Here is a 70,622-nt window from a genome sequence, read left to right as displayed (position 1 = left end):
TGTCACACTCAGTTTGTCTGGATCAACCCCACACTACTAGAAATGTTGGCTATAAGGACACATTTTTATCAAGGGAAAATTTCATGAATAGTACCCGAAGTAAGGCCCACTATTAATTTTAGTACACCAAGTTCCAAAACATATACTTTGGTACATCAGATTCCAAACCCGACCCAATAAACATACACGACGTCAATGACGCTGTTAATTGTAGTGATAGGTGTCATAATATGAAGGGTAATTTGGTCTCTTCAAACTTTTTGCTCAGAGCACCCATTTCTCTCTCTTCTCTTAATGTGGGCACCTAATTCTGTCTTTTCTCTTACTCTGGGCACCCAGTTTTGTCTCATCTCTTACTCTGGGCACAATCTCTCTCTCTCTCTCTCTCTCTCTCACACCTGCTTGCACAATGCAGCACCACCACCCTTTCATCATCAGTTTCTCCAACCCTTAACAGAACTCAACCCACACCTTTAACCGCTGACCACCGCTCAACCTTCACAACTGATCTCAAACATGACCGTCGAATGTTAGCTTCGCCGTGAATGTCAGGTCTGCCGGGAATATCATGATGCTGGCCGCCGATGCTGCAACACCCAAACCAAATGCAAACCCATATAAAAAAATACAATCTTGCGCAAGATTCAACACAAACAAAAACCCCCAATTGAAAGAAAAAGAAACCCCTTTCTTCAATCTTGAATCAAACATACGAATCCCAACAAGAAACCCCATTATAACCAAATTGATCAGTAACCCAGATCGGGAGGCCCTTCAATTGTTCGAAATCAACTATAATTTCAATTGGGTTTACTTGAAGCTTCGACAGGAACAGGGCCATGCTGCATTTCTTTGAGCTCATCTTGCCCATTTTTTGTTGCTTCATGGCTCCAGTAGCAGAAACTCATTTCATGGCTACGTTGATGATTTACTATTAAAGCAAAACCTTCCCTTCTCATCAATTAATCTTCTTCCTTCTTTCCCCATCCCAAAGCTCTATGTAAAAAGATGTAAATCAGAAAAGATGTATGGATATATGTGGACACACAAAGCCATATGATCTTCTTTGAGAGGGAGGGAGGGAGGGAGGGAGGGAGAGAGTTAGAGTTTGGATGGTGATGAATAAATGAAGCCTGGGGATAATGTATGAGACGAGGACCAGCTGGGGGAGTGAGGGAGGGAGAAGAGAGGGGGCTAAAAAATGAAAAACCAATTTTGTCCTTCATTATGTGTGTAATGGCATGCGAACTGACGGAGTTATTGACATCGTGTATGTATATTGGGTCGGGCTTCATATTTGATGTACCAAAGTTTATGTTTTGGAAATTGGTGTACTGAAATTAATAGTGGGCCTTACTTCGAGTACTATTCATGAATTTTTCCTTTTTATCATAGTGTCCTAGAAACCTTATGAGGACGGGCTGAAAAAAAACTTGTTCATAATTTGCACTCCCGCCGATTTTTCTTTGCAAAAAGTTAAACTTCCCACTTTTTTTTTGCACACAAATGGCCTCTATTTTTTCATTGACCTACCCCTCTCTCTGCATTTCTTCCTCATCGAATTCAATCACCACAGACGAGTATTCTCTCTCCTTCTCGATCTGTCTATACAGTTTTCTTCTTGCCAGATCTGTGTGCTTTGGTTCTGGGTAACAATTGTTTTCTTCATGATTCCCCGTTGGTTTGCTTTCACCAGGATCTAGCTACGAGCTTTCTCCGTTGCCTTTAACGAGGATCCGATCTAAGAGCCGTGACTGTCGGTGGCTTTCTTCTCATCCAAGTCAGAATTAGATGGGTATGTCAGTGACTCGATCTTAGAGGTTTAATTTTGTTTTCATCTACTCTTCCGCAGATGCCAAGCCTAGCTAAACCCTCTCATCCTCTTCGCAATGCTGTCGCCGTCATCTCACCGCCTACCCTAGACTCCTCCACGATGCCATAGGAGAGCTCCAGTACCGCCAGCGCACCGCCGAGTTATGCGTCCTCACTTACCCACAGTTCTTACCCGAAACACCGTCCTTCACCCATATCATCCACCGTCCTCACCAAATCGAACTTTTGGTAATAATTATTATAAGGTTTTGTTGGGTTTTGGTTAGTTGATCAGTTTGGCTCCAAATATGTCTTACACATCTCATATCATCCACCTCTCCAAAAAGGTCCGCACTTCAACTAAATTTGGTTTTGATTCTAATCTGGGTGATGTTGTTTACTTTGGTGTTGATCTTGTTGGCAAAACAGGTTCTTCTGTAGTGATAGGATTAGTTAAGCCAGGGTTTAATACTTCGTGAATTGAACAGGTGATGATGATCCTGACAAGAGAAACAAACTAGTTCAAGACTTGAATGAAGGAAACATTGATAATATGCTTGCAGTTGAAATGGGATTGAAGGAGCTTGCTTTCCTGAAGGTTCACTTCTTATACTTTGCTCTCTTTCTTTCATTCTTATATTGTTCTTTCTTATGCAATTCGATCTCCAAATAAGACGTCAGACATTAACATCAACATGGGTCCTCTACTGTCATGTTTCTTTTTTGGTAGTGTACTGCTTTATTGTTAACATGTGTAATGGTTAATATAATGAAGGTTGAGGAGAATATTGTGCTTTATTGTTAACATGGGTCCTCTGTCGTTATATTGCTGTCATGTTTTTGATACGATCACTTTTCGGTTTCTGTTTTCCGTGTGAATTTAGATTCCAATATCTTTTTTGGTTTATTATTTCCAAGTTTCAGCTGCTATTGTTCTAGCTTTTAATTTGTTCTCTCTTTCAATTGAAAAATACTTGTGTTGATGGTAGTTGTAGCTACAACCCAATTTTTTGTCTGTGAAATCATAGTGTTATGAGTTTGATGTATGAATTTCCTTTAAGTGAGTGTTCAAGGTTTCCACATGTGTATACGTAAAGTAACTGTGCAGCTTAATTGTAACTACAGTTCAAATGTTAGATTTTTAGTATTAACCCTTGGATGTGCTCATGAGGAAAAAAGTTAAAAGTTGGAGTTGATAATGATTGATGAGCCATAGAATCTGTAGATATTTGTAATTAATCTTATTGTTTTTGTTTTCTACCTGTTCTTCACTCTCAACTTCATTTTCTTGCTTTTGATTCCTTAATTAAGGAATGAAGGAATGAATAACTTAAGAAACAATTAACCTTTTTATTTTCTGTTTCTGTTGTTCTGCTATGGTTGTAAAGAAGCTGAGTAAGTTGCATACCTAACTGCCTATCTTTGAATTTTGTACAGTTACAAAAGGAGCACAGCGGCCATATCTGTAGGTAATATATTATCTTCTCTTTTGGGTTGTTTGATACGTAACTGAAATTGAACTCTTGACATATGCTTAAGAAAGTTCAAGGAATTAAGGAAAAGAATTAGAGTTTAATGCTTCTTAGTAACTGGACTTAAAATGATTGCTTGCTTGGGTTCTTCTTTCTGGTAAAGATTCAAGGGGAATGATAGCAGCAATTAATATAAGAGACTAAAACTTAGATTTTGAACAAGTTTGGTGTTTTCTGTTTACTGCAGGGGATCATAATATCACCATGACTCACTTAATGAGTTACTTGAAACTTGCAATTAGGGACTTGTCTAAAACTTGGATTTTGAACAAGTTTGGTGTTTTCTGTTGTTTCTGTTGAAGAATACGGAACGGGAAGTGTGTGTGGATCATGATGGGGAGAGAGAGAGAGAGAGATAACACCGCATGTATAGTGGTTCACCTTGCACTTGAGGCAAGGCTACGTCCACTTAGATAGTTTACTATGAGTGAGGCCAAGTGACCTTTGTAGTGATACAAGTATAGGGATCATGGATCCATCCATTCTAAGAAGGGGAGGACTTCCCTTTATAGCTAAGGGAAGTCCCCATCTATTCTATATTTCCGATGTGGGATACAATGTACATATTGCTTCTCTTGAAGCCTCTTGGAGAGCATAGGAGGGTGGCCTCCTAGCAAGGTACCGGCCGACCTCCACCATAGCGAGGTAGCTCGGGTGTCGGACTACAGGATGCATGTTGTAGGCGGGACTAGCCATGCCGCGGGGCCCACCTAAGAGGTCGTTGCTTATGCTTGGCGGTATGTGGTATAAGTGATATCAACAAGTCCCCCAAGTCCCCGAGTAAGAGGCGCTTCTTGGTTGGGGAGTTTAAATGTGATGCCGCCAAGTATGAGTGATGACCTTGTTGAACGCCATACCCATACTAGTCCCCCAACTCCGTAAGTAAGAAGGGACTCTACGGGTATGTTGGTGCCCCGGGGCCCTCATGAAGCTAGTACCTGCAAATAAGATAAGAGTGCACAAAAAAGCATATTGATTGCGCTAGGGCAATCGAAGTGACATTTGAGTCAAATGCATCAAGGTGCATGAATGTTTATGAGATGCATGATGCAAAGATGTGTGATGAACACGGTAAGACATAATGATATGTAAGTGTTGTATGTACGTGATGCACATGTGTTAGGACCGGGAGTGTGGTTACTCGCCGAGTCCCCCAAGTCACGTAGTAAAACAGGAATTCGGATTTAGGTTACGTTCGACGAAGCCGGTAAGGCTGAGAATGAAGCTCCGGTATCGAAGTAACCATTGACAATACTAGCGAGACTATGGCGTGACCATGATAGTCCCCCAAGTATAGGTTAGAGGAAGAAACGCTAACTTACTTAACCCGAACGTATAAGCCATAACCTGATTGTTTGGCTCATGTGTAACGGGAACGTAAGAGATGAGATCGCTCATGTTGAGCGGGTGTGAGTTTTGTCTTATGGTCTTATTAATGGGATGTAAAAGAAATTTAATTGTTGCGATCAACAATAGGTGAAAAATTTCAATATTTCCATTAATAGATCATAACACGAAAGTATGAGCGTGAAGCTCGATGATAGTCCCGGTCGGGTACTACCTCCACTTGTGATAAGTGGTATGAATAAGTCCCCCAAGTATAGAGAATGCTCGGGAGGTGAGATGACTCAAAAGCAAGGGACTGGACCTTGGCTTACCCCGCCTTCGGTACCAAGTGGGGTTTTCTGAGGGCTTTAGCCTATGGTACCCGATAGGGTAGAATGAGGATTTGGGTCTCTGATACCCGGAAGGGTAAATGAGGACTTGAGCTTCTGATACCCGGAAGGGTAGAATGAGGACTTGAGCCTCTGATACCCGGAATGGTAGAGTGAAGACTTGGGCCTCTGATACCCGGAAGGGTAGATTGAGGACTTGAGCCTCTGATACCCGGAAGGGTAGAATGAGGACTTGGGCCTCTGATACCCCGAAGGGTAGAATGAGGACTTGAGCCTCTGATACCGGGAAGGGTAGAATGAGGACTTGGGCCTCTGATACCCGGAAGGGTAGATTGAGGACTTGAGCCTCTGATACCCGGAAGGGTAGAATGAGGACTTGGGCCTCTGATACCCGGAAGGGTAGAATGAGGACTTGGGCCTCTGATACCCGGAAGGGTAGAATGAGGACTTGGTGGCTCTAGTACCCGATAGGGTAGCATGAGGGCTTGATGCCTCTAGTACCCGATAGGGTAGCATGAGGGCTTGATGCCTCTAGTACCCGATAGGGTAGCATGAGGGCTTGATGCCTCTAGTACCCGATAGGGTAGCATGAGGGCTTGATGCCTCTGGTACCCGATAGGGTAGAGTGAGGGCTTGATGCCTCTAGTACCCGATGGGGTAGAGTGAGGGCTTGATGCCTCTAGTACCCGGAAGGGTAGCATGAGGGCTTGATGCCTCTAGTACCCGATAGGGTAGCATGAGGGCTTGATGCCTCTAGTACCCGATAGGGTAGCATGAGGGCTTGATGCCTCTAGTACCCGATAGGGTAGCATGAGGGCTTGATGCCTCTGGTACCCGATAGGGTAGAGTGAGGGCTTGATGCCTCTAGTACCCGATGGGGTAGAGTGAGGGCTTGATGCCTCTAGTACCCGGAAGGGTAGCATGAGGGCTTGATGCCTCTAGTACCCGATAGGGTAGCATGAGGGCTTGATGCCTCTGGTACCCGATAGGGTAGAGTGAGGGCTTGATGTCTCTAGTACCCGATGGGGTAGAGTGAGGGCTTGATGGTACCTCGCCCGGGGCAAGGATTTGAATGCAAGGGACTGGACCTTGGCTTTTGTAAGGGAGCTACCCTTTAATGATCCCATTGGGATACCTCGCTCGAGTAGAGGATTTAATTGAGAGCTAGGTGTCTCGTACCCAATAGGGTATTATGGCCTTGGGCCTCCGGTACCCGATGAGGGTGTCTGGCATTGGGCCTCCGGTACCGGATGAGGGTCGGCCTGACTCGTATACCCAGTGGAGTAGATAGGCCCGAGGCCTCATGTACCCGATGAGGTGAGTGAGCCTGTGATCCTGGTGGGATTGATGAGGGTTTGAGCCTCCTTAACCCAATGGGGTTGAATGAGGGCCAGTAGGCCTCCTTTACCCGGTGGCGTGGCCCCGGGTAGAATGATGGCATTGACCTTGTAACCCCACAGGGGTACCTCGCCAATTGGAGAGGATTTGTGTAATGATATGACCTTGACTTACCCCTTGGGGGTACCGCGCTCGGGGCGAGGATTTATGAGATGCATGTTGCATTTATTTAGTGTCATATGTGTATATGTAGCAATTTAATTGATTTGCAATCAAGTTAAAGTATGACATTAATAAATAGGCACAATGAATATGCTATTGAAAGTATCAAATGTTGTAGGCATATGCTTAGATTATAGAAATCGTTATTAAAGCATATAAAGCATTGTATCATGAGCTCAAATTTGAAAGTGTGAATGAGAACTTATCTTTAACCGATTGGAGAAGTTGAAAATTGGGATTGACCCGCATAACAAATCATGTTGGAGTTGTCCAAGCATGACGTTCCTTGTGATCGATGAATGATCGTCGATAATGTGCTTGGCCTTGTATGCACAAGAAGATACCCGATTTAGAGTGATACGCTTCCTCCACAGGCAAATTAGATAAGTGATTAGCAACTTGAGCTAGTAAATTGACTAAATATGTGTAATGAAAATTTTATGTACACATGCTTGAGAATGCTACGGTGGTTATCATTGTGCTAGTGTTGTTTTACATATAGCATGGCATTGATTGACATATGCATACCATGCATACCTTATAAGCATGTGCAGATAGATGGGCTCACATTAATTGAAGTGAAAATTTGAAAGTTAAACTACTTTATATATGAAGTTATCAACGTGTGATAAATTGATCATAGAGAACTAGAGGTAAATAAGGCAAGTTCAATTGCACGTGCCAATAAAAATATGCATGCAGCATGTGGCCACCAATTTTTTTTTTCATTTGATCAATTGTCGAAATATATATATATGTAAATGAGGTGTCTGGTTGAAAATTAATAACGCATGCAACATCTTGGACAGGTGTTGTTTGAAGTGCGTGTGCATGCATGAAGCATACATATGTATAAACACGTCTGATATGTTGATAGACAACACATTCTGCTATTTAAATTTATAATTAAGCATGTATATGAATACTTAGCTTTGGTGTATGAGGCCGGTGAGATAAATGCTTAGTTGAGGCTGTTCGTCAACTGTTCGATGATTCATGGCAAGAGCTGCAAAAAGCAGATGCAGTTGGCCGGTGCCCGGAGCGTGCTTGGCGGGTACTGCTGGTGATGATCACCGATTGCCGAGGTGATAGCCGGTAGGTGAAGACACTGCCGAGATGGGGTTAGGCACCGGGAGGATGAATTGGAAGCACATGGGTGGGTACCGGCCGGGACGAGCTACCCGAGTGGGTCACCGAGATGAATCGCAAATTGGTATGTGGTACGCAAGTCTCCGGGAATGCTGCTGAGTGGGCGTACAGAGTATACATCCAGATGATCAGAGTAGATATATCCAGGTTGGTGGGGGTACCAGAGTGAGCAGCTGTATAGGAATTTTGTTTTTCGAATTTTGGGCTCGGAGGCAAGAATGTTTGTAAGACCCGGGGTCGCACTGAGAAGAAGTCTTGGTCTATGGATCAAGGCTGATGTCGCCGGTGGGCTCGGAGGCCGTCGACTGATGTGAGAGAAGACTCTTTGCGTGGTACCCGGTGGGTCAAAGAGAGGATTTTCTGAGATTATGGACTTGTAAGGGCAACTGGTACAGTACTCCTAGCCAGTGTGAAGAAGCAGATGCGAGAAAGAAGCTGGGTCCAGGTGCAGAGGGAGGATTCGGGGTGTCCAAATCAACTTCCTTGGTACTGAGCCACTTTTCAGAACAGGACCAAAGCTCGGCTTCGGTAGGTACGGGTACAAGAGGATACTCGGCCGAGGTTGACTTGAGAGGCACCGCGCCGGGATGGGTAGTATGGGCACCGGTGAGTGTCCAAACCAGTTCCCGGGTACCGAGAGATGGACTTGGTGAGGTGAGTCCCTGAGAACTGCCGCTTGAGAAACCGCTTCCGGGACTTGGTGAAGCTGGCCAGTGTGCCAAACTTCCCTCCGGGATGAGGTGAGGGACCGAGAGCGGGAGAGAAGGATAAGTGTTACCGTGAGTTGTTGGGTTGTCTCGCCGAAGTGTCGCTGCTTGGGTGCCGAGAGCAGGAGTGTGGGTTACCGAGTTAGAAATGATGCTGGTGAGGCCAGCGGGTACCGATGAGGGTTACTGAAGGTGACGAAGCTTCCTATGTGCCGGGCGAGGAGGGAGTGCACGGGTGCCGGTCATGAAGAGAGACTATGGCCGATGAGTTTGGGTTTCAAGGTTGATTCCAAGCAGAGGATGGTGTTGTTGGGTCCAGACGAGTATCACATAGCCTTGAGGTGCGGTACTGACCCCCAAGTGTGACTAATGTCATGCGGGCATTAGATGAATAGGGCCTTAGTGTGGTAGGCTATGATTGAGATAAGTTGATGTGCGAGTCTTCATGATGAATGGACGAGTAAGACAAGTACCCCGTTTGGGAGAGGCTGTATGCATGAGTAAAAAGCAAGAGAGCCGTTGGCTCCAGTACCCGGTGGCTTATGAAAGTCCCGGATGACTCATAGTACCCTATGACCCATGTCAGTTTCGGATAAAAGTCCCGCTGACTCAAGTACCCGGAGGCTAAGCTCATGTACCCGGAAGCTTATGTACCTAATGTCTTGGAGGCTTGGGGAGGAAGTTGGGGTATCTGGCATGTACCCATGTACCCGATGACTTGTGGTACCCGTACATGACCTGTGGTACCCATCCATGACTCTTGCTCAAGGTCGGAGGTGTCTTGCACTTACATGATTGATGGTTCCCGTACATGACCCTTACTCAAGGTCGGAGGCTCGTTACCCAAACATAGGGCCCCTCCTTCTAGCGCCAATGTTTCTGTTGAAGAATACGGAACGGGAAGTGTGTGTGGATCATGATGGGGAGAGAGAGAGAGAGAGATAACACCGCATGTATAGTGGTTCACCTTGCACTTGAGGCAATGCTACGTCCACTTAGATAGTTTACTATGAGTGAGGCCAAGTGACCTTTGTAGTGATACAAGTATAGGGATCATGGATCCATCCATTCTAAGAAGGGGAGGACTTCCCTTTATAGCTAAGGGAAGTCCCCATCTATTCTATATTTCCGATGTGGGATACAATGTACATATTGCTTCTCTTGAAGCCTCTTGGAGAGCATAGGAGGGTGGCCTCCTAGCAAGGTACCGGCCGACCTCCACCATAGCGAGGTAGCTCGGGTGTCGGACTACAGGATGCATGTTGTAGGCGGGACTAGCCATGCCGCGGGGCCCACCTAAGAGGTCGTTGCTTATGCTTGGCGGTATGTGGTATAAGTGATATCAACATCTGTTTACTGCAGGGGATCATAATATCACCATGACTCACTTAATGAGTTACTTGAAACTTGCAATTAGGGACTTGTCCTCAAGTGGATTGACAGGAGAGATAACTTCATATATATATACATATATATCCAATCATGACATGTTACATCTTTGTAAGTATTCCAAGCTTGATAACTTAGGAATAGCTGACATTATGTGTGCATATATAAATTAGTAATTAGTTCCTGAATTTATAAATTAATGTATGTATATGACTGGATTCAGAAATTTATCTAACAATAGATTAATTGGCTCAATACCTAAATTTCTGACTAAATTGCCAAACCTGAAAGTCTTGTGAGTATTTTGATTTGAATTGTTACTGCAGATACTTGTTTATTTAGAATAGGTTTATAAATTTGCTCTATCTCTGCAGTAACTTGGAGAAGAACAAGCTCAAATGGTTCACTTCTGAGTATGCTTATTGAAAAATCGACAAGTGGATCATTATTGTTAAGGTCTGTTTCTTTCCAAAGCCATTATCTAATATATTCAAAGTATTTCTTTCTGTTTTCGGTAGCAATCTTATATTATTGATGTGGAAAAAGTTCTATACTGTTAGGCGTTGTTCACTATACAAATTGAATACTATATTGTCGACTAAATTTCCATGACTGATATGTATCAACCTTATTCATCCTAGGGTTGGAGAAAATGAAAACATATGTGCAGCAATATCATGCAAAAGGAAGAAAGCCAATGTACTCATTCCCATAATAGCAGCAGTTAGTGGATTTGCTATTTAGTTTGTAGCATCAGTTGTTATATTATTTAGCATGAGAAGAAAAGAGAACAAGGTAAAGCTGTAATATATATATTACTAACAGTTGAAAGGTAAACAGAGAAACTGTTTGATGTGTCATATGTATGCAGTTTTGATAATATAAGAATGTATTTTTTGTGTCCTCTTATGGATTTAATGACTCCATTTCCAGGACTTTGAGGACATAATTTGTGTCCTAGTATAGAAAAGAGGACACATATGAGAATGTATTTTGTGTTCTCTTATGGATTTAAGGACTCTATTTTCAAATATTTGAGGACACTAGTTGTGTGTCCTAGTATAGAAAAGAGGACACATATAAGAGTGGATTTTTATGTCTTCTTATGGATGTAAGGACTCCATTTCCTGAGCTTTTATGACACAATTTGTGTGTCCTTGTATAGAAAAGATGACACATATTAGATAATATGAGGATGCAATTTAGGTGTCCTCTTATGGATATAAGGACACCTCGTCCAAATCTTTTAGGACACACAAACTGTGTCCTCATATAGAAAAGAGGACACATTTTCAGTGTCCTTGTTTGGGACATATGATGAGTCCCACATAGAGGACTCATTAAAAAAGAGTCCTTGTATGTATTTAAGGACACTGTTTCAAATTTCAATATCCTTAAATCATGTTTTTCTAGTAGTGCCATCAACAAAGACCACTTCCTCCCCTCCCATGTATGTCCTATTCACTCCACCATGTGAGAAGAACCTTCCTCCATGATGTATTGCTACGGTGAAATTTCCAACTGCAATTTTACAACACCAGCTGTTATAATCCAAAAAAGGAAACATATTCAATGCTGTTCAGGCCTAACCAAATTGATTATTCAACTACCTCTTCTTTGTCTTGACTCTCTACCATTTATACCGGTATGTGTTTTAAAATCATTTATCAGTTCTAAACACCATTAAACAACCCAGACCAAGGTAGGGATTTCACTTTCACCACTAACCCAGCCACCAGACCAATAACCCTAATTTATTAGAATAGCCGACATCAAACCCTAAACCCTACGCATGCGAAGACAAAATAAAACCCTAAACCCTAGACAAACCCTAGTCAACAACATTGACTTCCATAAAAAATCAAATCTTTTTGGACCACAAACCCTAAAGGGAGAATTTTTCGAACAGTACCTGAACTAAAGGTCATTGTGAATTAACGTTCCTCACTTTATACTAATTACACTTTGGTACCTGGACTATAAATCCCGACCCACTTTTGGTACATGCCGTCAATAACTCCGTTAACCTTATGTCATTTTTCATTTTTTAAAGGGTATTTTGGTGTTTTCACTCACTCACTCTCTCTCTCTCTCTCTCTCTCTCTCTCTCTCTCTCTCTCTCTCTCTCTCTCTCTCTCTCTCTCTCTCTCTCTCTCACCATATGCACTCACTCACTCACCATATCACCATCGCAAGCACCACCATGCCCTCTCTTTCTTCCTACAGCCACCCACCTCTCTCTTTTCTTCTCTTCCATCGCCCACCTCACCATCATCTGCCCTTTTCTCGTTCCTCTCTCTCTCTCTCTCTGCCTGCAACCAGCAACCGACAATCTCCAGAAAATACCAGAAATCAAATGCTCCTATGTTCTTCATGTTCAACTAAGCCAAAGAACTTGAGCTGAACAAACCAATCACATAATACACTACTAATTCAAAAACACCATAACACATTCACCAAAACACAAACCACTCTTCCAAAACTAAAAACCCAATACACATTCATTCACTGTGCACAAAACCATCATCAAAATCAACACAAAAAAAAATCTAACTGGGAGTAACAAAAGATTGAAGCTTTTAACAACCCAAAACACCGTCGTAGCAAGCCGAGGAGCAGCATCGAGCTCGCCGAGGTTCTTGCTTGGAAGTAGCAAAAAGTTCCAGTTTTCTCCTTGTCTTTGTCGCGCTGCCGCATCTCGAGAAACAGAGTGAGCTCTTCATCTCTGTCGCTGGCATTGACCACCTTCCCAAAGCTTCTTTCTATTTCAGTCTAATCAATCCAAGCAAGCAATCAACACAGAAGTAGGAGAAGAGAACTCGAGCTCCTTAATAATTCAGTGAGCTAGAATTTCAGAAGGCCGGTAAGCTAATTTCACACTGGAACCGCCTCAATCCTCACCGCTTTGCTTCTGCTCTTCCTCACCACCGTGAACTGATGGGACCCTTGAACTCGCGGCGGCGATGGCAACATATAAATCAAGATCAGAAACCTTGAAAACCAAGACCCACAATCAATCAAGCAAGCAAAACCCTAAGAAATTAAATCTGTGAAATTTGGGATTCACCTTTTGAGAACTGACTGTGAATCAGCGGTTTTCGCCGGCGCCTGAGATTTCTTCAACGGAGCAGTGCATGTGGCCCCTGGGACGTTGTCTTGGTTCACATAAACCATCCGTCTGAGATCTTAGAGAGAGAGAAGAGAAAGAGATGGGAGAGAGGGTTGAGGGTTGGGTTTAAAACACTGCGGGTTTAGGTTGGTGACGGGGCTCTTCACCTTCTCATCTTCGATCCATGGTTTCCCGACCTAGAAAACCAATGCCAAGAATTTATTTATTTTTTATTTAAAAGAAAAATAGACTTTCCAAAGGTGGATCTACGGTCAAGATCGCACCACTAATTTTTTTTTATTAAAAAAAATTAACTTTCTAAAGCTGAATAGTCAAGTGACAACTTTACCCTTCAAAATATGTGAGGTGGCATGCCAACTAACGGAGTTATTGACGGCATGTACCAAAAGTGGGTCGGGATTTATACTTCAGGTACCAAAATGTAATTAGTGTAAAGTGAGGAACGTTAATTCACAGTGACCTTTAGTTCAGATACTGTTCAAAAAATTCTCCCAACCCTAAAATAGCGACAGCTCATAGAAAGGGAGAATATTTTCTTACCTCCTGAAAACACAAGTGGATCCCCATCCAACCGGAAATATCTCCAATAATTAGCCATTGACCCCTCTTCAAGATCTGATTTGAGATTCGAATATCTCTTTCACTCAGGTCTGTAGGATTCTCTCACTTTCTCGGTTGGATTCTTTGTGCGGCTGAGAACTTGGAAGAATCCAAACTAGGAGAGGTTGAACGGAACGGAACTCACTTAAGGCTCTAGTCTTATCGAAGAGACGAAATTGCCCCTCATGTATTGCCACGTGGCTGGGCTCTTAATGCCGTCGTGAACGGCGTGTACCGTTCTTGGGTTGGGCTTAAAACTTGGGGTACTAAAGTGATAATTTTGCATAGTGTGTACTGAAGTTAGGAGTCGAAGTTCGGGTACTGTTTGAAAATTTTTCTCTAATTCGGAACTATAAAGTTCTAACATTGAAATCTGATCCGTTGGTGTCAAAGCAATTTAACACAACGGCCAGGATCAAGAGAAACCGGCGCGCAAGAGATCACCTTCTTCTCTTTGACTCTAGACTGTTTCAGTGGCTCCTCAAAGTCTCAGAGTCACCACCACCATGCCATTATCGGCGACGCTGTCACCTCCGACTCTCTCTCTCTTCCCTCAATCACAACCACCTCATCAATCACAGCTTCATCTCCCTCACAATCTCACTCCATTTCTCAAACCCAAACGATTCACTCCCCAATTTCATTGCCCCAAAGCCACTCGACGAAACCCTAATTACCCTCCGGTACTCTCTCTCTATCTCTCTTCCCCTCTCAGTCACTCAATCTGATGGTTCGCTAACTCTTTTGCGTCTCCAATTTCACAGGGCGGCGGCGCCGATAGCTTCGTCGACGATCCTCGCAATTGGAGCCGCTCCATAAGCTCCGAAATTGACCGGCCCTATGGTTTCGAGGACGACGATGAAGACGATGAAGACGGAGACGACGATGATGAGGAAGATAGGAGCTTGGATCTGTTAGTGAGGTTTGTTCAGAATGTATTTAAGAAGGTGTCGAAGCGAGCCAGGAGGGCCGTACGATCGGTTCTTCCCGTTGCAATCCCCACCAAGTTGGTAAACATTCAAATATATATATATATATATATATATTTGTGTTGCATTAGCTTATAGTTTCTTAATCAGAATTTTCGGTTTCGGATTTTTATAGCTGAATTGTTTATGTAGGTGGGGTTTTCCGTTAATGGGGTGCTAATGCTGGCGTTTTTGTGGGTATTGAAGGCATTTCTTGAGGTAATGTATTCAATTTTCTATGTAATTTGGTTGTTAAGATGCTTTTACTGATTTCATTTCCATATGATCTCAACATCATGTGCATGCTCTTTAGTTATGGGTCAGATTGTGGGGATGTTTAAGCTCTCAGGTCATCGATATGAAGTGAGGAGAGGTGCTAGTTTTAGTGCTCAATTTGCATAGACAGTTAGTAACTCAAAATGGGTGTTTTTTGATTTACACTTCGCTGCGGCGTAGTAGTGTCACGGTGAATCATGAGTCTGACGAGATTCTGACTGAGTTCTGACAAGAATGTTTGGTACTTGCATAGAACTTGTGTGCTGTTATTTAAAGGAAATGAAAGCATGAAAGTTAAAATCATATGTGGTGCTTGTCTGGCACCAATTTTGGAAAGTGGTCTTGTTTCTTCAAGTATGATTGGCTAAAAGTTACTGGATTCCACAGAGGTCATGGTTCTTTCTAATCTATGAATCACTAAAAGTTACTGGATATAAAGTCGCATTAATGGTAAGGGAAAAAACAATAGTATATGATTTTGTAGTCATCAGTGCTATCACAAAGATTTATTGTGGTTTTACAATGGGCATGCTAATGGCTGTAACACTTAAGTATTCCCTAAACCCTTTGTGGAAAGTGCAGATACAGATGGGAAGAGTTAGCTCTTTGTCAATGTCGATTTATCTGGAAAACATGGCAGGAAAGTGTAATTACAATGTTTAGCTATGTGTGAGCTGTGGCTGCTAAGAGCAATAGATAACCAAGCCTGGAGTAAACAGGCATGCCAACATTCACACATACCAAAATTAGTATGAGCAGCAGTTTTTATATGCAGAAAATTTCTGGTGATAAGCTCTTGACTCATGCTTTTTTTAGAAGCTTGGTTTTGTGGTGAGTGCTGCATTTCCTATGTTTAGAAAACCTTTGACAAGGATATATTTCAAATATCAACAGTAATTAAACTGGTAAGCTACAGTTAAGAAAATAAAGGACTTTGGTAGTTGTTAAAAACTCAGAGCTTCAATGACAAGAGATTTTCTATTCATAATGATCTCTCAAGAGTCTTGAGGGTCAAGGGTATACGCATATCTATCAGTCCCGTCCTTATTTGAGTAGGGCAAGCTTCTACATCAGTCCCTAATACTTGAAAAACCAAGCTTAAAACCTGAGAGACATATCTTACTTGAATTTGTGAAACCCAAACTTAGTGTTCTATGGTATTGTGGCTGCACATGATCCAGTGACTCCAAAAACAATTAGTTGAATCAGAACTGATTGAGACCTATATTGGTTGTGCCATGACCTCCAAAACCATGCAGGCCAAATGTTGGAAATCAACATCAACCCTCTGCAACGATAGATCTCTAGGAATCTCTCTTTCTGAAGCACTTTCACTCTCTCAAAATTCCTTATCCTTTTATTTACCAGCACAAAATGTCTCACTAGAAAAAATGCCTTAAGGGAATCTGTAGAATCGAGTGGAACATTGCATTGTTGATGGTTCTATTAGCTGGTGCATGTTAAGGGGTGGCTTGTGAAGTGATATAGGAACTTGATATCTGTAGCAATGTGAAATGTGTGGAATGTCGTGTATTTGCAACCAATGTGCAATGAAGTGGTATGTGGTGAACTTGGGATTTCCTGTATGCATTGTTACTTTAATAGCTTTCAAGTCATAATGCTCTATAGTTGATGTTCAAATTGAGGGCTTCCACCTGTGTGGTGTACCTGACAAAGGATTATTACAGTAACACAGCAGTTACAAGTCTTATTTCAGTTGTTTGTGTCACCTTTGAATTATGCCTGTATCTAGTTTTCACTTGAGTATCTTACAAAAGTTGCTAAATCTGTGTTTATGTAAAATCCAGGTCATTTGCACCCTTGGTAGCCTAGTCTTTGTAAGCATCTTACTCATTCGTGGGATCTGGATTGGAGTGGCTTATGTACAAGAAAACCGCAACCATAAAGTCGGCAATTTTGAAGATGAAGGCCGCCCATGGACTGGTGCACAGCCTGCAACCTGATACATACACCAAGCTGAAGGATTCTTCAATTTACAATCTTACACAGAAATAAGAGCATCCATAGGAGGACTGCTTGGCATCAAGGATGATGAGAAGATAACATCAGAATCCGATTGAGCATAAACGTTGGTCTCATCTTGAAAGAGTTTATGATGACGACTCCCTGCCTGAATAGGTGGGCTAGATATTCATGTAATCCTGTGGGATACTGATTGACCACCTAAGTGTATAAAAGCAGGAAGAATTGTAGCTATATATTTGGTGGGGAGGGTTCTCCTGTATGATATACATCATATCCACAGCTATACTGTCAAAAATAAAATTGCCCCTTGTGCTTTCTTTCCTTTTCAGCTGTCATTGTGCCTCCTATTAGTTCAGAATTCAATACGACTGTTAATTCAGTGCATTATTTGATTGAATGGTAGCATGTGACTGAATTAGTCTTCTTAATCCAGTCGTTTTGTTTATGGTGAACTGTGGGTTGATATCTATCGAGTAAGGCAGGTTCTTAGGCTCGGAAAAAACAAACGAGCGTTCATCCTTGGTTGAGTTGGTTCAGATGAAATTTTCTGACTTAGTAGTGGGTGATGCACCGATAGTTCAACTGATACTTTCTCGGAATTCCCTAACCCTTGGAAGTGCTCATTGTATCATCTGAGTGATAGTGCCAATATTGATGTGATTACATTCCCAGAGGAGCTTATCCATAGTTGTTATGTGTCACACTATTTCTCCAAGTGGTTGGATGGACCCCTACATTGCTTTGCACATAAAATTTGCCAGGCTATTGTGTCCGTTTGCCGCATTGTTGTCAATTTATCATCATGATCATCCCTCAAGCTCCACTTTATATGTTTATTTTCATCTCATTTGATTCTACTCCGAACATATACGTGTCTTATTATTTATGTTATTAATTCGAACGGATTAAGAGTTTGCATCCACTTCATGGTCACTTTATAATGCAGTTCAATCGTAATAATGGTTCATTGTTTAGGGCTGTCAACGAATTAGATTTCAATTGAACCAACTTAGCCCGAACCTGATTCATTTACAATGGCATTATCAAAACTCTTGAGTTCAAATCCATAGGGCGTATTATCGATGATTGTAAGTCATATTTGACATCTTTTCACTCTTTTCAGATTAGACATGTCTTTCGTGAAGCAAATGGTGTAGCACATCGATTGGCTCACCTTGCTAGTTTAAATTATCTTGATGATATTTGGCCATTTGGGTAGATGAGTCTCCTGTGATTATTCGGGATGTACTCTACGAGGATTTATGTACTGAGGCTAGAGGTCAAGGTTTTATGTCCCCCTCTATGCACTCTTCTAATCTTAATATAATAAGTCAGGCGTGGGGATGAGCCTCCCAGCTTGGCTGGGTTCTAAACTCCTTTCAAAAAAAAAAAAAAAAAATCCATATCTGTCCATTTTAAACTGACGAATCGTACATATCTGGATCATAATCAATCATTTGAATCGAATCGATGATTTCTTATTTCATCAATTATTTTCAAACTCTATATCCATGGACAAGTTCCAATTTGATCAAAAATATGATACAAAACTAAAAAAGATTTTCTATGTACATGAAATATAATGTAATAAGTGAAGAAATTAAAACAATATTATGATTAATTTTCTGGATCATAAGCAGCAAACTTTTCCGCTACCATGTTAACTAATTCTTGATTAGATACGTTGAAACAAAATGCAAGTGCCAGAAAATTTAGAGATACGTGACTAAGTTTATATATTACATAAAATTTTCAATTATTTGACAATTTCTAACCAAATTCAAAACAATAAAACCATAGTTCTATCACAAAAATGATATACGTGGAACCTAATTGCATAACATTTTCTTATGGATTAGGAGTACATGGCTAGGGCTGCAGATGTTGTACTACTTTTGCGATGAACTCACCAATGTTTTTGTCAGAACTTCCACCCTCATCCGTAGCCTTTCTAGCCACTTGCTTCCATTTCATAGCATTCCTTCGACTCTCTTTCCCTGTCTCTCCTTCCATTATTTCAATTATACAATGCTCAACCACATCTTTCCTTACAATTCCTTTCTCATCAGCTAAAGCTTTAAGTCCAATTTTCCACACATCCACAATGTACTTGGCATTGGTGCCTTGGTCAGTCCATTGTGGCATTGCCAGCATTGGAACCCCTAGACTCAAAGCCTCCAATGTAGAGTTCCAACCACAATGTGTAATGAAGCACCCAACAGCTTCATGAGCCAAGACCTCCAGTTGGGGACACCAAGAGACTACAAAACCCTTCTCAGATGTCTCCTCCACAAACCCTTTCGGGATCTTACCCGCTTCTGATTCCCTAACCACCCACAAGAAATTGCTTTTGCTACTCCTCAATCCCCAAGCCAGTTCCTCCATTTGCTCAGCTCCAAGTTCTGCTCCACTACCAAATGACACATAAACAACAGACACCTTCGGTTGTTCATTGAGCCATTTCATGCAGGCATCATTAGTTTGCTTGAAGAGACTGACACCATAATCTTTGTCCTCTTTAAGTCGGTTATCCAAGTACATGGATGGTATGGCTGGTCCTATTGTCTTCAATGGCCAAAGCTTCGACATCCAATCTACTACCTATACATATATAGAGCAAGAGAACCTGAGTAATGATGACCAAGATTTGGCTACTTTAATTCACAACTCGTCAACATGGACATCGTATTGTTGAAGCCAAAATGTAACTAGCTAGTTTATCAAGTATTCTATAGCTTTTGTCTTTCAGCCAAAAAAAAAAAAATTCACAATTATTGGATGAAGTTCCAAAGAACAAATTCATATGCCCCTCACTAAAGCAGCTAGCTTAATACACACACACACACACACACACCCCACTCATGATGGCACCCCATTCTTTCTGAAGGAGTGTTGCTTAACAAATAACACTCCTACTGATTATTTGATGTATATCCAATTAGTTTACATCAATTCTTATGATGACTACTAGTTGTCATTGTCGATTTTTTCACTTTTGGGGGACAATTTATAGTATTTTTGATGAAACTAAAACATAAAAATACTAATTATATACATAGTGATCGACATATGTATTACTTACTTCTGGTTCCAACTCATGAAATGTGTTGCAGAGAATCCAATCAGCCTCATCAACATTAGAGAACTGACCAACAACCATATCATACACAGCAGGATACGACCCCAAATCGCACAAAAAGGATGGAAAATCGACAGCTTCAAGCGGAAGCTGCAACCCTGGGATCAAAATTTCCCCATCACCGCCACTAACAGGAAGCTTCAACAGTCCTTTTTGGGCATGATAATAAATATTTCCAACAGCACAAGACTGGGTAAAGAAAACAGCCCCAAAGATCCCAAATTTCTTGGCAACATCCAAGGACCAAGGCAGGAATGCATCATAAACAATACAATCTACTGGGTATTCAGAGCTGGACATCCTCTCAAGGAGCTTAGTTAAAGTTTGGGGACCTATTTCCCAAAAGCGGTTCAAGTAAGCGTCTGCGCTTTCTGCTGTTGCATACCCTCCCTCATCGTAGCCATCAGAAATGGTCTCGAGGGCAATGTTGCACTTACTGGATCCGGCATGGAGTTGTAATGTGTTGAGGAGAAAATGAGTTGTGACCAATGTGACTTTGAGTCCTTTGTGATGGAGAAGCTTGGCAAATTGAAGCATGGGATTGATATGTCCTTGGGTTGGATAGGTTAGGACTAAACAATGAGCTTTGCGAGTTCTCTCCATGATTTCTCTGTTTACATGAAATGGTTTGTCCATATTACCTTACTGTTAAATATAGAGCTAGCATGAGGACTTGGGACCAAGGACTGTTAGATATAAAGATGGAAGAATTTCTGGTGAGGAAACACCAATTAAAAAAACATGTACGTCCCCATCCATTGTCACTTTGTTACGCCGGCCATGTGGCTAACCACCTCAGGTGGTTTCCAGAATTTTCCTACGCCCACACACACTCTTTGATTACTTGTATTACTGAAAGTGACTAAAACAAAAGAGGAATAATGAAAAAGGGTAACAGCCTGTGTACATACTAAATTACTAACTTCCATGCATGTTAGAATCATATTAAAATTAGGGATGGTGAATTTTGGGTCGTACTTATTTACTTTTATTAGGAAAATCTTTGATGACTTGTTTTATTCATGCAAGGTCCTTGTAAAATTTTCAAAAGAAAAAACAACTTTAACCATAGGCTCAAAGCATCGAATACGTATTATATGAAACCATACTCCTGATCATATGTAAGTAATGTAGTTTATGATCGACACGGTTCATTTTCTAAATCAGAAATTGTCCATACAAAAAGTCCAACAATTTAAAAATCGTTTAGTCCTATTGTATCAAATAAATAAGTAATTATGATATACTATTGCATATTTTGTATGAATTAACATCATAATATGATTAATCGGATTTTTATAGCTGAATTGTTCATGTTGGTGGGCTTTTCTGTTAATGGGGTGCTAATGCTGGCGTTTTTGTGGATGTTGAAGGCATTTCTTGAGGTAATGTATACAAACTTGTATGTATTTGATTATTGTGAGGATGTTTAGGCTCTCAGGTCATGGGGATGAAGTGAGGAGAGGTGATAGTTTTAGTGCTCAATTTGCATAGACAGTTTTTTTTTGAGAAATAGATAACTTCATTACTTATCCATGGCCAGAAGGCACGTACATCATACGCTGTCTCACACCAAAAGTAGTTGTTGGCACAAGCCGCCAAACATATGACAGGTGACCCTCGTTAACAAACAAAATACGCACATTTCATAGTGCCTAGCCAAATGAAACAAACTCCAAAACTATCTAAGTTCTTGCCATAGCAACCCTAACCGCCTAGAGACCTCAATTGGTGTACGATGAGAGAAGCTAACCTACATAGCACCAGACTCTACCTCAAATGCTAGACACAAAGAGAGGAAAACTTAGAGTTTTCCTTTGCCCTTATCCGTAGGGCCAGCTTTCTGAGCAGTAATAGCAGATGGATAGGTGAGGCGTAGAGGAGTTATCCCCACCTTCTTTTGAGACCTAGGGCCCTTGTTCTTACTTCCAAGCGGCCTACCCGTCTTCTTCTTCAGCTTCACAAGAGCGACATCATCCTCAGCTTCAACTAATATTCCAAGGGCATCAGCATGCAAAGTAAGTAGCTTACCCCCCAATATAGTCTTGAACTTCTTTGGTGAGGGAACACAAGCTTCCTGTCGCCCTCGCTTCTTGTAGGTCAAAGTATGCTTCTCCACAGGAGTCCCAGTAGCAACAGTTAGATCATCTGACCCAGGTTCAGACGCTGCCATCGGAACCACCGCAGTGGCTTGATCCTGCAACCTAGCAGCGCAGACGCTGCCATCGGAACCACCATAGACAGTTAGTAACTCGAAACAGGTGTTTTTTGATTTACATGTTCGCCGCGGCTTAGTAGTGTCACGGTCAATCATGAGCTTATGATATTCTGAGTGAGTTTCTGACAAGAATGTTTGGTGCTTGTATATATTGAACTTGTGTGCTGTTATTTAAAGGAAATTAAATCATGAAATTTAAAATTATATTTGGTTCTTGTCTGGCACCAATTTTGGAAAGTGGTCTTGTTTCTTCAAGCATGAATCTCTAAAAGTTCCTGGATTCCACACAGGTCGATCATGGTTCTTTGTAATCTATGAATCGCTAGAAGTTACTGGATATAAAGTCAAATTAATGGTAAGAGGAAGAACAATAGCATATGATTTTGTAGTCATCACCGCATCCATAGGAGGACTGCTTGGCATCAAGGATGATGAGAAGATAAAATCAGAATCCGATTGAGCATAAACTTCGGTCTCATCTTGAAAGAGTTTATGATGACGACTTCCTGCCTAAACAGGTAGGCTAGATATTCATGTAATCCTGTGGGATACTGATTGACCACCTAAGTGTATAAAAGAAGGAAGAAATGTAGCCATATATTTGGTGGGGAAGGTTCTTCTGTATGATACACATCATATCCACAGCTATACTGCTGTCAAAAATAAAATTGGCCCTCGTGCTTTCTTTCCTTTTCAGCTGTCGTTGTGCCTCCGATTAATACGACTGTTAATTCAGTACATTATTTGATTGAATGGTAGCATGTGACAGATCCTACTCTAGTCGTTTTGTATATGGTGAACTGTGGGCTGATATCTATCGAGTAAGGCTGGTTCTTAGGCTCGGAAAAAATGAACGAGCATTTATACTCGGTTGAGTTGGTTCAGATGAAATTTTCTGACTTAGTAGTGGGTGATGCACCGATAATTCAACTGATATTATCTCGGAATTCCCTGACACTTGGAGGTGCTCATCGTATCATCTGAGTGACAATGCCAATATTGATGTGATTGTGATTACATTCCCAAAGGAGCTTATCCATAGTTGTTATGTGACACACACTATTTCTCCAAGTGGTTGGATGGACCCCTAGATTGCTTTGCACATAAAATTTGCCAGGCTATTAGTGTTGTGTCTGCTTGCCACATTGTTGTCAATTTATCATCATCATCATCATCATCATCCCTCAAGCTCCATTTTATGTTTATTTTCGTACTATTTGAATCTACTCCGTGTGTTTCGTTACTGCTGTTATTAATTCAAAGGAATTAAGAGTTCGCATCCACTTCATGGTCACTCTACGTTGTAGTTCAATCGTAATAATGGTTCATTGTTTAGGACTGTCAACGAACTAGATTTCGATTGAATCAACTTAACCAAAACTTGAATAATTTACAATCACATTATCAAAACTCTCGAGTTCAAATCCATATCTATTCATTTTAAGTCGATGAATTATACATATCTAAATCACAATCAATCATTTGAATTGATAATTTTTTATCTTATCCATTATTTCAAACTTTAAATCCATTCACAAGTTCCAATTTGATCAACCATATAAATACAAGACACAAAAAGATATATAATCTGCTGTCCTCGGGCGGCAAAATCTCATTTTAAAAAGACCAAAAAAAAAAAAAGTAAACCGCGGTTAAAGATTAACCCATCCAGGCTGGAGCGTCCTCCCTTCCCTCCCAAATTTAACCTGGGGTTAAATTTGCATTTGAAACTAACCCTATAAATACTCACCCGAAGGCCTCATATCCCTTCACAAAGAGAATAGAGGGGTTTCATCAGAGGGCGTCTTAATAAACGCCTTCGACCTTTTCTTCTTCTTCTTCTTCTTCTTCTTCTCTCTTATTCTCTTCGTGTTTCTCTGTGTGTGAGTTTCATCGTTTCAAAATGAGAGAGTGCATTTCGATCCACATCGGTCAGGCCGGAATTCAGGTCGGCAATGCCTGCTGGGAGCTTTATTGCCTTGAGCATGGTATCCAGGTACGGTTTTCCCTCCATTTTCTCTATTACATTGTTCGTATGCTCGTTTTGGATCTGTGATTTGTTTTCGCTCTGTTTCGTTTTCGTCAGATCTGTGACTTTTGTGCTAAGATTGTTGATCGTTGTTCAGATCTGTGATTCCGATTGCATTTGATTCGAATTTTGATTAGATTTGTTTGTGGTTTATGAATCGATTATGAATAGAAACTTGAATTTTGGAGTTGGTTATGAAATTGAATGTTATTACTGCTGTAAATCTCTTTATGGTGGACCTATTGGCTTGCAAACATATATGATCGAGTAAATTATCTCCAAATGTGGTTAAAAATACGCTGAAATTTGTGGAGTTTTCCCGATTTGCTGTTGCTCGCTCAAACTTTTAAAATTGAATTCGGTGAATTTGATCTCCGAAAGTGTATACGAATGGAATTGTGTATTCTTGTCTGGATTGATAAGTCAATTTCTAATTAGCTTTCGGACTGTTGATATAGAAACAGATCATAGCAGCAATTTACATCAAAATGTGGCACGAAATTGTTTGAAATGATCAATCGAGTGTTTGCTCTTTGGATATTTGATGTGTGCTTGCTTGCTCAAAAAAATTGAAACAGTTTTGCAGAATTATATACGTGAAAGTGCAGTTTGGATTGATTGGATTATTAGATTAGTGACAAATTCTCTGTGTTCTTACAGCCTGATGGCCAAATGCCAAGTGACAAGACTGTAGGCGGAGGAGACGATGCCTTCAACACCTTTTTCAGTGAAACTGGTGCAGGGAAGCATGTCCCTCGCGCAATCTTTGTTGATCTCGAGCCCACAGTTATTGATGAAGTGAGGACTGGAACCTACCGCCAGCTTTTCCACCCTGAGCAGCTCATCAGTGGCAAGGAAGATGCTGCCAACAACTTTGCCAGAGGTCACTATACCATTGGCAAGGAGATTGTTGATCTCTGCTTGGACCGCATCAGGAAACTCGCTGACAACTGCACTGGTCTGCAAGGGTTCCTGGTTTTCAATGCTGTTGGTGGAGGCACTGGCTCCGGGCTTGGATCCCTTCTGTTGGAGCGTTTGTCTGTTGACTACGGAAAGAAGTCAAAGCTTGGGTTCACTGTGTATCCCTCTCCACAGGTTTCTACCTCTGTGGTTGAGCCCTACAACAGTGTTCTCTCAACCCACTCCCTCCTGGAGCACACAGATGTTGCTGTTCTCCTTGACAATGAGGCAATCTATGATATCTGCAGGCGCTCTCTTGACATTGAGCGACCCACCTACACAAACCTCAACCGACTTGTATCTCAGGTACAACTATCTTTTTCATAAGTTTGAAGTTAATGGCCTATTTTTGATTGAAATATATGAATTAGAATTTAGACTGTGATTCACTATAAAAGAAATGGAAGGAAGTAGATTTTAAAATCAGTGATCTATTGTGATATTTTCAAATCTATTTGACCTGTTTCAAATGTATTGTTTGGTGAGTATTTGACTACTAAAATGCATCTAACTTACTAGTGTTTTAAAAACTACTCTACACCTTATTTAAATCCAAATATATTTGTTTAAATTCTTCGATGCAAATAGATCCCAAGTGAATTAGACTATGTGACTGAAGTTTCTGTTATTGATGTGATTCTCTTTGGTTTTCAGGTCATTTCCTCTTTGACTGCCTCCTTGAGGTTTGACGGTGCTCTCAATGTGGATGTTACCGAGTTCCAGACCAACTTGGTTCCCTACCCCAGAATCCACTTTATGCTTTCTTCCTATGCACCTGTCATCTCTGCTGAGAAGGCTTACCATGAACAGCTCTCTGTGGCTGAGATCACCAACAGTGCTTTTGAGCCCTCATCTATGATGGCCAAGTGCGATCCTCGCCATGGAAAATACATGGCTTGCTGTTTGATGTACCGTGGTGATGTTGTGCCCAAGGACGTGAATGCTGCTGTTGCCACCATCAAGACAAAGCGCACAATTCAATTTGTTGACTGGTGCCCTACCGGATTCAAGTGCGGTATCAACTACCAGCCACCCACTGTTGTCCCCGGAGGTGACCTTGCCAAGGTGCAGAGGGCTGTCTGCATGATCTCCAACTCAACCAGTGTTGCTGAGGTCTTCTCAAGAATTGACCACAAGTTTGATCTCATGTATGCCAAGCGTGCTTTCGTGCACTGGTATGTGGGTGAGGGTATGGAGGAAGGTGAGTTCTCTGAGGCCCGTGAGGATCTTGCTGCCCTCGAGAAGGATTATGAAGAGGTTGGTGCTGAGTCTGCTGAGGGCGATGATGATGAAGGGGATGAGTACTAAGAAGGCTATGATTGGAAGAAGTTGCTCCTATATGTCTTGCAGTTGCATCTCGACTATCATGTTTTGTTTACCCTAAGGCTCAAGTGTGATTCGCTGTTGTTTTGAATCTGGTGAAAGACTATTTTTGTTATGTCGCTTGGTTTATGCAATGTGATGTGTTGAAGTGTACTATTCAACCTTGCTTCTTTCTGCCTTTAGGATTAAAATTATAACATGAAAACTACAATTGAAGTGTTGAGTATTGAAATCTTTTGCGACTTCATGGCCCCAAAGACATAACTGGTAAGAGAGCTTCAGGATTGAAATTTGTTATCGCTTGCGGTGCATATTTACCTACCATGAATGAGTTTCTTGGTTAAACATCCAGTGGGTCTTTGATTTGTTGGCTTCGTTGAAGTCGCATTAAGCACACACTTCCATCTAGCCCTCCGGTTAGTTGTGGACCGAAAACAAAACAAAGGCAATGGCTTCTCACATCATAAACAGTGATAAACATGCACATAGAACTAAGTAGCGCATTAAAGTGAAAAGGTAGGTTAAGTACACCTTCTACCCAAGTGAGGTGCATCAAAGTGAATTGGTCTTGGTCAGTTGACTTCAGTGAAGTCGAACCGAGCAAGCCACTCAGTTTAGTTATGCCTGGACATATCATAACACCTCAGCATGCTGCTGCAATTAGCTAAGCTACTATTAAACCTTGCAGAATTAAATCATTCGTCACAATCCATTAGCCAAAACAACATCGCAAGTATATGCATTTAGAGGTTGGTGACAAAGTAATAAACATATAGAACAAGAAAAGTTATTGATAAGTTTGAGATTTATACAGAGAAAGAATAAACAAGAGCCAAGAGAATAGGCAACAGAAACCTGTATTTGGAATCTAAGTTATGTGAAAGACTTGTGCTTCACTTTACACGAGGGGCTATTTGAGAAATCCTATCATCTTCCAGAAGTTCATACGGATCAATGTATTGAGGTGGTGATATTCTGTTGTTTGCATCATGGATAAATGTTGGTCCAAAGTACTGTCCAAGAAGAAAGGAGAATTAATATATATTACAAAATGTCATAATGAATGTAAAGCCTCTCTCACCTACACACGTGTGCACACACAGAGGAAAAGTCAATACAACACATGCTGACAACAAGTAGGAACAATTTAGAATAACACGCTTCCTGGAAGAACTAAAGCACGACACTTAATGGCCAGAAGATTATAAGACATAAGAAATCACTTTCAAAAGTAACTCTTAAGTTGTTATCACCAGACATCTGTTCCTTGCAAAATGTTCTCTTATCAACTTTCCTCCTCAACTCAATTTCTATATACGGTTGAAATTAGCTTTCCTATTTACAGAAGTATGCTTATGTACCAGCTTTGAAGAAACCTCGGTTTCATAGTAGTTCTTGACTATGTACTAGCTAAGTAGCTATGTCTCATGCACAATATAGAATGATTATACACCAATAGTAACAGAATACAATAAAGCTCCATATCTTAACAGTCATTGACAATGACGGTACATTATTAAGGATAGTATAGAAGTGGGAGATCCCTAAGAGCTGGTCCCTTCAATTAGGCAGAACCCCGTCTCACATCCTAACACTATGGTTACATTGTGAATGGATTGAATCCCCCCCCCCCCCCCCCGGGTTTAACAGTGAGATTTTAGGAGTAATGCTAAGCCAAAAGAATTTAGCTAATGAAGCAAACAGAACAAGAAGACATTGCTATACATTAAGAGCAAAAAAAAACAAAACAAATTTCCAAATTGAAGAACATTTAAGAGAGCTTACGAAATAGAGAGCAGAGAATAGTGCTACACTTATGACCATAAATGGCCAAAATGCCAAGAAGAATGTCCCTCCAAGCGTCAGCAAGAGTCTTCCTCGAGGGATCAACCCCTGAAAACAGATGAAGAAGTTATGATCATTTCCTTGAGCACATACACGAAGAAATTTATAAGTCCCACTTATATAATCAAGTTTTTGCTGTACCATGCTCTGTTTTTTAGAAAGAGAAAAATATAAATAGCACTTAGTGCTACGTATCTACTTAACCCATTAAGAACCATTTTGCAGGCCATTAAAATTATTGAATTGAAGCCTTAAAGGTCACTGGAAACATGAAACACACTGTTCAATTAGATGCACTACTTATGTATCAGATTGATATTGAGCCAATTACAACAAGTTAACCAATAAAGAAACAAAAGCATTTCAACCTCGAGGCCTTCACTGTTCAACTGCATGGATCGCTCCCTTTGATTAGCCAGGCTTTTCTCCACTTCAGTTGAGACCGCATTTCTATTTGAGAAACCTCTATCTCCTTTGCCCCTCTCATCATTTATTCCATGCTCAGTCCTCTCTGCTTCCTCAAGCAAAGAAGTCGGACTCATTCCCCTCCTCCTCAATTCCTTCATAAACAATGACTCGGGTGGTTCTTCCCCTGAAACATACATCCAAACTGAGCAAAATACAAAATACAAAATGTAAAGCTTCACTTCATATCATCAAGAAACGCAAGTGACCCACTAAAGCACCCCAATTCTGGTTGTTATTTTGTTCTTACACCAAAAGAATCAGTTTCTTAAATTGAAGTATCCGCCGATTAACAGCTTTATCCTCATTAATTTCAAAGTAACTACTGCCAATAAAAAAAGAAAAAAATCCAAATTATCCTGTCCACCTTTCATAGCCAATAAGTACCTTCTACACCAAATATTCTCAACAACACAGAACCAATTACTTCTGGGTTATTATTTAGTTCTTGAAAATGCTCAATACAACGAAACCATCATCAAAACTTCGAAACTAAATTCATAAAGAAAGAGTCTTTAACTGAAACACCATCCAAATAAACAACCCAGAAACGAAACCAAATAGCGAAATTGAAGAGCTTGCCATTGCTTTTGTTGTCTGATTCTTGAGCTTTGCAGCAGACCCTGAACCTTCTCCTCCTCAAGTAATAATAACCAGAGAGCCTGATGATACTGTTATTCCTGGACTGAATTTCCGACAAGACCCACCTGGATTTTCCGGAGAAACTTGACTGGGAAACAGGGCTGGGAGAGAGGGTGGACTTGAAGATTTGAAGAGAAGCCATAATTGGGTTTCACGCATCAACCAGAAAATAATGATTTTTCATTTCATTAAGTGATGGTGTTTTTGAGAGCGAAAGCTTTGTTCTTGGAGTAAGAGGTGAAGAAGCAAAGGGGTGACACGGCGTGTTTTAGCGGGGATGTGTGGTATGTTGCTAAATTGCGCGGGAGATGACGTGGGCTGTTTCTTGTGGCTGCAAAAAGTTGCGGTTAGAAGAAACTCGAATGAGTTTCACACGAGTCCTCTCGAGCATGTGTCCTGTCTTTCTAGCCTAATTTCTGGTAAGGTCTAGATATCCCAATAGTATTAAAAAAACGAACGGTTTTGCTAGTACTCCTAGTAGTTAGGTGTTAAGGATGAACAATCCACATTATAAACGTTTTCGATTATGATATCGAAAGGTTAAGATTCGTTAATCACAATGAGATGGACGACATGCTTCCATAATAAACTTAGAGAGTGCAAGTGGACGTAATTAAATTATATGAAGTTCATAATTGCATAATCTTTGACCCTCAAGAGGAGTATTTGGATTCTTTTGGCCACATGGAGGCTTAAAGAGGTTAAAAAATCAAAAATACAAACGAAACTTATTCCAACTTTCCAAGCTAGTCTTTTTGGGTCTTTAGAACTTCATCAATATTAGCAACATAAGCTTGAGAGACATGAATTGGAAGAGAATCAAAAGTGATGATCCCAAGCTCATTCGGAATGTTATTATTATCTAGCCAACACATATGCAGTGATGATACACTCTTTAAGAAAAAAGTGAATTTTTTTTGTTTGTTTTAGTTAAATTTAAACAAAAAGGAGAATGAAAGATATTGGAATCAAAACAGAATGACACAAGCAATCAATTAAAAAAATTAGCAATTAGAGTCGTGAACCTAGATAAGAGATATAGCATTCTTCTGATCCAGCAATGTCGGTAATTCTTTAGGGTTTAGGGTTTAAGGGTGGAAATGACATCATTCTTATTTGGCTCTTGTAGAGTTGTAGTTAGTTTTTTTTTTTTTTTGGTTGGAGAATCTGAAAAATTGTAGTGTTTTCATCAGAAACTGAAAATAGACTACACAAAGCCTAACGGGGGTGGAAATGATATCATCCTATTTGGAATTTTGGACGTTTATAGTCACATGGATATGAATCTCGATCTAATTCCTCAAAATGCAACAAACATTTTATCTACACGCCATATATTTTGTTCAGTCCAGAAAAGTGGCCATGCGGTCCTGGAATTTCTTTGATTTTTATGAAGATGACAAATTAGGTCGATCTCTGAATTTAAATTTGCCTACTGCAGCTACCCACATAATTCCACGACACAGTTGCCTAGTGCATTGTCAATGGTGGCTCTATTGTAATTAACTTCCTCTGCTCAAAACTGCTGAAGAAAAATGTTTGAATTATAAATACTACTATTTCGTAGACAATTCTACTCGACAAGCCCTAATGCATGCCTATATCAAAAATGGTTTGGTTTGGTTGGTGTGGCTACCCTCGATATATAACTCTTGTCCTCGCCAGCAGAAACCACTCACCAGAGGGTCAAAGAAGCTAATTTGTTAAGAAAAACAGGAAATCTAAGCTTTTCAGAGTAAAATATAAGATTTTGAGCAAACATAGATCGGTCTCGACGTTTATTCAATTGGTTTTGAGTCGGATACGTAGAATTTTACCATGCATGGTATCACGACTTGACTATAGACTGTTCGTTCAATCGCATCATCACGCGCCTTAAAATGTTATGTAATCATGCAGTCTGCATATTGTTTTCATAGTGAAATTATTACTTAGAGGCTTGGTGTTCTTGCGTGTACGCTAAAAGACTCACAAAAGCAGTGTCTAACTTAGCAGTGTGACTCATATCTCCTACCTTAAGAGTTCATGGCTCAAGCTCTCTTTTTATATATTTACTTCAGCTACATGTTGTTGGTGTTGGATGGCAACATGAGATTCTTTCTTGCTGTAAAGACAACTATATGTATGGTATAAGTCAAATTATGAGATGGAAAGAAGAAACATTTGTAAGTGAATTTTATGGTATATCATTCAATGTTGTATATAGGCAGGCTCGGCCATGAGAAATTCAAGGCCTGGGGCGAAGAATAAAATTGGGCCCTTTATATAAAAAAAAAAATTAAATTGCGCCTTTTATCAAAAAATAATTTTAAATTGGGCCAAAGAGGGATGAAGAGTTGAAGACAGAGGGTGAGACCTGAGAGAGAGAGAGATAAGAAAGAAAAGAAAATGGAAGGAATAAAGGGTGAGGGATAGAGAGCCGCAGCCCAGAGGGTGAAGAAGACGAGGGGGAGAGAGAGAAAAGAAAGAAAAGTAAGTAACCATGCTCTTTTGTCTAGTTGCAGGGCCCTATATGTTGCCACAGGTGAATTGCCCAACACATTCCCTTTTGTTTGCAGCAGCTTTTTTGAATTCCTCCTTTTCTTAATTTAATTCCCAGCCGAAAGAGATTTAAGAGAGACTGATTTGGGCCCTGGGCTATTGCCCTTCCTGCCCTGGGCCAGGGCCGGGCCTGTATATAGGGTTATATATACAAGTCCTACACTACTACATGTAGTAACACAAGTCATCTCGTTCTCCAAGTATTCTTGTTCTACAAGACTCACAAGTCAACGATTCTTGTCCTCCAAGTATTCTTGTTCTACAAAACTCACAAGTCAACACTCCCCTTCAAGTTAGGGCATAAACGTCATAAAGACCCAACTTGTCTAGTGAGTTATGGAATAACTTGCTAGATACAACTTTGGTAAGTATATCCCCTAACTACTCCTCGATTGGGACAAAAGCAAAGAAGATTAACTTTACACTCAGCTTTTCCTTAATAAAGTATCGATCAAATTCCATGTGTTTCATTTGGTCATGCTGCACATAATTATGTGATATTTCAATAGCTGCTTTGTTACTTAATTCTTGAAGTAAATTTCATAGCCACAGAAGTTCACACACTCCATGTGCCATACCTCTGTATTCAGCTTCAACACTTAACTTTGCAACAACCTTTTGCTTCTTAGTTCTCCAGGTAACAAGGTTTCCTCCCACAAAGGTGGAGTACCCAGATGTAGACTTCCTGTGCCCAATCAACATCTGTATACCCACTAATATCGAGGTGCTGATGTTTAGAAAACATTAAACCTTTTCCCAGTGTTGACTTCAAGTACCTCAAGATTCTTACCACTGTCTCCATGTGCTGATACGCTAAAAGCAAGCGCGCAATTTAACCCTGCAAAATGTAGTTGTCAGTATAGAATAAGTAGGGATCGTTCTAGCCGGGGATTGAGGGTACACCTGTAATTGCAAAAACAAATAAAGAATTAATATAAGTATGAATTATTATTTACAAAAATAAACAAAATTACATGAGATCGAAATTAGGGGGTTTTCAGATTATAAATTTGAAAATTAAAATAAAGAAAATGTAAAAACACATGTACAAGGGTGGAATGCAAGGAACAAATATCAAAACCACATTCATATAAATGAAATCCAATTACAATTCCTATAGTTGATTTTCTATGTCATGAGAAAGAAGTTGACCATGTGAAACGTTAAAAAGCAAACGATTTCTCATATTTTACTTTCCTTGAGTAATTAATTAATCTAAGTGAAAGCACCTAAATTAATCCTATTGAACATGCAATCATAGTCTAGAAAGCTAGCTAATCAAGAACACATTCAACGCATGAAGAACAAAGAAAGGATGTCAACCAAAGTGAACAACATTGTATGAAAAAGTTCATCTATTTGCAATCCTCTTTAATTGATTTCGACTTTTGTCCATAGCCTTTACTTCTTATGATTTAGGGTCACAAAACTATTAGGTGAATTGTTTACCTAAATCTAGCTCCAATTACATGCATATATCCTAAGTTGGCCACCAAAGAACATTAACATGCAAAAGTTTTCTGTAATCCAAAATCAATCAAGCAATCTCACGTAAGCAACATAGAAATCGACATATAAAAATCACAACTTTATTTCAAAACATATAAACGGGCTTTAAACTTTGCCCTCAACGTCATGTTAACTAGAATTCATAACTCTACGAATCAAACAAAGGAAAACAAAAGAAAGTATGAAATACACCGTGAAAGATGAATGACAAAGCCTTGAGACGAAGAACTTGAAGATCCTTGAAATAATTAAAGCAAGCAATCTTCTAGGGACGACACAAGGGTGGATGGCGGCTAGGATCTTAATGTATTGCATGACTTCTTCTCCTCCTTGGTTGAGACGCAGAGCTTCTGAAGACTAGAGAATGGAGAGAATTTTTGGTGTTTAGAATTGTGGGAGAAGTGGTGTGTGAAGTGGTGTCAATGATGCTCCTATTTATAGGAGGATGGCAACTTGGTCTCCAAGCCTTCAAAATTCTTCTTTTTATTTTCTAGGATTAATCTGATTAATCCACACAGCATTAGCCAATCAGATAATTCCATATCATCCTTCCTGTGTCATCCAACCAATAACAAGCCTTCAAATTAGCACCTTGATTCTAGGTAGAATATTTTTGAATTAATTACATGATTATTTTCTGATTTATCTCCTTAATTTTGGCCAAGGATGGAGTGTAGAGCTCAAGGAATGTATCTGGACCTGTTTTCAACCTTCCTGAATATTGTAAATCCCTTAAAACTCTCCATGATAACTTCAAATTTCAAAAACGTCACTTTCTAGAATCTTCTTTTATTTTCACGGAAAATCATGTATTTATCCCCAAAAATTACTCCTTTTACCTCCAAGACCCCTATAATATCTAGGGTTCTTCATTTTGTTGAAAATTCCCAAGTATTCTAGAAGAATCTTGAGTTTTCAGTCATCTTGAAGCCACATGGTCTCCTAGTTCCCTCAGGTTTCCTAGCCTCATCAGGATTCCTACTTTGACTGGGATTCCTAGTCGGACCAGGAATACTCCATTTCTTCATTTCAGCTCATTTCAGCATCCCTTGTGCCTTGCCTTTGTCATCTCCAATGTCTCACATCCTTCTCATGTGTCTTTAAGCTCATTTCCTTGTCATTTTCTCCGATGTACCTAGAAAATAGAAACTAAATTAAAATTTATTTATTTAAGGAAATAACTAAGTAAAATATGAGGAAATAACTATTAAAACATGTGCCATTCACTTGGATAGTGCATAAACTGACTCACAACACTAACTGCATGCATAAGCAACATCAGGTCTAGTGTATGACAAATAAATTAGACGTCCGACTAACCTCTGGTATCCTGGTTTGTTAGTTAGAACCTGATCATGATATTCTGCCAGTTTGTGACAATTTGTGATTTTGCTCGATTGGAGTGTCAATCGGACAACAATCCAACATGCATGTCTTTGCCAAGAGGTCGAACACATACTTTCTCTTACTTAAGAAGATGCCATCTCTCTTGTTGGCTACCTCAATCCCCAAGAAGTACTCCAAATCTCTCAAATTCATATGCCAATTGTTTCTGAAGACTTCCAATTTCTACCAAGTCATTCCTTGTTATCACCATATCATCCACATATATAATAAGCACACTTACCTTCCCCTTTTGGTGCTTTAGAAACAAGTTGTGGTATGAATTGCTCGACATGTATCCAAAGTGTCTCATGCACTGAGTTAAATCACCAAACCATGCTCAGGGTGAATGTTTAAGTCCATAAAGAGACTTCTTCAATTTGCAGACAACATTACTAGGTGTATCTGATGCATAACTAGGAGAAAGATTCATGTACACTTTTTTAGTTAACTCCCCATGAAAGAACGCATCTTTCACATCGAACTGATGATGGAGTGGCCAGTTCAGATTAGCTACCAGTGCAAATAATATCCGAACAATATTCATCTTGGCTATTGGAGCAAAAGTCTCATCATAGTCAATTCCATATTTGAGGGAACCTCGTAGCCACCGACCTTGTCTTATACTTGCTTACTGTGTCATTTGCATTATGTTTCACAGTAAAAATCCATCTACACCCAACAGTCTCTTTGCCATGAGGAAGTGATACAATTTCCCATGCGTGATTCTTCTCTAACGCCTCCATTTTTTCCTCCATTGACTTGGCCCACTTTAGATCTCTCAAAGTCTCCTGCACTTTATTAGGCACAGATATGGAAGATATTTGATGCACAAAAGATTTATGTCACGCCCTGATTTTTAAACATAATTAAAAATCAATATAATCTTAGAATTATACATGCGTGATGATTCAGCCATCAATACAAAATACCTTAAAAACTTTTTCCCTTATAAACCAAGTACATATTGATGCCCTGAACTCACTATGTAAATACAGACTCGCTCCGAAGAGTCATATATTACACAAGTTTGCAAATTAAATTGCCACAACAAAATAATAAGTAAATGCTCCTCAGAGCTTATTACAAAGCGGAAGTCTCCCAGTTAGGCTAGGTTCCAAACCCCTTTAAAAAAAAAAAAAAAAAAAACCGGAAGTCTTAACACGGTAAAGTCACAAAATTGGCTTCCTACCGTAAAGCTGCAACTGCCAGAATTCAGCCTCAGCCACGATTTCCCTAACCTGCAAGATTAACCCCTACACCATTGAATAGTGTACCGGGTTGCCACACAACAAACCCGGTAAGCTTATGAAAGCTTGTATGAGTACGTAACTCAAATACAACAATTAAACAACTCACACCAACCACAAGAAAACCACACAACTCACACGAAAACGAGGAAACTCTTTCAACTCGAGAAAAAAGAACTCATACCATGATTCCGTAAAACAAACAACCTTGTTTTCCCAAAAGAAACAACATATAAAATGTTACCCAGCACTTAATATATGAAAATCAGGACCACTCCGGTCAATAAAACTCAAAGAAGCAACACACACAAAGAAAATCACGCAATGAATCCTTCCAAAACTCAACACATTTTCCCAAAAGGACAACCCAACAAGTCACCCTGTGACAAATCATATAAATTGTTGCCCCAACAATTAAACATGGAAAACAAGTCCACCCTGGATAATAAAAGAAAAAATCCCCGAAACTCCTTTTTAATATACGTAAATACGTACTCATGAGTCTCAAGTAACTCCTAGCCTCCCCCCTTCCTATGAGATACAATGGCAACATACTAGAGCTCTAACTAATTGTAACCACTCACCCGGCCAAAGGCGTGGTGTCCCGATATATTTTCATGATCGAGGTCACTCCCAGCGACCCCGGATCCTCAAGTCACCCGACCTTCAGATCAAAACATTTAAAAGCGGTCACTCAGGACCAAATGTTACTCAACTCTCAAAGGAGACGTCACAACCCGTGACCCCTAATCTTCAGACCCCTGGTCGTCAGATCAAAACATTAAGCAAGTCGCTCTGGATCCAAAATGTTAAAGCAATTCTCAAAAGAGATGTCACCACTCGTGACCTCCAAATCCTCAGACCCCTACCATCAGATCAAAACATTAAAATCTCGTTAAATCAACTCACGCTAAAATCAAGAAATTACCCATTCACATAAGGAAGCAACTCACACAAAATCTTGCTACTTTTCAAACAATAGAAATTACCAATTCCTGATACATTATCTTCCAAAAAGTCACGTCTCAAAACAACAGAATGAAACCCATCATACATACTATTTAAATCACTCATCAATCCATGAAGATACATATTTCCACGTAAACATATATACATAGTCATTCTGTCACGCCCCGAATTTCGAATAAAGAAATTCGAATCCGAAACGCGATAACTCAAACAAATGCCCAGAAAACAGAGAAACTTTTTCAATTTAATCTAAGCAATAAAACAATCGAGCTCACAAATGTAAATACCGACTCACTCTCTAGAGTTACATATTACATCACTACGTGTTTGCATAAACTCGAAAGCCTCAAAGTAAATGTAAACGCTCACTAGGAGCATACTACAAACAGCAATAAATAAAATAAACAAAATAGGTTCTAAACCTAATACTGCTGTGACAACAAGCTGCGGCCTCAACTCTGGTTACCCTGACCTGTAGGAAAAATCCTTACACCATGGAATAGTGCACCAGGTTGCAACAACAAACCCGGTAAGCTTTTTAAGCTCGTATGAGTAAACTAAAATAAAATGACTCAACAACGCATGCTTAAAATTTCTCAACTCATGAGGTAAAAGCAACAACATTTAACTCCACAAAACACAACCGAACTTACAATCACACAAGGTAAAATTAGTAATCCCTGCATAGAAAATTAGTTCAGGAGATCACCTAAAATCACACAATTCAAAACCATATTAACCCCAGCATATAGTTTAGTTCAGGCGATTACATTAAAATCAAGCAAAAGAAATGATAGTAATCCCTGCATATATAGTTTAGTTCAAGAGATTACATTAAAATCAAACGAAAGAAATGAGAAAGGAAAATAAACGAGGAAATCAAGCAACTCACGCTAAAGCCAAGAAATCACCCTTCAACTCCAAATAAACGATCTCACAAAATGACTCATTTTCAAAACTTGACATCCTTACCTCTTAAGGGTAACATACATCACTAAAGTGATAAAATCATATTATTTCAACTCATACCATAATATGAAAATCAAGTCCCTCCTTGGACAATAAAAGAAAGAAACCACTTGAAACTGTCTTTTAAAAACGTGTATTCATGAGTCACAAGTAACCACGTACCCCCATGACATACCATGGCAGACAGACTAGAGCTCTAACTGAATTGTAACCCGTCACCCCGCCAAAGGTTATGGTATCCGATATATTTGCCTCAGTCACTATTGTGACACCAGATCTGTAGACCGAAAACATTTAAAAAGTCTCACATGACTCAAAATGTTACACCAAAACTCAAATACTCTTTCAGCACAATATAAATCAACAATTACATGATATATTGCATTCCCGAAAAGAGTAATTGTCCAAAACAATAATTGAATAAATCATATTTATTGTGCTTATCACAATGCCACACCATCAAGATATATTTCATGTATATATATACACACACACATAGTGATCCACTCAGGAATGCCACTAATACCAACTATAGTCCACAATCGCAAAACTCGAGAAAAATCATTCTTATGATTAAAATCTCATTTTACTTACCAATGAATCGTAGCCAATCAAGTTCATATAATTTAAAACAAATATTTATTTCTAGAAAATAATTTCACAATTTAGCGATTAAACCGAATAATAATATAACTTGGTTCATAAAAGAACCACGTGATTACTCACCTCTAAATCTCATTGCGTCTTCTCTTACAACCGAGATAAAGTATAGAACTCACTCTACAAATCACTTAACTAAAATTAGATCTCAACTCAGTACATGATTTAAAATGAAAGTGGTTACGGTTCGAACCGAGCATTTGAACCAAAAATCGAAGATTTCATCAATCGAGACAAAACTTCCTCCAAGAAATCCCAAGGTCTCCGGAACACTTCTAGGATCAATTTCTCAAATTTATACAACAATCCAAAGGTCAGATCCTCACAGATCGCAAACTGAGAAAACCGAAACTAAGTAAATCTAGCATGAATCAAATGATCACAACATGACCCCATAATATATCAACATGCTCGTATCGACGAGTAGAAGACAACTACGAAAACGGAACCCAAAAATCTAGCCGAACTCACCGCCAGCAATGGCTGAGCGTGGGCTCCACGCGCCGCCGACAACCCCTAAATTGGATCATGAAACCTATGCCAAAATGTTCGTCTCAATATGCACAACAACTTTCACAACTAGCACAAAGTTAGAATCTAAGCCATTTGGCCGGAATTTACCTCGAAATGTCAAGAATTTGGTGAAACCCTAAAATCTTAATCTGTTCGATTCTGCTTCCTTGTGGCAATTCGGTTCAAGAGGCTTGGGGAGAAATGATCAGCGTCTCATGGGCTTGAAAAGAATCGGTGCCGGAGGTGGCCCGAAATGGAAGAATCGAGGTAGCTCCGAAATCGCGCCGCCATCACGGTTTTGTGCTTACTACGTCGCCCCGTCGGCAAATCGTCGTGTACGTACCACCACCACAGAATCACAGAGAAGGAAGAGCCGGTTCGAATGGGACTGGTGGCACATCTAGAGGTGGCCGGACGGAGGAGTATTGGCTGGAAAACGAAAACAGGCTTGGGTCGACACGGTGCAGGGAGATAGAAAGGGAACCCGAGTTTCCCAAAATAGAAACTAGGTATTTTTCTGATTTTTTTTCCGAATTTTTCTATTTAACCAAAAAATGGAAACTTTTTCTAATGGCCATAACTTCTTCACACAAACGCCGATTTTCGCATTCCACATGTCAACGAACTTGTATCGACGCGCTCTACGACTTTTGTGAAGAAAGTTTTTGGAGAAACACAAGGAATAAAAAGTCAACCCTTGGACCCCTCGAAAATAGAACGTTTTGAGTAATTATTCATCCAAAACACCTTCACTCCACTTGCGAACCACGAAATCATACCGGCGACTAACTCAATAATTTTCGAAAAATCATTAGAAATTAATAAAAAAAATTCGGGGTATTACACATTCCCTCAGAAATGCCACTAATATCAACTATAGTTTGCAATTAAATAAATAACTCCCAAAACGAACTTCGTTCGTAAATAAACATTGTGAGATTACTCACCTCTGAATCCTGCTACATCTTCTTACAAAACCGAGATAACAAAATCACAGAATATCCGTTCAAGACAACTTCGTCAAGCACCTAATCACATACGGTCTCATCTTAGTACACGAAACGCAAAGCGATTAAAGTTGGAACCCCCGTTTGAACTAAAACCCTAAAAGTAACGCCAATTGAGGTGAAACTTCATCTGAGACCACCTAAAGTCTCTGGAATACTTCTAGAATCGATATGCCAAAACTACAAGTCGATCCAACAGTCGGATCCTCACGGATCGAAAACCGAGCGAATCGAAACCACTAAAAACCCTAACATGCTCATACGATCTCCAAATGCTACAAACTATATATCAAAATGGTCGTATATATCGACGAGTAGATGATATTGGTGAAAGAATCTGCCCCAATCATGGTCGCACGCGCCGCCATGCCAAACTCAAAATCAGCTTGATCCAACCATCCAAAATGGAGTTTTCACTATGAGGATCAACTTTAATACCTGAGAATTGAGCCAATTCGGCCTAGATCGCCGCAGCAAATCAAAAACCACTGTTCACCGTGAGTTGAAGTTCTTCTGGTGAAAATCGATCAACCAAACCTCCAAGGATTGAACGAGGATGTTCCCACGAGCAAAACGCGACCGGTTTCAAGCCTTACCGTAGCCAGAGCAGGGGGAACCAACCGAGTCCGCGCCGCCTGACTTTGCAACTTTGATCCGCTATCGTGGGTGAGAATCACCGCAAGAGACCACCATAGAGAGGACCGGAACAAGGAGAGGAAGAAATCTGGGTAGGTGTTGTGGCCGGAAAACGCCAGGATTGGCTGGAAAAGTCAGGTCGGTTCGGAAGAAAAACTACCGGACCCTAGGGTTTTGAAGAGAGAGAACGGAGAGAACTGACTTTCCGAAAAAAAAAAAAAAAACTTTCCAAAAATATCAGATTATGAAATTCTTAAACAGAAATTCCTATTTATAGTCATTTCCATAAATAGTAGAAACTTCCGTAAACCATAACTTTCTCATACGAGCTCTGATTTACGCGTATCGCATGTCCACAAACTCATATCGACGTGCTCTACGATTTTTGTGAAGGAAGTTTTAGAGAACCCCAACAAATAAAAAGTCAACCTTTTAACTCCTCGAAAATAAAATGTTTCGAGTAATTATTCGTCTGAAACACTTCCACATCATTCCCGAACTACGTGCTTGTCCTAATAATTACTGAATAAATTCTAGAAAAATCCTTAGAAAACAATAACGAATTTTCGGGGTATTACAATTTATATGACTTGACAATCTATGAGTTCACACAAAGTTTGCAAATTGCCATAAAATCTAGGTCGAAAACATAAAATTCAACTGGTCAATACTGTGATCCTCTGGATTTGACTGGTCAATGGATGACTTTGACAATCTATGAGTTGACACAAAGTTTGCAACTGGATATTTAGATTGACCATGAAGAATGGGTTCATAGTTCTTGGTAGGTTGACCACGAGTTGACTGGTTAGGTAAAGTATATCTGGTTAGGCCAGACTTAACAAGAGTGGGTTCAACATTATTATTAGACTCAGACATGAGTTCAGAACGTACTTCTACATGATCTTCAGAACTTGAAAAATCTTGATCAGTGAGGGATAATTGAGGAGGGGGAGTCACTCTCAAAGCTTCTTCGGCTTGATTTTTCGATAGGTCAAAAAAGTTTATGTGTTCTTCTGCCACAAAATTCGACTGGTCAATACTGTGCTCCTCTGGATTTGACTGGTCAATGGATAAGTTCGACTGGTCTATCAAGCTTCTTTGTTCCTCTGGGTCTGTCATCGATTGGTTGATTTGGATACTTCGACCGGTCGAATCGTGGTCATCAATATATTTTTCTTCATCCTTATGATTCTTCTTTAATGCTCCATTAAGAAACATCTCGTCAAGAAATTCATTGTCCCCCCTGAAGAATAATATTGTTGGGGGTAAAAGTAACACGTGTCATCATAGAATGTTACTTCCATTGTAACATAGAACTTTCGAATAGGTGGATGATAGCACTTGTAGCCCTTTTGTAGAGAACCATAACCCACAAATACGCGCTTAAAAGCCTAGGCATCCAAAAAAGGCAACACTGCAAAGACACGGGAAGGAAGATTATGGACGGACGGAATAGAAACATGAGTTGACATGACTTTAATGAAGGGAATATAATACACCCCTAAAGAACACTAGAAAGAAGACGATTAGTAAGATGTGAGGCAGTATGAACTGCTTCACCCTATAAGTATTTGGCATATGAGCACCAAACAATAGTGCTCGAGTGACATCTAATAGATGGCGATTCTTTCGCTCTAACAATCCATTTTACTCAGAGGTTTGAGGACAAGTAGTTTGATGAATAATACCATGTGTCTGAAGATAAGCCTGAAACTCATGACTCATATACTCCCCCTCCCCCTCCCCCCCTAAAACACACACACACACACACACAAACAAACAAATTGTCAAAATGAAAAACTTTAAGATGGCCATTATACTGGGTTTGAATGAGACTCTTAAAAGCTTGAAAAGCAGGAAAAATGACATCTTTGGTTATGAGCAACACTACCCAAGAAAGTCTAGTGCAATCATCTATGAACAGTACAAAGTAACGCATGCTAGTAGGATGGACTCTTTGGAAGGTCCCCTCAGAATGAATAAGTTTAAATGAGGTATACTTTTATTGGAAACACTTGAAGGATAGCTAGCACGATGACTCTTGACAAGAACGCAAGTTTCACAACGTAAAGCGGACTCATTTATCCTAATAAATAAGGCATAGTTTTTTTTTTTCATATTTCTAAAAGAAGGATGCCCAAGACAGCGATGCCACAACGCTGCCTATGTTGACCAGAACTTGTTGTCAAAGCAGCTCGTGGTGTCTTTATTGGCTTCTCTCCACCATACATGCAATCTAGATGGAACAGTCTCCCCCTTAAATATCCATGACCAATTATTTTCCTAGTGACAAGATCCTAAAAAATGACATACATAGGAAGGAATGTTATCGGACATTTAGATTGAGCATTCAACTATGGTATAGATATTAAGTGATGAGATAAAGCTGAAAATATAAAACATTATGGAGTTCTAAAGCAGGAGTGACTCGAATTGTACCTGATCTTATTGCAGGAAAAATCTCACCATTAGCATTTATAACACTAGATACAGGTGGAAACGACAAATGGGAGAAACAAAATTTCTCATATATAAGTCATATGATCTGAGGCACCATGATCAATAAAGTAAAAAAATTTGTAAAGCAACACCAACCTTACCCCAATTTCTGTGAACAACCAATGCTGAGATCTATGCACTTAATGTGATAGCGTGTAGATTTTTCTCTCTCTCTGAAACCTACTCCGTGCCCTTGAGAGTCGGTGGCACTGCTCACCCTTTATGGGTACTTCCCTGAGCTATGTCTCAGATCTGGGGCTTCTGCCTCTTTTTTCTTCTCTTTTTTTCTCCTTCGGTCTCCCTCCCTTCTCCTTCCATCTTGCCCCAATTTTCTTTCTGAACTTTAGCCCCAAATTTGCTCTAACCCATTCCTTACCACCCATCACTTTCTTTTACCCACCATCTCTCATCTCCAGATCTTGTTGCCTGGATTTCTTCTATTCCATTTCAAATCGGTACCATGGCTTGATCTTGCAGTGGCTTCTCTCAAACGCGATTTCTCGCGTCTCAATCGGAAGATAGGTAGAGCTTTGGCTCGGGTGCATGCACCACCTCCTTCTATGTTCTATTTTCGGGGTCTCTTGGCTCCTCCTGATCTAGGTTTTGTTTGCCTAGATTTTTTCTCTAAGTTGTGGCTGCAAATCTCATGTTATGGTGCAAATTTGTACTGTGGGGAAGAGGATATATCTGTGTTTAGATCCTCTTTTTTCTTCTGTTTTTCCATTTTCAAGGTTATTTTGATCGGGCTTTGGTGTAGGGGTCTCCTTACAAGCTGCAATTTTGGAGTTCCATGTACGAATTCAGCTACGACGACCATGGTAGACGTTGGTGGTGCTGGATTTCTGGCTGCTGAAGAAGATCTGGGCTTTGTTTCTTTATTTCCGGATCCTTCTTTTTTTCTTTTGCTTTAGGTTTTCAGCTGTTCTTTCTTTTCTTTTGATTTCTCTGGTCTTACTTGTTCTGGCAGTTGACTATGTGAATCATGCTTTGCAGACTTCGTCTGTATTGGGCTGTGTCCCTTGTACTGTTGTTTGGCCTTGGGCCTTGTTAATTGATGCTACCTTCGACCAAAAAAGTAAACATGCTGAGATCTTACCATCAGATTTAGAGTTGTTAAAGTAGCCAAGTGGGTAGCCAACCAATTTGTAACACGTCCCCTCGGTGCATGACAAATAAAGATTATTGTCCCTAAGCATTAGATACTCACTCGTTCTCTTCCTAAAGTTAATATTATATGGTCACAATCAAAGTAAACATTGATGACTTGAGAAGAAATTTTCATATTCCCTATTTAACGTTCATTTTGAAGCATTAAATGAACGTTAAATAGGGAATATCAATCATATAAATGCCAAAATGCAAAATTAAGAAAGACATCAACTACCCACCAATTTTTAAATGAACATGAAAAGCAAAATCCATAATCAAAATACCTTCTGTCGAGGTTAGCTTGCAAATCAGCTTCAGATAAGGGTGATGAGGGACGGGTCCTAAAATATAGGCCTAGAAGTAATAGCACACGTCACCAGCAATAAGAATAACACAACTCCTTACAATATGCAACAGAAAAGCAGCTATATTCTCATTATAATGTCAAAAAAGCTATCTTACAAAGATGACAAACTGTTGCTTAAATAGCATAAAAGTCGAATCAAGATAAGGAAAAATAATAAATGGAAAATTACAAAATGAATATCAAATCTATCTAATTAATAATAAAAATACCGCTAAATCTATGCAATTACAAATAAATATATGAGAAAGAAATCAACACTAATTGCTGTCATGTTTATTGTACGTTGCCTTGATTTTGGCTGATATTAAAGTCACTTAATTGACCCCTATATGCTTCTGCATGGAGACGAGGAACTCAGTCAATTACACAACCAACACCGTACCACCACCATGAGCCTCTCCATAAGTTGTAACACGAAAGTAATTCCCAAAAGTCCAAAAGTACCAAACCCAAATTTTTTGAGTCCAAATTTAAGTTCCTTTTTCCCACACAATTTCAGCTTTTTGGGAGAAATAGTGACAGATTCCTCCTCTTACCTGTTATACTCTCAGGGACAAACATCATCTCTGGCAGCTCCCAGATATTAGCCTGACGCCGGGGACGTTGCAGCAGCATTGCCGGATTATGAAGCAAACGTCCGTCATTTGATTTGGAATTGAAGTACAGAAGACAACGTTCTGACCTGCAACAGAAACCCTAACCTGAGTGCCTGCATTCAACCTGCATTCGCAAGGGCAATTATGATAATTACAAAATAGAATATTATTAAGAAAATTAAACAAAAAAAAATCACACAACTCTATTTTTACTCCAACTATCTTCTATCTGCCATAATTGTTTTTTGGGCTAAAGTCTGTTTAGTCCCTGTACTATGTCTCTCTCATCGTTTCAGTCCCTGACATTCTAATTTAATCTGAAAAGTCCCTGATGTCTCAATTTCCATCTAATAGGTCCTTTCCGCGGGAAATTAGGAATTGACCTTGGGTGAAATGTCCAATATACCCCTCAGTTATTTTTTTTTACCTTTTTAATTTATTTTTTTCCTTTTTTTCTTTTTTCTTTTTCCTTTTTAATTTCATTTTTCCTTTTTTTATTTTAATTTTTTTCCTTTTTCCATTTTTTTTATTTTCTTTTTCTTTTTCTTTTTCCTTTTTAATTTATTTTTTTTCTTGTTTCTTTTTTCTTTTTAATTTATTTTTTTTTCTTTTTCCTTTTATTTTTGTTTTTTTCTTTTTTCCATTTTAATTTTATTTTCTTTTTCCTTTTTCATTTCTTTTTTTTATTGTTTCTTTTTTCTTTGTCCTTTTTAATTTATTTTTTTTCTTTTTCCTTTTATTTTTCTTTTTTTCCTTTTTCCATTTTAATTTCTTTTTTCTTTTTAATTTCTTTTTTCCTTTTTTTATTTTTCTTTTTTCCTTTTTAATTTCTTTTTTTCTTTTTTTCTTTTTCCTTTTTAATAACCATCGTATTCTGCTGCATCAGTAGCGCCACGTCGGCGAACCAATCCAGATCGACCCGAAACCCCAATTCTTGTTCTCCACGCCAGCGGCCATTTTTCTTTTCCATCACTATTCTTCTTCTTCACTTCTGGTTTTTGTCAACTTGGCCATCAAAAACCATCATTTCAACCAAACCCAAAATCCAAATCACCATTTTGAGCAAGACCCAAAAACCTCAGAGTTTGAAAAAACGGTAGTTTTCAGTGAAAAGTTAAAAAATGGTAATTTTTAGTAAAAAGTTTCCAAATTGAGGCTTGATGTGGAGAGAGAGAAGTAGGCTGTGAAAACAAGAGGGGAGTGGTTTAGCGGCGAATTTCCGAGCTGATTGGGAAACAGATGGGCTGTGGAGTTTGATCGGAATGGGATTGGTGGGTTGAGGAAGTAGAAAGTAGGCAAAACGAAAAAGAAAAAAGAACTTAAAAACGAAAAAAAAAATTAAAAAAGAACAAGAAAAAAAGCAGAAATAGCAAAAAAGAAATTAAAAAGGAAAAATAAAAAAGGAAAAAAAGAAATTAAAAAGCAAAAAAGAAATGAAAAAGAAAAAAGAAATTAAAAAGGAAAAAAAAGAAATTAAAAAGGAAAAATGAAAAAAAAGGAAAAAAGAAATTAAAAAGGAAAAAGAAAAAAAAGAAAAAAAGAAATTAAAAAGGAAAAAGAAAAAAGAAAAAAAAAGAAATTAAAATGGAAAAAGGAAAAAAATAAAAATAAAAAAATGAAAAATGAAATTAAAAAGGAAAAAGAAAAAAGAAAAAAAAGAAATTAAAAAGGAAAAAGAAAAAAAGGAAAAAAATAAATTAAAAAGGAAAAAAAAGAAAAAAGAAATAACTGAGGGGTATATTGGACATTTCATCCAATGTCAATTCCTAATTTCCCGCGGAAAGGACCTATTAGACGGAAATTGAGACATTAGGGACTTTTCAGATTAAATTGGAATGTCAGAGACTGAAACGATGAGAGAGGCATAGTGCATGGACTAAACAGACTTTAGCCCTTGTTTTTTTACATTACATTTCTCAAAAAATATATAATTACTTTCCACAACCTATTTTTCTCTCCCACTATCTTTTTCTCCAATATTGTTTCCTTCCATTACATTTTCTTCTTCATTTTTTCAAAATATATATAAAAAAATAAAAATTTAAAATTTAAAAATTTAAAAAACTTTTACACATGCATGGGAAGTGTGGAGGAATTAAAGGCCTATTTTATTTTATCCTATGTGGGTGTGTGGGGTATGTGTGGCAGTACTCTTATGGGAGGGAAATAATCGAATAAGACCAAGAAAACAACAACATGTGAATAGTGAACTTGCCAAGTAGGGTTGTAAAAATGTTACTTCTTCGGTAGGTAAAAAGATGAATTGGATTTACGCCAATATAAAATGTTAATGTAATAAAAACTCACCAAATATAATTATGAATTCTCATACTGGACAAATTTAATTTTAACGCCCATTGTTTTATGTAAAACCGGTGGTACGCACACAACAGCCCGTTGTTTTTGCCAAAACCACTAGTTCTCGAACCTTCCCATTTGCCTATAAAAGAACCTCATTATTCTTCTAATTTGTGCACAACATCTTCAATTCTCTCCAAACTGAAGGAGCGAGATGGAGAAATCTTTCAAAGCATCAGAGTGTCGTGATGAAGAGAAAGATGATGTAGCGACCAAAGAGCCTGATTATAAGTATAACTCACAATCATCGAATCAATGATCTACCAAAAGTCCAGTTTAGAGGTACAATCAATATCCTAATTCAATCATCATTTCTCTGGAGATAATCATAACTACTGTTTTCTTGAAAATTAATTATGTAAAAAATTATATTTATGTTTAAATAAAAAAAGTGTTCCAACTCTTAAACCAAGGTTTTGCTAATAGGTAACCAAGCGTTTTTATGATTTTTTTTCATTAATCTATTGATTATATGTGTGTAGCCTGGAGCACTGCTCTGGCTTGTTCTTCAACTTGAAGTATTTTGAGGATCTGCTTCATTGGCGGAAACCTTGATGAAGCTGATAATTACCTCAGTGGTTTCACCTCCGTTGATGACAACCCTTTCTCAACTCTTCTCTTTTTTTGAGATTAGATCGATGCTGAAATCTGATCAGCTTCATATAGACGTGTTGCCAGAGGTGACAGATTTTATTGCCATAGTCGGGAACGGTGTAGGTGGATGCACAAGATCTGAAAAACCCGAAATTCACTGCGGCAGTGTGGTACACAATCTTGTCTTTTCCGATCCAACTAAATATATAGTTGAGACAAAAAAAAAAAGGGGCAAATATATGACCACCTATTTTATAGTCAAAATTATACTCTGAATGTTATCCATTAGATTAGATATCCATTAGTGGCTGAGATTAAAGACAATTTATTAGCTCTTCTTAAATAAATGAAATATATAATACCAAATCAGAAAATCATGCATTAATATTTTTAGTTGTCTCTGTTTCATTCTTTATATTCTTCCTAATTAAAAATCATTCATAGCTATCCCATTTTGGAATATAAAATCATTCCCTTGTTTATCTTCTTTTGTTCATTATCACATATTGTTAATGATGAAGTTCTTCACCTTATGATTATCTTCTTTTGTTCATTATCACATATTGCAAATGGTGTAGCTAATAGATTAGCTCATCTTTCTAGTTCAAATCTTCTTAATGATGTATGGTTAGAGGAGGCTCATGTTATTATTCAGGATGTCCTCTATGAGGATTTCTGTAATTGCACTCGAGGTCAAGGCCCTATGTCCCCCTCGATGCATAATTTTAATTCAATAAGTCAGGCGTGGGGATGAGCCTCTCAGCTTGGATGGGTTCCAAACCCCTTTCAAAAAAAAGAATTTGGTGTCTAAATCAAATTGACACCTAAGAAACACAACTAACGAATCACGGATGCATGAAGTATATATCTTTGCTGCAACAACAATCCAACTAAAGGAGAAATTTTAAATACACACCCCTAACTACTTAATACACATCCTGTTTTAGGGAATCAGAAATTGAGAGAAATTCGCTGTGTATTCTCATTGATAATAGGGGTCTCTTTATATAGAGGATTACAATGCATAGAATCTGAATCGTATAAGGAAAGTAAATCTACATTGAATAGGAATCGAAATCCTTCTAATGTAACCCTATTACCACTAGGTCAAGTAACCTAGAGTTTGGGCTAAACACAAATAGAGATATCCTTAAACACTCCCCCTTGTGTTGTCCAAACGCGGTGCTTCTCTCGTTGCCTCGTTAAAAACCTTGCCGAGTAACAAAAACCCAGTGGGACAAAAATAACCTCGGTCGAAGAGGAAAAAGAGCACAACACACCCTTCACGTTTCGAGACCATACATGTAGACATCTCCCCCTGATGTCTGCATCTCCCCCTGATGACTACGGTCATGGGAGTTCGGGTAACTTCCGCAAACGATGCTACCAACATGTCTCTCGAAAGTGGAATTTAGGCAATGACTTAGTGAGTAAGTCTGCCACACTGTCCTCAGATTGAACCTAGTTCACTTTGATCTCGAGGAGAGTCTGTTGTTGCTGATTATGCTTGGTGTTATCGCTTTTGATGTAGCCTTGCCTCATTTGTTCAAAATAAGCAACATTATCCTAAATGCTCGTAGGCTCATCTGTGGTAGACTTCAAACCACAATTGTTCGAACATGCGTAATTATGGATCCAATCCATATACATTCACGAACCATTTCGTGAAGAGCAATGATCTCTGCATTGTTCGATGATATAGCGACTAGGGTCTGCTCTGTAGACCTCCAAGATATCACGGTCTTTTCCCATGGTGAACACTTAACCATCTTGGGAATGACCTTTGTGTGGGTCGTAGAGATACCCAACATCAGCAAAACCTTCCAAAACACATGTTGTTTTGGGATGGGGATAGTGGACGCAGGCCAGTGTTGGCGGCGTTCCTGGTGTGTGATGTGTCCGAATCCATCATCTCTTTGTAGAGATAGAACAAGCCCATATCAATCATATATCTCAAGTATCGAAAGATATCTTTCACACCAATCCAATGGCGTCGCGTTGGCGCAGAGCTATATCTAGCTAACAAGTTCATTGTACATGCACGAGATGTCCGGTCTTGTGCATTTAGCTAAGTACAATAATGCGCCTATTGTACTCAAGTAAGGCACTCCTGCCTCTAGCACATCTTCATTATCATCCTTCAAACGAAGAGGATCCTTTTCAGGATCAAGACTACGAACGATCATGGGGGTGCTTGAAGGTTTGACCTTGTCAAAATGCCTAAGCATCTATCAACACGATGCTCAAGTTCCAAACCGAGACATAATCGTGTTCTCCCAAAATCCTTCATCTCAAACTCGGATTTCAAGTGTTCAGCGGTTTCCCTTAACTCTTTAAGGGCTTCTAATGAAGATCATGTCCAACATGAACCGCGATAGAATCCGAAACTTGTTATGGAAACGCGTGGGCATATCCCTTCCCAATCAAGTAGTCACTTTAGTGAGTGTTTCAATCTTATTGTAAACGCGCTTCGTGGTCTAAAGCCACTTGACTTGGGTAGATGAAGTTCACCATGAACCTTCATGTATATTTCGTATCTAGATCCCCATAGAGATACGTAGTGACCACATTTGCAAGCTGCATGTTCAGTTATTCAGAAACTACCAAACTGACAAGGTAGTGGAGTGCAATGACATCCATTACGAGAGAATATGTCTCATCGTAGTCGATTCCAGGGCGTTTTGTGAGAAGCCTTGCACCATAAGGCAAGATTGCCATCTCTTTTTCTCATCACGCTTTCTAACGAAGACCCATTAGTCAATAGGTTTTATGTTAGGAGGTGTTGGCATCACTAGCTCGAAAACATTCCTCTTCGTTAGAGAATCCATCTTAACCTGGATCGCATCTTTCCATTTAGGCCAAATTTCTCTACGTTGGCATTCATTCATCAACGGAGCGTGGTTCGATATCATCAGACTCAACAAACTCATGCGCAACTACATCATCAATTATGATGGAGTTTCTATCCCACGTCTCATGTACACTAGTGTAATTTTCATAGAGCTCTATATTTTCAGGAATAGGTTCTGACGTTGAGGCGTCCCCCAACGATAACCATAACCCGGAAGATACTCATGAGATGGATTTTGAGTGTCGATGATCCAAGGATTGGTTTGTGCCAAGGTATCCTTCGAACCCACGGGCCTCCCACGCATCCTAGCTGGGGCCATGGCCTGTAACGCCAGAGTGCCACTCTCTTTGGCGTTGGCGCCATGCCTACCTCCGTGTAGGGTGGCGCTACGTCCTCTCGTAGGGATGTCCTTCCTTGCAGGCATGTTTGCAGCATATTTGTGTGATCTCGTCACTTTAATAGGGATCAAGATGAGACATAGTGGGGACAGACCACGACAATTCTTGTCGTTCCTGCTGAACATCTGTGTTCTTATCTCCCCCTAACGACGGGAAGACTGTTTCATCAAAGTGACATCCGCAAACCTAGCGGTAAGGAGATCAGCTTGACCTCCTGGGAAGTCCTCGTGTTGCACCCCGCTTTTTTCTGTTTCGGTTCATTAAGTTGCTTTTTTGATTTCGGCTACTTTGTCCATGTACTAATTCAATCCAACTCTTCGAAGGCTTGTGAGATTGAAGGAAAGCTCACCGGCCGCAGAGATTGGATATTTGTAAGGTCAAAAGATTGGACTTGGGCATTGGGGCTCTTGGGCTTTGATTGATCGAGGAGTTGTTTTTGCTAGATTTTTTATTCACTTATTTTGTTTTAAATTTTTATATTTATTTTCATTTTCTAACAGCAATAAATGTGTATCCCGGCGGGGAGGCGGTGCGGTTGAGACGCCAACTATGAAAGTTTTCTGGGGTAATGTATGGAAGCACTTTTGGGAGCTGAGCGAATGGAGTTTATATAGATTGATTTCGCATACACTAACGGGTGCGATCATACCAGCAAAAATGCACCGGATCCCATCAGAACTCCGAAGTTAAGCTTGCTTGGGCGAGAGCAGTACTAGGATGGGTGACCTCCTGCGAAGTCCTCGTGTTGCACCCCTCTTTTTTCTGTTTCGGTTCATTAAGTTGCTTTTTTGATTTCGGCTACTTTGTCCATGTACTAATTCAATCCAACTCTTCGAATGCTTGTGAGATTGAAGGAAAGCTCACCGGCCGCGGAGATTGGATATTTGTAAGGTCAAAAGATTGGACTTGGGCCTTGGGGCTCTTGGGCTTTGATTGATCGAGGAGTTGTTTTTGCTAGATTTTTTATTCACTTATTTTGTTTTAAATTTTTATATTTATTTTCATTTTCTAACAGCAATAAATGTGTATCCCGGCGGGGAGGCGGTGCGGTTGAGACGTCAACTATGAAAGTTTTCTGGGGTAATGTATGGAAGCACTTTAGAGAGCTGAGCGAATGGAGTTTATATAGATTGATTTCGCATACCCTAACGGGTGCGATCATACCAGCAGTAATGCACTGGATCCCATCAGAACTCCGAAGTTAAGCTTGCTTGGGCGAGAGCAGTACTAGGATGGGTGACCTCCTGGGAAGTCCTCGTGTTGCACCTTTTTTTTTTCTGTTTCGGTTTTTTAATCTAGCAAAAACAACTCCTCGATCAATCAAAGCCCAAGAGCCCCAAGGCCCAAGGCCAATCTTTTGACCTTACAAATATCTAATCTCCGCGGCCGGTGAGCTTTCCTTCAATCTCACAAGCCTTCGAAGAGTTGGATTGAATTAGTACATGGACAAAGTAGCCGAAATCAAAAAAGCAACTTAATGAACCGAAACAGAAAAAAGAGGGGTGCAACACGAGGACTTCCCAGGAGGTCACCCATCCTAGTACTGCTCTCGCCCAAGCAAGCTTAACTTCGGAGTTCTGATGGGATCCGGTGCATTACTGCTGGTATGATCGCACCCGTTAGGGTATGCGAAATCAATCTATATAAACTCTATTCGCTCAGCTCCCTAAAGTGCTTCCATACATTACCACAGAAAACTTTCATAGTTGGCGTCTCAACCGAACCGCCTCCCCGCCGGGATACACATTTATTGCTGTTAGAAAATGAAAATAAATATAAAAATTTAACGTAAGTACAAAATACTTGTACCCAGTCACTAGCTGTAACGCAGAGGTACATTGAGTGGCGGTAGATCGTAGGCGAATGAGCATAGCTGCATGCGATATTGCATCACCTCAAGCGGATATAAGGAGAGTGGTGCGCATTACCAATGTCCGGACTATCATCGTAGTCGTTTCCGCGAGACCAATTGGGTGTATACATGGGAATATGATGTCCAACATCAGTCCCAATGCAATAACCATCGAAAGTCTTCGATGTAAACTCTCCAGCATAGTCAAATCCAATTGACTGAATATGATGATTCGGGGAGTGAGCCCGTTGTCATATGATATGTGCTAGGAGTGTAGCATAAGTAGCATTACAAGTGGACAATGGCACAACACGTGACCAGCGTGTTTGCGTGTCAACCAACATCATGAGATATTTAAACGTCCGCAAGTTGGTTGAATCAGTCCATAGAATCCTCATGGATTTGATGTAAGAACAGAATGAGTATATTCATATCCTTTGCATAGGACGGTCTCAGTCCTAGTTTCCCGAATGAACTGGCTTTGCAAAATGAGCGAGAGGCCTTAGAAGCAACCAATGAGGATTTTGGTTGGGCCTGAGCGTCTGTAGCGCTATTAGAAGCAAAATGTGTGACTACATCTCCCATCATGGCGATGGAGCCATGGAAATTAGCATGTATGGCGTCATGGCCACTAGGAGGAACAACCATGGCGTTATGCTCATGGTTGGCGCCTTTTATGGCGTCATTAGATTCTTGCTTCATTTTGCTCAAAAGGATGGATGTCCGTGTGAAGTCTTCAGTAGACGGATCATCATGTCATGACTAGGATGATCTATCCTGTCGTGACAAAGCCAATATGTGTCTAAATCCAAGAGATCTTCTCTCATAGCTTTATTGGATTTAATAGATCGAATAGTGACATAGAGTCCACTAGAGAGACACATAAACTTCTCTAAGATGCGACTTTGTTTGCAATCGTTAGAGGTATTGCAAAGTAACTCATCTCCGTTCTCTACATGCATTTTCGCATGGAATCCGTTGGCTATTCATAGGGCAATTTGCCCTAAGAGCGTAGAGAGTTTCTGTGACAGTAATCAAGGTGCCATTAGGCAATGGGAACTTGGGCTATTCCATGTCCTTGAATTAATATTGATGGCCCAGCCATCGTAGTCACAAAGTAATATGCTCAGAATCAAAATTGAGTCATAATGAAAAGAACTCGGGATTTTATTCATAAGCCAACGGAGTACATCATTGTCTCTTAACCATTAGGAGAATCTAATCCAAATGCTAGCTAATGCAAAACAAAGGTGGTCGTTTGACTTCTTTCGGTAACTCCAAAATAAATATGACCAGGTGAGTAGAGAGATGTCGGTGGAGCAAAGCTCGCTTAAGTATCACTTATCTCAAAACCTTCCTAGACATCACACTCATTTTGGATGAGCCTATGTGAAGAAAAATTAAACCAATGACATTTACTACAAAGTAAATGGCAATTGCCTATTACATCTCTTGGAAAAATAAAGACTTAAACAGAATTTGCGATCTATTGATCCTAGCCAGATTTGTAGTCTTCAACCCTTCATTCTAGATCATCTTCTTGATCTTCTTGTTCCACATAGTGAGCTTCTCTTGCTTCACAATATGCTTTGTAGGCGGTGACAATTTCTTCACGAGCTCTACAAATGTGTGCCCAATGATCAGACACTCCACATCGAGAACATACATCTCTTTGCTCAAACTCCATTGATTGAGGCGCTTTGAAAGCGTCATTTAGATGGCTCTTAGTGTTGGTGGCGCTACCAACATGGCCAGAGGCGTTGTCTGCCTCTCTCTTTCCACGTTGACCTCTTCGGTTCCGTGTTCGCCTATTTTGGCGATTACCTTCCCAAGTAGAGCGATTATATGGACCAGAACGTCCAGAAGTATCCCTAAGATTAGGGTTTCGCTCTTGGCGCCCTCTCTTTGGGGCGCGACTATAATTGGATTCCGGAATATGCTCTGTTCCCACGGATCTCGAATTATAGTTCTTCACAAGGATGTTGTCATACTTTTCAGCGACATTCATCTCCAATGAGCTCATGAAACCTTGTGATTCGTCTTGCATTAACATCGATTCGATAGTTCTTAGCAACCATCAATGCAGAGTCGGGGAAAGTAGAGAGAGTCTTCTCAATCAACATCGCATGTGTGATCTCTTTACCACAGAATTCCATTAAGGATTTAATGCGAAGTGCTTCCGAGTTGTAGTCAAGAACTGACTTGAAATCACAGAAGTGGAGGCTATGCCATCTCACTTCTAGGTCAGGAAGCAGGGAGTCACGGACGTTGCCAAATCTATCTTCGAGTGAGACCCACAGCCTTCTGGGGTCTTCTTCATTCATACACTCGTACTGGAGCGAATCATCCATATGACGAGTCATTAGGATGATGGCTTTCGCCTTATTTGCCTCTAAGGCTGCTCTATTTGCTTCCAAAGCTTGAGCTTCCTCAACAGTTAGCACATCCTGGCTAGGCTCGAGAATCGTATTCAAGATTCCATCGGCCTTGAGATGCTGGCGGATATTACGAATCCACCTGTGATATTCAGAGCCAGTTGTTCCCAATGGAGCAAAGTCAAATTTGTTCAGGAAAGAGAACAAGAAAAGGGTTAGTTTCGGAGTGGAAAAAGCTACCACGAAAACATATAAAATTTCTGAGCGTAGTCACTTCCAAGAAATTCGATTCCAAGAGGGATTGGATTAGAGCGAAACAATGATGCAAGTGGTCGATCATAAATTCTCTACAAACTCTAAGTTTGGAGATCTCAACAAGCTCCAAGCTTGGAGTGAGCACGAACCCCCACAGTTCAGCTTAATTAGGTCTCCCCTATGAAGAAGAAAAGGGTGGGGGGGGGGGGGGGGGGGGGAAGAAGAAGGGAGGTTGCAAGTCCCCTAGAAAAAGGAAGAGGAAAACAAAAAAAAAAACTTCCAAAAACGGGAATTAAAAGAACCTTGAAAACATACCTCAAAAGGTGTCAAAACTTTGCCAGAAAAATCGCCGGAAATTTGGTTGCTGGAGGTGGCCGGAAAAATGTGGTGGCCAGCGGTGGTCGCTGGCCGGAGCTGCTGCGCAGCGCTTGCAGGGCTTGTGCAGGGGGCTGTCGGCAGATGTCGGCAGGCGCTCGGCAGGCTCGTGCAGGCTCCTCGGCAGGTGCGCGCAGGCACTAGGTAGACGCTCGGCAGGTCTGGGCAGCAGGCGCAGGGGCGCACGCAGGCTTGTGCGGGGCCTAGGGCAGGCTCTGTCGACAGATGTCGACAGGAGCTCGGCAGATGCGGGCAGGCCAGGTACAGGGGCTTCCGGTAGCGAGGCTAGCAGAGCGAGGCTAACCCGAGCGGTTCAGCCTATTCCGACGGCCGGTTCAGGCGGTTCCGGTGGTTCCGCCGCCGGTTCTGGGTTCCTTGAGGCTAGGGCTTCAATATGTGGGGCGGTGGATGTTGGAATTTGAGGGCTACGAAATTAGGGTTTCAGGGTTAGTGCTTCGTGCTGATAACATGTTTTAGGGAATCAGAAATTGAGAGAAATTCGCTGTGTATTCTCATTGATAATAGGGGCCCTTTATATAGAGGATTACAATGCATAGAATCTGAATCGTACAAGGAAAGTAAATCTACATTGAATAGGAATCGAAATCCTTCCAATGTAACCCTATGTTGGTGCAGAAAAATTCCGTAGAGGAGTTTGACTCACCAATGAATGCGGACTGGAGCGGGAGCTGACCGGGAACAATCGAGAAGCTTCCCTCGAGCGTTGACCTGGAGTTTGACCGTCGGCTCGAGGAGAAGGGGGGGTACCTGCAGAAAATCCTTCGATGCCTAAGTCAGTACGTTTCTCAGTAGTGGAGTAAAACAGATTGGAATGAGATGGTTTACCTGGTCAGTATGCCCCCTATTTATAGGTGAGGGAGAGCTTGCCCCTCAAGTCGTGTTTAATATCGATAACTGTACTCATTATCGCGCCATAACTGTACTCATTATCGCGCCATAACTCCGCAGTATTGAATAACGCCATCAATTCGCGTTATTCAATAATGCCATCAATAACGCCATCACTTGGCGTTATACCATTACTCCGCATTATTAATAACGCCATTACTCCGCGTTATTTAATAACGCCATCATGCCATGTTATTATAACCGCCTTTAATAGCCTCCTTCATTGTGGTATTAACAATGGTAGTTATCACTGCATTTACGATAGCCATTACTCGCGTTCTTATGGCAAAGTTTCACCGTCATGATGGTGGGTCAAAATTGTTGACTACCCCCACACCCTATTACCACTAGGTCAAGTAACCTAGAGTTTGGGCTAAACACAAATAGAGATATCCTTAAACACATCCATATTATTTTATAGGGTTATTATCACAAATGGTACCTGAACTTATCTTCTATTTTATCGATGATACCTTAACTTCAATTTTGATCACAATCAGTACCCGAACTTTTCGATTTCATTTTAAATGATACCTAAGGCCATCTTCGGTCACTATTCCAGCCAAATGTCCAAAGCAAACATCTATGTATTAAAAAAAGAAAAATTGAATCATGCCTATATTCTTTATTACGTCTCTTCTTTATGCCTATGAGATAAATCGATCAAGTTTGTACTCGAAGAATATTTTGGGTATTCTGAAGTATGAAACTATATGCTTTAGGTGAATACATGTTATTACATAAAAAAACACCTGTTGATGTTGTCCAAGGATGCTTCTTTACTCTATAGCTTAGTCAACGATTGAAAATAGTTTCTTGCTTACGTTTCAAGGTTCATAATTTCCAAATGTGGTCCCCTTTTTGCAGAGAAATTGATCGATGGAATGTGACAGCAAGAAAATAGGTGTGTATTCAATAGCCATTTGTCTTCCACATGATGATAAGTACGTTGGTATCCTTGTACCACAAATCAAAGTACCTATCTTTCCATGGAGTCTTCTAGTGGCTGAAGCTTTGGTCAATATTGATCATTCTTGTCCCAATTGTAGATTAATCTACGTATGTTACCTTTTCAGATTTTTAGAGACATAAATTTTGATCGTTTAAGTCTTGATTGTCCTAGAGGTTTAAAATAATGAATGGTTCTAGTTGGACCTCCAAATTTGATATTTGGACCTCCAACTTTTTTCAACTATTAGTAGACTTTGTCAAGTCATATGAAAAGACAAATAAGGACAAAGTGAGAAAAATGAAAAAAAAAATTACTCTTCTTACCTCCCCAAATATAACATTCAATTAAATTGTTTTTTTCTTTTTCCGGAATTTCCTTATATTGCCATATAGTTTTATAATTTACCTAAAATAATTAAGTAAAAATAATAATTTATATACATGGCCCATCATTTAATACCAAAGTAAATTCAAAACAATTTGATTTGGAATTTTCTTAAACTAAATTAATTGAATATTATGATATAATTATTACTCAATCTTCCAACCCAAAACCTCTTCTTTTAGCAAATTCAAAAGGATTCTAGCAACATATCAAGATCAAGAACCAACCCTCTGATTAATTTTGGAGGAGGAGAGACATAATCATACGAGAGAAATATCATGTAATTTTGATTCATTCTTCTTCTCGTGGTTGAAGATAGAGATAAAAAGTAGAGTAACAAATTATTGTATCTCATGTTCAAGGGTGTTTTGGTAAAAATAAGGAGGACTACTTAGCTTTTCAAGTATTCTAAAAAGTAAATTAATTAGAGGTACAGTAAGTATAGAAGGTCCAAATAGCAAATTTGGAGGTCCAACACTCCAACTAGAACCACCCATTTAAAATTGTTGTAATTGTTGAAGGAAAATCAGTTTTATGTGTGCCTTATCAAACTAGGAGTAGCAATAGGAGAGAAGGTTCTAGATTTCCCAATCCTACACGGATTAGTATTCCATGTAACATTAGAACTAGTACTTTGTAATCCCTATATAAAGGGCTCCTATTCTCAATAATATGATTACATTCTCCCTACAATTCTCTCTACATTCTCTCTCGAATCTATTTTACTTAAACACGTTATCAGCACGAGTTCTAACCACAATCAAAAACCAAAAACCTGAAAATCTTCTTCATCACCACACCTCCTAGCCCACGCTAGCCTCACCTACGCGCCCCTGCGCACGCATCCCTGCTGCCCCTGCAGCACCAACGCACACCAACTGCATCATTCTCCTTTCCTGTGCACGTCAGTCTGCTTGCAAGCCCCGAAAAGTCTAGTTCGGAACCTCAGATCAAAATACTTTCTTCATCAAAGTTGTTCGTCTCTGTCTTTTCCATCTGACCTCCGAATTTCAGCCTTATCGGAGTTGTTTTGAGACCTGTACACCAATCGAAGTGCAAGCTGTTCAGAAGAGAATCTGTTCCGAATTTCAACAAGTAAGTTTTTAAATTAAAGTTCCAGCTTTCCGAATTTTAATTTCTCCTTCTTTTTCTTCGGGGACTCGCAACCTCCCTTCTTCTACATCCCACCTTTCTTATAACGTGGGTTCGATCATTGAAAAGCGGAATCGTGGGGATTCACGCAATTAACGAACTAAGAGAGTTCGTAAGACTTCGGACTAAGAGCGTCCGTAAGCATCGATTTAACGAACTAAGAGCGTTCGTGAGCTACAGACTAAAAGCGTTCGAGAGCATTTATTTTGACCATTCAAACATCATTGTTTCGGTCTAATCCAAATATTCTTGGAAATCGATTTCTTGGTAGCATTAAGGCTCAGAAATCTTATATTAGTTTTCGTGGAAGCATTGACTCTGAAACTAATACGTTCTTGCTTTCCTTTTCAGGATGTAAGACTTGAACGAGCTCGATTTTACTCCATTGGATTCTACGGGCACGGGATATTTATTTGCCTACAATCCAAGAGCCCTGTTCTAAAGGAACCGCTCAAGACTCACAAACTGAGATAGAAAATTCCAGGGCATTTACCCTGATGAAGCGCCACATTATGATGGCCCTCCAGTTTGAGTACATGAATGAGGATAACGCTAAAACCTTTGGGTTGCGCCTAGTGAACGTTTTTGGTAACATTCACAAATTTCCGAACATAGAAGCACGATGAAATAGTATCTGCTTCACTAAAACTTTGAAAGAGTTATGAAATATGGTTCGGAGGCTCTCTGCATCATATTATTTATGCATGCTTGTGGAAAAACGCGAAAAAACAAATTGATTGAGAAAACCCTAACATGACCATAGGGGTCATGACGTTGAGGGTATAGGGTTGGACACCATGGAGCCAATTTTGGCCATGATTGCACTATTCCAACGCCATTGGTCCTAGAGACCATATGTATTTTGTCAATACACCTCAATCAAGAGAGCATCCTCTTCATGGTATTTTATGGAGTACCTGATTAATGGTAATCAAGATATCGAGCTACAAAAGACTTTAAAATCTTGCGATGAAGATAGAATGCCGCAGATTTTCATTTAGCATAGTCTTTTAATTTTCCAAGAATTATGTAATGGCAATTATGCCTTAATCAATAAAATGACTTATTGGATTATCTCTTTTCCTTTAGGCGTACTCAATTAAGTATGATGTGTAGGAAAGTAATTGAGATTAGTGGTACTTAAGAGAGCTTTGCTCCACCGACATCTCTCTCTACTTCCCTGGTCATATTTAATTGGAATTACCGAACGAATTGAGTGACTACAATTTGTCTAATGTTTGATTTTACTTTGGATTAGATTATGGTCACGAAACCTTGATGTAATCATTGGCTATTATTAATAAAGTATCGATTTATTTTATCTCATGTCATGGACATATTTTTCGAACTTTATTACTTAAAAGATATAAGAGCCAATGGTTTTCATGTGGAAACACATTGTGAGAATGGACAAGAGTTCCTTTGCATCACCTCTAATGACTACGGACATAAAAGAGTCTTAGAGAAACTTATGTGTCGCTCTAGTGGGTTGTATGCAACCACTATTCGAGTAATTGAATCCAATCATGTTATGAGGGATGATTTATGGGATTCTGACACATATAGGCTTTGGCACGACCGTTTGGGACATCCAGGTTGTGATATGATGATCCGTATATTAAAGACTTCACACGGACATCCATTTTTCAGAACGAAAAGCAGTAAAACTCGGTTTTTGGACACCGAAGGAGCCCCTGCGCCTCACGGTGCCGTTCACCCCCAAATCCGGCCATCCTTGGCCGGCGCCGCCATCCCCCTGCGGCCTCAGGGTGGCATTGACGCCACCAAGGCTCCTTTGTCTCCAAAATTTACTTCTAAAGTCCATTGTGACTTCATGGCTCAACCAAAATCCTCATTGGTTGTTTTTAAAGCCCATCATTCATTCTACAAAGCCTGCTCTTTAGCAAAATTAGGATCGAGACCGTCCTATGCAAAGGACACTAAAGAAAATATACCATTCTTGCAAAGAATCCAAGGTGATATTTGTGGACCTATTCAACCACCATGCGGACCATTTAGATATTTTATGGTGTTGGTTGATGCATCGACACGCTGGTCACATGTCATGCTATTGTCCACTAGGAACGCTGCATTTGCTAAACTCCTAGCACAAATTATTAAGTTAAGGGCTCACCACCCTGATCATCCTATTAAGTCTATAAGGTTAGACAATGCAGGGGAGTTTACATCAAAAACGTTTGATGATTATTGCATGTCCATTGGGATTGAAGTTGAACATCCAGTTCCTCATGTTCACACCCAAAATGGTCTCGCAGAAGCCGCCATTAAACGACTACAAATGGTCGCTAGGGCATTGGTAATGCGCACAAATCTTCCTATTTCTGCTTGGGGCTATGCAATATTGCATGCAGCCGTGCTTATTCGTCTGAGGCCTACTGCCACTCAACCCTTTTCTGCGTCCCAGATGGTGACTGGGTATGAGCCTAATGTCTCACACTTACGCATATTTGGGTGTGCAGTTTATGTGCCTATTGCGCCGCCACAGCGCACCAAAATGGGCCCTCAACGACGATTAGCCATTTATGTTGGATATGATTCTCCAACAATTGTCCGCTACTTAGAACCCTTGACATGCGATCTCTTTACCGCAAGATTTGCGGATTGTCACTTCGATGAGACAGTCTTCCCGTCGTTAGGGGGAGATAAGAACATGAATGTTCAACAGGAACGACAGGAATTGTCGTGGTCTGTCCCCACTCTGTCTCATCTTGATCCCCGAACCGCACAGTCCGAAATTGAAGTGCGTAGAATTCTCGATCTTCAGAACGTAGCAGAATCGATGCCTGATGCGTTTTCTGATATCGCTAAAGTGACGAGATCACACATACCTGCTGCAAACGTGCCTGCAAGGATTGATGTCCCTAAAATTAGAGGACATGACGCCATCTCAAGGTTACCAGAGCATGACGCCAACGTCCCCACTCACAGTGATGGTGATGTTGTGGCTAGGCTCATGGCTCCTGCCAGGAAGCGCGGGAGGCCTATAGGTTCGATGGATTCTCGCCCAAGAAAGAAAGCGAGTTTGGCACAAAATAATCCATTAATCATCGATGTAAATAATCCATCTCATGAGAATATTCCGGATTATGGTTATGTCCAAGAGACATCATTGGGGGACGCTCTAATGTCAGAACCAACTCCAGAGAATAGAGAGATCTCCATAAATTACACTAGTGTACATGAGATGATGGATAGAAATTCTATGGCAATTGATGATGCATTTGCATATCATGTTGCAAAAGGAATCATAGAATATGATGATATCGAACCTCGCTCTGTCGAAGAATGTCAACGAAGAGCGGATTGGCCTAAATGGAAAGATGTGATCCAGGCTAAATTAGATTCACTAGCAAAGAGACAGGTATTTGGGCCCATAACGCAGACACCCCCAGATGTAAAACCTGTTGGCCATAAATGGGTTTTTGTTAGAAAGCGTAATGAGAAAAATGAGGTGGTTAGATATAAAGTCCGCCTTGTGGCGCAAGGTTTCTCACAACGCCCTGGAATCGACTACGAGGAGACATATTCTCCCGTAATGGACATTATAACGTTCCGCTACCTTGTCAGTTTGGTAGTTTCCGAAAAACTTGACATGCAGCTTATGGATGTGGTTACAGCATATCTCTATGGGGATCTAGATTCGGAGATATATATGAAGGTTCCAGATGGACTTCAATTACCCAAATCAAGTGGCTCTAAACCACGGAGCGCGTTTTCAATAAGATTAAAACGCTCACTATATGGATTAAAACAATCCGGACGGATGTGGTATAACCGTCTAAGTGACTACTTGATTGGGAAGGGATATATTAATAACGAAATATGCTCATGCGTGTTCATTAAAAGAACAAGTTCCGGATTTGCAATCGTAGCAGTTTATGTCGATGACATGAACCTAATTGGAACTCTAGATGAGTTAAAGGAGACTGCTACATATTTGAAATCCGAATTTGAGATGAAAGATCTTGGGACACTACTAGAATTTTGGCCCTAGACATCGGCCAAAAACCGATGTCTAACAAAAACCTGACCGATGTCTTTGTGGGTGATGAGAAAAATCCGGAAAATGCAGACATCGGTTTTTAGCCGATGTCTAGTATTATTTTAGACATCGGTTCCTCATTAGAAATCGATGTAAATAGGTTTAAATGATAACAAACTTGCATGTTTTACTATTGTTAAACCCTCATTTTATTGTATTTAATGCTTAAAGAAATATATATTATACAGCACAAGTTTGCGTTTTAACATCGTTATTGATTTAAGAAACGATGACTAATACTGTTACAGACATCGGTTCCCATAAAGATTTCTTGTTGTTCATGATTTTGAAGCATAATTTGCCACATATACCACGATTTTAGATTCAATATACAAAGTCTAGTATTGTATGAACCGATTTATTTACTTACATTAACATCAGTGTCTAAGTAAAAAACGTTGTTAATTATCTATTGTACATCGTTTGTATTCGAAAAACGATGTCTGGTACTCAGTAATATATCGTTATTGACAAACAATCGATGTCTATGTATTGAAGGTATTATCGATTTTCATTAACAAACTGATGTGTGGTACTCAGTAATATATCGTTTTCGACAATAAATCGATGTCTGTATATTTTAGTAACATCGATTTCCATTTTGGAACTGATGTCTGGTACTCAGTAACATATCGTTTTAGACAAAAAATCGATGTCTGTATATTTTAATAACATCGATTTTCATTTTAGAACTGATGTATCTGTATTACTGGACATCAGTTTTTATAGTTAAAACTGATTTCAACTTTATATCTAGACATCATATTCTATAAAGAGGATGATCTCCACAGAATATGTAGCTGCTGCTATAAATTGCAATTTCGACAGTTAACAAGAGTAAGAGTGATTTGAATATTGGGATATTTTATCTGAAATCACATCCTAAACAGTTTACAAAATGGGCAAAATAAAACCCCAACTCACGTACTACAAGGCTAGCCTAGCAATTAGTATTCATTTTTGTTCATAATTGCTACACAAAAGTTAATCAAAAGCTAGTCTAACTCAAAATCAAGAAACTAGTCAGAATCTACAGCAGTCTGTAAGTAGTCGGCTACTTCAATGCGCACCTCGTCAAGTTGTTGTTGGGTATACCATTTCCGATCCTTTACCGCCCACTACAAATATATATAACATAAGTCATAATGAAACACTAATATTTAAAACAAAGTTTAATAGAAAATCAAACTAAGGGAAATACTAAGCACTTGTAATGACTGAAACTTCAGGAATGCAAACAATTGATAAAGGAACTCCTGCCCTTTCATTCATAAGCAATAAAAATCAGAAAGATAAAATATTTCAAATTGTTACTTCAGATTAATAAATCAAATTATCAATATTGAAGCAATCATCTTACCTTCCAGCTGAGAGAGCGGGCAAATAGTCCAGCAACATATGATGCTAATCCAAAATCATTGGTCTGCAATTTCATTAACACAATGCTGAATAACTAAGTCAAAATGAAAAGTAACTGCAGAGACTTTTATTTGGTCTGATATCAGAAGTAAATGGGTCCAACCTCATCAATCTTTCCAAGATCCAAATTTTCAAAGTTTTTCAATGTCAAACTTGGTGTCATAGTAAACCTGTGAAGAACCATTAGACAGCTTTAGGTCCTCATTACGCAAAATCAAGTTAAAAGAAGATATATCAAACCTTAAAATGATATTTGATTGCATATGGAACATAGAAGCAGTATCATGTACCAAAAGAGCCACATAGTAACAGTAGATATCACATGAAATTCTTTATCTCCATGCGATATTCTTAAATTACCGCTCACCTGTTCTTGATATCAGCGTCCCTGCGCCCGAGCCTTGGAGTGTCAGCAGTGAGGACTATTGCCTTGTAACCAGCCCTCTCAGCCCTTCTAACAAGCTGTGTAACCAGATTCCTGTCTTTAAACATCTGAACAATAAGCACAGTATTAATTGGTAAGGCTGATAATACAAGACAAAAGACAACCATGAAAGCAAACATTTAATAAAATCATTTCAAACTTGAAATGAAAATCCTGATAGGAACTCAATACAAAATGCTTCAAAAGTAGTCTCGATTCATAAGAAGTACCATTCCACTTGATTGGAAGCCCAGAAACTCAAACTTCATAGTCTATAAAATAATTTTAGTTCATTCATTTGTGATAAGAAAAAATAGCTTTCTAAGGATCTTATGTGTATATAATTATTCCCAAATCCCCCCCCTCCAAAAAAAAAAAAAAAAATTCTCACATTGATCAATCATCCCCAAAGGCAAACATGGCTGCGCGCAAATTGGCAGCTCATGCTGCAGATTTTGATCAAGCTTTCTTTTGGTCTAACATTCCTTCCTTTATTCAAGATGTAATAGAATCTGAGAAATGTATTCCTTAATCTGTTTATTAGTTATCAATAAAGTCTTAACACATTCAACTAAAAACAAAATCATCCCCAAAGGCTGGAAAAGAATAATATACCTTGAATCGAACGAAAAAAATATTAAACAAAACAATTTACCTGGACTGTACTTATTCAGTGCATAGATTCAACAAGATCACATACAATACATACAGCAGTCTAATTTATACCCAAAAAAAAAGAAGTTGACAATGATGAAGCTGCAATTAAGATTTAAAATTTGCTCGTTTCATCTAGTTTATGATAATGTAATGTGAAACCTACAGAGTATACTTTTCAATTTCACACTTAAATTATTACATATAGATTTGGCAATGATTTGATGTGAATTTGCCACCCATAATTTCAACTAGTAGTCATCATCAGCAGACTATTATATGAAAACACAGTGCACGGGCAACAATATTGTATAGGCTATTGGACCAACCATCAATCTTACTAGATTTGTCCATATAATATCTGTGTTCAGTAAGCATATACAATAAGACATATTTGTTTCAATATAGGAGGCAATTTCTTTATTGTATATTCAGTAATAAACAAACTATCATTTTTGGAAACTAACTCTTGATACTTATTTGATATGAATGGGTTCGTATGCAGTAATTAGCACATCTGTAGTAACTCCCTTAATTCAACCCGATCTGCAGGATTGAAAACAATAGACCCTAGTTAGAATATTTGCCACAATTAACATAAATCAACATATCCTGAAACAACTTAGAATGCTGGAGAACATGAGAATTACATACCCTCACAGTATTTTGTGCTTCCCTCCCTTGTCACCCCTTGGAAATTGCCTACAACAAGAATGAAAGTATAAACTAGAGTTGAAGAGCCCAGAAAATGTGCTATGGTTCATGCTTTTTGTTAATAAGCAAGAAAAATGCTTCTCTTTGCAAACAATTAACTATCATAAAATAGATCCTGAGGAAGTTCGGAGTTATATCAACATTGAAAAACCTCAATATCAAATTAACACACTTAAAATAGAAAATCTGCCAGAAAGTTAATACAAGGGTAGTGTAAGGAAATCATCAAAGTTAATTAGGTACATCTGTCTCCTAAATTAAACAGTAGATAGAGAAAGTGAATGTCCAGATAAGTGTTTCTAGTTCATAGTTTGGTTCTCATATTTTGTTTTACTATTCTTCACAGTTGAAACGAACTTACAGGGTTGATTCGGATAAGCAAGTGGTCTTTTTGAAATCCAACCTGATAGCAGTAAGACGGCATGGCAATGAACCATATATAGTAATGAACCACACAAGCAGGGGAAAAATCAATAGACATTGACAATCAAACTCAATATAATTTGCATACCATTTGGCCAACTAGAATTGTAGCAACAGCAGGTATGTTTCTGTAAAATAGCCCAGGAACCTCAGCCACTCAACTGCTCAACCACCTGAAGATAATTTGGCAACAAAAAAATAATTAATCATAATCCACCATATTGATAAATCATCAGCTGCTAATGCGAATAATACCACACATTCCATTCGCAACTCAAACTCGTAAAATAATTAAACCACACAATTCATAATAATAATATCAACAAAACACAATGCAGAAGTTGAGAATCACTCACTACACTTCCCTCAGCCTCTTGTTCAGTGGCTAGGTCCTGAAGAAACCAGGTAGCACTTCTATTGTCCCCAACTTCAGTCTTCAAATCCAACAGCTCAATGATCAAGCAAAAGTCTCAGGCTTCATATATTCCTCTCTTCTCTTAGCTGGTACAACTTGTGCTTAAACATAAGACTCTGAAACCTCCACCAGAAACAATACAAACTCAGTAAACAGAACCCAAACAACTTCATTATGAAACCTAAACTATTACATCACAATGGATGAACAATCTAGATACCTCTTACTATAAAACACAGAAAAAACACACCTAAAACATAGAAACCCAAATAAATCAAAACTTATCCACATCAAAAACCATTAATTCAACTAACCAAGAACACAAGATTGACTCACTTTGATATTTCTTTTAAGCACAAACACCTCTAAAACATAGGAAGTTAAATAAGTTAAAACCTAACCACAACAGAAACCGGTAATTAAAATACCCACCTTCAATTAAAAGTCTTCTCTCCTCCTCTTCCGATTCCAAGAACGCAAGATCAGCACAAACACCTCTAAAACATAGGAAGTTGCTTCGGTCATTCTTCCAAGATCAGCACCCAAATCCAAGTGTCGGAATATAGCAAATCTGGGCACTTGGGTTTCTAGCTAAAACCCAAGAAATTAAAGCCATCAACTCATGAATCCAGCAGTCTGACATGCACCCAATTAAAACAACATGCAACTAAATCACTTACTTCAGTACAGAACTTAAAATGAAACCAAATGGATTAGTGTAGGCTTGAAGTATAATTTCCAGGAAACAAGAAGAGAGATCAAACATACCAGGTCACAGAAATTCTTTCTAATCAAGGGAAAGGGAAACTAACATCTTTGCTACTACTACCAGATTGCATATATTCCTCTCATATGTTACATTCCAGCAAATCATATTAGCATTACATATTGCTGAGAAGTAGCTTTACATTCATACGTTACATATTAGAATACATGGCTGCTCTAAAAGGACGGAATGAAATGTAGGAATTCTACTCCAACAGATAGAATTAAATGGCTACTCTAAGCTGCTCTAATGATTCACAATATCAAATATCAAACTCAACACATCCAATTGCAGATCATTCAAACTGGACACATCCAATTCCAAGCAATCAAAATCGTTGCAGAACTCATACATTATCAACACATCCAATTTCTAAAATAACCAAAACTCATAAAACCAAAAAGAAGAGAAATTGGTACCTAAGATGATGAAGATGATTTACGATGGCACCAGCACCAGAGCACCACTTAACTTGGGGAGATTTTGCCTCTTCATTTCCAGCAGCAAACAGACAGACAGAAGCTGGGTATTGGACTGTTGGGTAATCAATTTAACACCTCACCCTAAACACCAAACATCACGAATCAAGAATCTGGACAACCCATTCCCAATTATCAAACATAATCAGCAGTTTACGGTGTTTACCTGAGATTCAGGGATTGAATCCTTCACGTAGTCGCAGAGATGCAAACTCGCAGTGGAGGTGGCTCAGGCGGACTGAAAGGGGAGCTGGCTCGATTGCTGGAGCCTGCAACTCTGGAAGGCGGAACCAAAATCAATCTGTAGTGGCTCCGTCCCTGAGTGCAGATGATGATATATAGTGTAGAAGAATCGAGTCAGATCGGAGGCGGAGAACGAGATCGGGGTCTGGAGAACGAGATCGAGGACTCGGGGTCAGAGAGCGAGGCAGGGGAACACGGGGTGAGGTCGGGGACTCGGGGTCAGGTCGGAGGCGGCTCCAGTCGGCTTGGTCGGAGAAGGAGGTCGGGGACTCGATGAACTTCAGCTTGGAGAATGAATAGGTCGACAAGGTGAGCTGATGAAGTCATTAGCTAGGGTTCGACAGTTTTAGAGAAAGCGGAAAAAAATACCAAGTGTGGGGGAAAATGAAATGATCAGTCCCCGCGTTCTCAAATTTTAAAACTTAGTCCCTCCGTGTTTTTTCAAATTTTTCGAACAAAACTTTTCTCATCGTTTTCTTTGGTGACTGATGTCCATAATAGCAATAGAAATCGGTTTCTTCACAAACTGATGTTAACATGTTTTTTAACATCAGGTGCAATCCTGACCGATTTAATAGTGGTGATGTCTAATGACATTATTCTAGTAGTGGGAAAACACGGTTTTGTCTCGGTTTAGAAATCGAGCACCGTAGTGATGGGGTTTTAATCCATCAGTCTGCATATACTCAGAAAATCCTAAGGCACTTTAATGAAGATAAAGCAAAGTCTGTGAGTACTCCCATAATTGGTCGTAGTCTTGAGCCCGGAAAAGATCTGTTTCGCCCAAGGGATGAGGACGAAGAATCATTAGAGGCCGAAGTGCCTTATTTAAGTGCAATAGGCGCATTATTGTACTTAGCTCAATGCACAAGACCAGATATCTCATTCGCAGTGAACTTGTTAGCTCGACATAGCTCTGCGCCAACACGCCGCCATTGGATTGGCGTAAAGACAATCTTTCGATACCTAAGAGGTACGATTGATATGGGCCTATTTTATCCCTACAGAGAGAAGAGGAATGATGGAAGAATGTGATCAGACCCCATTAGGCATGGTGCCACCGTCCAACATGACAACTTGGCCGGCCATATTGCCGCCAACGCCGCCGCC

General features: G+C 39.6%; 5 protein-coding genes, 1 long non-coding RNA gene and 3 other non-coding genes across 23 annotated transcripts; 5 read left to right on the top strand and 4 right to left on the bottom strand.

Moving 5' to 3' along the window:
* The first annotated feature begins 13,938 nt into the window (after window positions 1-13,938).
* LOC133739226 (uncharacterized) lies at window positions 13,939-17,106 on the top strand. Of its 2 annotated transcripts, XM_062166963.1 has the most exons (4): window positions 13,943-14,238; window positions 14,320-14,565; window positions 14,677-14,742; window positions 16,608-17,106. In XM_062166963.1, exons 1-4 carry the CDS (start codon window positions 14,062-14,064, stop codon window positions 16,761-16,763), a joined length of 645 nt encoding a protein of 214 aa, XP_062022947.1. In that variant the 5' UTR covers window positions 13,943-14,061; the 3' UTR covers window positions 16,764-17,106. The 2 variants fall into 2 exon arrangements, with proteins under 2 accessions (XP_062022948.1, XP_062022947.1); XM_062166964.1 differs by lacking the exon at window positions 14,677-14,742 and having other exon boundaries at window positions 13,939-14,238.
* A 1,330-nt stretch (window positions 17,107-18,436) lies between these two features.
* Window positions 18,437-20,590, bottom strand: LOC133739224 (UDP-glycosyltransferase 74F2-like). The gene is made up of 2 exons (XM_062166962.1): window positions 19,868-20,590; window positions 18,437-19,386 (listed from the first exon to the last, which is right to left on the bottom strand). The coding sequence occupies exons 1-2, from the start codon at window positions 20,558-20,560 to the stop codon at window positions 18,655-18,657; spliced, it is 1,425 nt and encodes a 474-aa protein (XP_062022946.1). The 5' UTR covers window positions 20,561-20,590; the 3' UTR covers window positions 18,437-18,654.
* A 3,310-nt stretch (window positions 20,591-23,900) lies between these two features.
* LOC133741498 (tubulin alpha chain) lies at window positions 23,901-26,615 on the top strand. Its single transcript, XM_062169393.1, has 3 exons — window positions 23,901-24,138; window positions 24,832-25,437; window positions 25,786-26,615. Exons 1-3 carry the CDS (start codon window positions 24,046-24,048, stop codon window positions 26,437-26,439), a joined length of 1,353 nt encoding a protein of 450 aa, XP_062025377.1. The 5' UTR covers window positions 23,901-24,045; the 3' UTR covers window positions 26,440-26,615.
* A 551-nt stretch (window positions 26,616-27,166) lies between these two features.
* Window positions 27,167-29,669, bottom strand: LOC133741499 (uncharacterized). The gene is made up of 4 exons (XM_062169394.1): window positions 29,347-29,669; window positions 28,668-28,891; window positions 28,240-28,347; window positions 27,167-27,467 (listed from the first exon to the last, which is right to left on the bottom strand). Exons 1-4 carry the CDS (start codon window positions 29,546-29,548, stop codon window positions 27,348-27,350), a joined length of 654 nt encoding a protein of 217 aa, XP_062025378.1. The 5' UTR covers window positions 29,549-29,669; the 3' UTR covers window positions 27,167-27,347.
* Window positions 29,670-47,948: 18,279 nt separating this feature from the next.
* On the top strand, window positions 47,949-49,208 carry LOC133740623 (uncharacterized). Its single transcript, XR_009861341.1, has 2 exons — window positions 47,949-48,097; window positions 48,298-49,208. It is a non-coding gene; the product is annotated as an uncharacterized LOC133740623 (long non-coding RNA).
* Window positions 49,209-52,293: 3,085 nt separating this feature from the next.
* Window positions 52,294-52,412, top strand: LOC133741608 (5S ribosomal RNA). Its single transcript, XR_009862051.1, has one exon. It is a non-coding gene; the product is annotated as a 5S ribosomal RNA (ribosomal RNA).
* A 396-nt stretch (window positions 52,413-52,808) lies between these two features.
* LOC133741620 (5S ribosomal RNA) lies at window positions 52,809-52,927 on the top strand. The gene has a single exon (XR_009862061.1). It is a non-coding gene; the product is annotated as a 5S ribosomal RNA (ribosomal RNA).
* Window positions 52,928-53,157: 230 nt separating this feature from the next.
* LOC133741551 (5S ribosomal RNA) lies at window positions 53,158-53,276 on the bottom strand. Its single transcript, XR_009861997.1, has one exon. It is a non-coding gene; the product is annotated as a 5S ribosomal RNA (ribosomal RNA).
* An 11,543-nt stretch (window positions 53,277-64,819) lies between these two features.
* Window positions 64,820-69,885, bottom strand: LOC133740390 (glycolate oxidase 1-like). 14 transcript variants are annotated; one of them, XR_009861183.1, is made up of 12 exons: window positions 69,436-69,885; window positions 69,210-69,353; window positions 68,457-68,660; window positions 67,966-68,140; window positions 67,698-67,782; window positions 67,548-67,589; window positions 67,127-67,174; window positions 66,940-67,018; window positions 65,762-65,886; window positions 65,498-65,564; window positions 65,336-65,398; window positions 64,820-65,093 (listed from the first exon to the last, which is right to left on the bottom strand). XR_009861183.1 is itself a non-coding variant. In XM_062168339.1 (9 exons), the coding sequence occupies exons 5-9, from the start codon at window positions 67,698-67,700 to the stop codon at window positions 64,995-64,997; spliced, it is 357 nt and encodes a 118-aa protein (XP_062024323.1). In that variant the 5' UTR covers window positions 67,701-67,782; window positions 67,966-68,140; window positions 68,457-68,660; window positions 69,210-69,353; window positions 69,436-69,885; the 3' UTR covers window positions 64,820-64,994. The 14 variants fall into 14 exon arrangements, 1 of the variants encoding a protein (XP_062024323.1); XR_009861189.1 differs by having other exon boundaries at window positions 66,949-67,018; XR_009861186.1 differs by having other exon boundaries at window positions 65,762-67,018; window positions 68,457-68,691.
* Window positions 69,886-70,622: the final 737 nt, after the last annotated feature.

This window comes from Rosa rugosa, chromosome 3, assembly GCF_958449725.1.
Source record: "Rosa rugosa chromosome 3, drRosRugo1.1, whole genome shotgun sequence".
In the NCBI taxonomy this organism is placed as follows: Eukaryota; Viridiplantae; Streptophyta; class Magnoliopsida; order Rosales; family Rosaceae; genus Rosa; species Rosa rugosa.
The sequence above is the reverse complement of the archived record's forward strand: the minus strand, read 5'-3'. Positions and strand labels throughout refer to the sequence as shown.

What these genes read in the sequence shown, in the direction of transcription:
- LOC133741498 (XM_062169393.1), top strand. Translation starts at nt 24,046, where the DNA reads ATGAGAGAGTGCATTTCGATCCACATCGGTCAGGCCGGAATTCAGGTC. An exon ending in GCCTTGAGCATGGTATCCAG is followed by an intron (nt 24,139 to 24,831) that starts GTACGGTTTTCC and finishes GTGTTCTTACAG; the next exon opens with CCTGATGGCCAAATGCCAAG. An exon ending in TCAACCGACTTGTATCTCAG is followed by an intron (nt 25,438 to 25,785) that starts GTACAACTATCT and finishes TTTGGTTTTCAG; the next exon opens with GTCATTTCCTCTTTGACTGC.
- LOC133740390 (XM_062168339.1), bottom strand. An exon ending in GACGCTGATATCAAGAACAG is followed by an intron (nt 65,565 to 65,761) that starts GTGAGCGGTAAT and finishes GGTTCTTCACAG; the next exon opens with GTTTACTATGACACCAAGTT. An exon ending in ATCTTGGAAAGATTGATGAG is followed by an intron (nt 65,399 to 65,497) that starts GTTGGACCCATT and finishes ATGAAATTGCAG; the next exon opens with ACCAATGATTTTGGATTAGC.
- LOC133739226 (XM_062166963.1), top strand. Translation starts at nt 14,062, where the DNA reads ATGCCATTATCGGCGACGCTGTCACCTCCGACTCTCTCTCTCTTCCCT. An exon ending in GAAACCCTAATTACCCTCCG is followed by an intron (nt 14,239 to 14,319) that starts GTACTCTCTCTC and finishes CCAATTTCACAG; the next exon opens with GGCGGCGGCGCCGATAGCTT. An exon ending in TTGCAATCCCCACCAAGTTG is followed by an intron (nt 14,566 to 14,676) that starts GTAAACATTCAA and finishes TTGTTTATGTAG; the next exon opens with GTGGGGTTTTCCGTTAATGG.
- LOC133739224 (XM_062166962.1), bottom strand. Translation starts at nt 20,560, where the DNA reads ATGGACAAACCATTTCATGTAAACAGAGAAATCATGGAGAGAACTCGC. An exon ending in TTCATGAGTTGGAACCAGAA is followed by an intron (nt 19,387 to 19,867) that starts GTAAGTAATACA and finishes ATATATGTATAG; the next exon opens with GTAGTAGATTGGATGTCGAA.
- LOC133741499 (XM_062169394.1), bottom strand. Translation starts at nt 29,548, where the DNA reads ATGGCTTCTCTTCAAATCTTCAAGTCCACCCTCTCTCCCAGCCCTGTT. An exon ending in ATCAGACAACAAAAGCAATG is followed by an intron (nt 28,892 to 29,346) that starts GCAAGCTCTTCA and finishes TGTATGTTTCAG; the next exon opens with GGGAAGAACCACCCGAGTCA. An exon ending in TGAACAGTGAAGGCCTCGAG is followed by an intron (nt 28,348 to 28,667) that starts GTTGAAATGCTT and finishes ATCTGTTTTCAG; the next exon opens with GGGTTGATCCCTCGAGGAAG.